This window comes from Chrysochloris asiatica, unplaced genomic scaffold (genome assembly GCF_000296735.1).
Source record: "Chrysochloris asiatica unplaced genomic scaffold, ChrAsi1.0 scaffold00178, whole genome shotgun sequence".
Taxonomy (NCBI): Eukaryota; Metazoa; Chordata; class Mammalia; order Afrosoricida; family Chrysochloridae; genus Chrysochloris; species Chrysochloris asiatica.
Window position 1 is genome coordinate 1,091,521 of NW_006408696.1, and position 71,523 is coordinate 1,163,043.

The window sequence follows — 71,523 nt, forward strand, 5'->3', positions numbered from 1 at the left end:
CGTCAAATTGGTACCAACTTATAACGACCCTGTAGAGGGTTTCTGAGGAGCAGCTGGTGGGCTTGAACTGCCGACCTTGCAGTTCACATGGCTTTGCAGTCTTACCAAAGTGATACAGCTGGAAAGCAATGCAGCTAGGTCTCATGTGCCTGTCTGTCTGACTCTCAGCCTTGACTCCCCCCATGCTATTCTGCCCCTTTAGGAGAGATCCAGAGCATTATCACTTATGACCTGGGTCTGGACTCCAGTCGCTCAAATCCCCGTGCCATCTTTGAGAAGACGAAGAATAGTACACTTAGACAAACGCAGACCTTGGCGCTAACAGAGAAATGTGAGACCCTGAACCTACAATTACCGGTGAGCTGGCGGGTGATTGGACCTCTGGGACCTCCATGCATGGAGAGCATTTGGGAAGCTGAGAAGGTCACATTCCTAAATCCCCATTGTCTCTCAGGATTGTGTAGAAGACTCAGTGACCCCCATTGTCCTGCGCCTCAACTTCTCTCTGGAAGGGAAGCCCTTAACCTCTTTCGGGAATCTCCGGCCAGTGCTGGCTGTGGATGCTCAGAGACTCTTCACAGCCTTGGTGAGTCCTAGGGTTGGGGCCCTACAGGGGCATGGAAAAGACCAGAGCCAAAATGGTTGGAGCACCCCACCCCCAAAACAAAACAAAAACAAGAACAGAGGGAATGGAAGCAAATCCTGTTGAATGATGATGTATGGAGGAGATTGTAATCATTGCAATGAAACGATGGTGTAAAGCTGACATTCTCCCATGTAAACTATCACTCCGGTCACAATAATAATAATAAAAAAAAAAAGATGGTTGGAACTCACTTTATTGCATTTCATATAATTTTATTTTAATATTTCATCTTACTATATTATTTCCCATCATTCCATTTGATGTCTTTTCATTTTCCCTTATTTTATATTTACAGTTCCCCTTTGAGAAGAATTGTGGCAATGACAATGTCTGCCAAGATGATCTCAGCATTGTCTTCAGTTTTATGAAGTGAGTTTGTTTTTCTCATTGCCTCCCTTAAACCTGTCCTGGTGCGGCATTGTAGGACCAGCACAGGACAGCAAGGTCGGTTTGAACTGTAAAGTTGGTGGTTCAAACTAACCAGCAGTTCATCAGAAGCCCTATACAGGGTCTCTATAAGTTGTAATGGACTCCACAGCACTTAACAACAATCAGAACCTCTGCTCTTCTCCTGGCCTTTGAGGGATCCCAGCATAGCTCTCCCAGCTTCTTGGGAGTTTTTTGTATCCCTCACAGCTCCCATCCACTGTCTTCTCCCTTCAACTCTCCACATCAGCATTTCACCAGAGACCACTCACCAAGTACCTGATGGTCTCTCTTGTTCCTCTTCCAGCCTGGACACACTGGTGGTGGGTGGTCCCCAGGACCTCAATGTGACTGTTACTGTGAGAAATCAGGGTGAGGACTCCTACAGAACTCAGGTCACCTTCTTCTACCCACCTGGCTTGTCCTATCGGAGAGTGGCAGTGTCCCAGGTAGCTGTAGTAATCTCAGATTTGATCTGATCTTTGCTTTTCCCATCTCTGTGGCTGGTGGCTGATATAACCATCTCCACCTCCCTTGCTTTCCAGAACCAGCACACACACAGATCCTGGCGCCTGGTCTGTGAGTCTAGGACCCCCACTGCAGGGCCTGAGACCCTGAAGAGCAGCAGCTGTAACATAAATCATCCCCTCTTCCCAGGCAATTCTGAGGTCAGAACTACTGGCGTCTCCTTTTATTTCCCCTTTGTCTTCTGAAATGGATCTCTTCAATTATTATTTTTTCCAAAAAAATAGTTTCTATTTTTAAAGACAGCTTTACTGAGATAATTCACACACCATACAATTCACCCTTTGAAAATGTACCATTTAATGACGTATATCAATATAATTAATTGTAGAACATTTTTATTACCTCAAAAAGAGATCCTGTTCCCCTTAGCCAGCACCCGCCCCCCCGCCCCAATTCTTCTAGCATCTTCAGCAGTCGGCAATCTTTCTGTTTGTATCCATTTGTGTGGTGCTGTAGGATAAAGCACTGGACCAAAGGGTCGGTTTGAATCGCAAGGTTGGCAGTTCAAACCTGCTAGCTGCTCCTCGGAAACCCTATACAGGGTTTCTATGAGTCAGGATCGACTCGACAGGACTAAACAACAACAGACATTTCACACAAATGGAATCATATGATATATGGCCCTTTGTGACTAGCTTCTTTCACTTTAGCATGATGTCTTTGAGGTTTATCCATGTTGTAGCATGTTTCAGTACTTTATTTCTTTTTGTTGCTAAATATAATCTGTTGTATGGACATTTTATTTCATCAATTGATGGGCATTTGGGTTGTTACTTCTCTTCTATTCTTGTCACTGCCTTTTCTTTCTCCATTCCCAGGTCACCTTTAATATCACATTCAATGTGGACTCCAGCGCTTCTCTTGGAAACAAATTACTCCTCAAAGCCAATGTGACCAGGTACGCTGTGTCCAGTCCCCCACAAGTGTCCTCCTTCCCCTTGAGGCTCACCTCTGTCAAGGGGGTTCTTGGCCCTTGTTTCTACTAAGTTTCCCTTCAGCTCATCTAACACTGATGGAGCCGTCTTCATGTGCCAAGCATTGTGCTCAGCGCTGGTGAGACAGTCATGGATCCTCCAATATGTGATTCCTATCTTCACATGGCTTATAATTTAGTGGCGCAAAGAGACAAGTAAATTGGCAGTTACAATACAGTGTGAAATGAATGATTAGATGGGGAAGATGAAGTGTTCTTTGGAGTTTGGTGTTCAGAGAAGTTTCTGGAGGCTTCAAGTTGTGAGTTAACCAAACAAAGGCATGAACGAGGAGAGACAGAAAGAGACGCATGTACCAGGAGACCGAAAAGATCAGGATTTCAGGAATGGAAGCTCTGTGTGGTCTAAGCACATAGTGTAGGATTTAGAGAGCTAGTGGTGGTTAATTAGGTATGGGTTGGAAACGTGGGTTGCAACCATGTCATAATATGATGGATGGATGATGTTAGGGAATTTGCAGTTTAATCTTGGGAGTAATATGTTAGAAAAATCACTCCTCAAGAAGACTGGGGACTGGAGGGGGAGCAATTTGGAATCATGGAACCAGTTAAGAGCAGATTTCTGCAGACATCCATATCAGTGGGGATAGGCCTGGGCTGGATAGGAGAAGGAGCTAGAGACCAGTGAGGTTGAGAATGTAGGCTTACAGGAATTGGTCATCTACGGGAGGTGGGCAATGCGGAACAGAAAGAAGGAAAGGTTGAGTCTCAGCTTTCTAGAGCTGACCAGAACTCTCTCTTTTCCTTCAGTGAGAACAACATGCCCAGTACAAGCAAAAGTGAATTCCAGCTGGAACTGCCTGTGAAATATGCTGTCTACATGGTGGTCACCAGGTGCTGCCTTAATCAGCTTTTGCCACTGGGCTGGACCTGGGTAGTTGTGTGTGCATGTGTACCTGAATATGAGGAAGTAGGTGCATGTGTGCCTGTGTTCATGTTTATATGTTTGGATTTGTGTCTGAGTGGCCCAAACATGCACACACTATGTCAGAACTTCCTGCCCCTTCAGACCATCTTGCCTACATTCCTCAGCTCCACATTACCCATGTGCCTGTTCACCCCCTTACATTCCTAGCCTGAGATACCTTGCAAGGGCAGCCCTGATGCTCTGCTGTCTTCTGTCCCCACCCTTTCTTTCTCCCTGCAGCCATGAGAATTCTACCAAATATCTCAACTTCACAGCCTCAGATAAGACTATCCAAGTTGTGGAACATCAATACCAGGTGGGGAGCCGTGGACATCTGGGTCCTGAGAAGGGGACTGTGGAGTAAAATCAATGTGATGGAAATTCAGAAATGATAGGAAACAAGCATATTTATGTCTATTATATGCTAAACACAATTCTAAGCTTGTTCTCACTCCTTCACACATGTATGTATGTACACACATATGTCTATACATGCACACACATGTCTATACACACATGTATGTATATGTACACATATAATATGTATATATGGTGTACACATACATATAATTAACTCACTTTTGTCCTCACAACAACTCTGTCATTATTCCCAGTTTACAGATGAAGAAACAGGCTCAGTGATGTTAAAAAACATACCCAAGGCTGTTCACGAGCCTGTCTGGCTTTCTAGTGTAGTGTTTAGCTACTATATTGCCTTCCAGGAGGCATCCAGGGGAAAAGACTCCTTGATCGTTACTCAGGTGTATTGGGCTGTAGGAGGTGAGAGGATATCCCAGGATCTGGTGGGGGGCAGACAGTCCCAGAGTCTTGACTCCTTTCTTGTCCTCCGCACACCATGCAGTTCAACAACCTGGGGCAGAGGCACCTCCCTATCAGTGTGGTCTTCTGGGTCCCCATCCTGCTGAACCAAGTGACCGTGTTGAATGACCTTCAGGTTACCTTTTCCCAGGTAAGTCTAGCTGGACTTGACGGAGTGTCCCCAACTCCTCCCTTCACTGTCCTGGTCTTTCCTAAAATCTGCTTCCCCTGCTGGATTTTGGAGCTTCTCATCTAACCCTCATCTTGTTGTTGTTAAGTGCCATCAAGTTGGTTCTGACCTATAGTGACTCTGTATAGGGTTTCTGAAGAGTGGCTGGTGGGTTTGAACTACCGACTTTTAGGTTCAAACACCTAGATGCAGACTATGTCACCTCTCCTTTATAATGGTCCCAGGAGCCCTTGTTGCTCTCTCTTCTCACAGTCTCTCTTTCCTCAGGACCTCAACAATTCATGCCACAGTAAAGAAAAACTTCCTTCAAACACTAACTTCCTAGCTGAGATAAAGAAGACCCCAGTGCTGGTGAGCTGTACCTTCAGGTCCTCAGTGTGATCCCCTATTTAGGCCCCAACATGACTTCCCCCTGTAGTAGGCAGGATTCACGGTGATGCTTTCTGCATCCCAGTTTATCTGCCATCTCTCTTCTCTCCTACCCTCCCCAGAACTGCTCTATTGCAGTCTGCAAAAGAATCCAATGTGACATCCCATCCTTCAGCACCCAGGAAAAATTCACTGTCACCCTCAAAGGCAATCTTTCATTTGACTGGTATATAAAGGTATGTGAGGTCCGGAGGCTCAGTTGGAAGCAGCTGCAATAGTTTGGGGGGTCCATAAGTTCAGCTCCCATACCGCTCTCTTTTACAGACTTCTCAGAACCACTGGCTGGTTGTGAGCACAGCGGAGATTTTGTTTAACAATGCGGTGTTTGCCCTGCTTCCGGGACAAAGGATGTTTGTGAGGGCCCAGGTATCTGCTGGGGACATAAAAATGGAGGGAGGGAGGAGGGCAGATCAGGCTTCTGGAGAGATCTGGGTAAGGAGAACTAAAGAGAGGTAGGGACGAGAGAGAGAAGTAGGAGGTGGGAAGAGGGGGTGAGAGTTGAGGCTGGGAGAACAGTGAAGAGTTAAGGGAATGGTCAAGGTCTGACTGCGGAAACCTGCTGAAATCCAGAGGGGCCCTCTTCCCCATCTCTCTTCCTCAGACAGAGACCAAAGTAGAGCAGTATGACGTTCCCAACCCTGTACCACTCATCGTAGGCAGCTCTTTGGGGGGGCTGGTGCTTCTGGCTCTCATCACAGCGACGCTGTACAAGGTATTTCCCTGTTGGCCTCCTTCCTGCCTACTCCCTCCTCCTTACTTGTTTCTCCACCAGGTGTCGCTAAAAACAGGTACTCAGAAGCTCCAACACTTGGTTTGACTCCCAGCTTGAGTCAACTATAGATGTGTGATCGTGGACAACTCAGAGTCTGTCCCTCAGTTTCTTCAGTTGCAAAATGGGATTGTGAAAGGAACTGGATTAATAAATGGAGAGCATTTAGTATGACCCCTGGCACAGTGTGACCACTAGAAAAGGACAGCTGTTATTGCAAGATAGTATTGTATTTCTCCCTTCTCTGGTCCTAATAGTGATGCTATTTTCCTATCTGTCCTATTTTCCCCAGTTCCCACCTAGATCGTGCCACATCACTTTGCCTCTTGGTTCCTATGGCTCTTCTCCTGGTCTGCATAATTCTCATTTGACTTTTGTGGTCCTTGATTGCTCTGTTCCTGAAACACTTCATCTCTGTCCCCACAGCTTGGCTTCTTCAAACGGCAGTACAAGGACATGATGAGCGAGGCTGATCCCCAAGCAAGCCCACCCCAGTAATGGCTCCTTTCCTACTGAGCCACACGTCTCCTGCAACGAGCAGATCTTTGGTCAGACCAGCATGTAGGCCTCCAGGCTGCTGGACAGGCATATATATTAAGAGACTGGGGTGGAGACATGTCATCTCACCCAGAAAAGATCTACATCAGTTTTCATGTGTGTGTATGTGTGTACATGTATGTCAAGGTGAGTGACTCTGATGTCTGTTGCGTAGAGGCAAATGCTTTAAGCACAGCCTCTGGCCAGAAAGAATTGCTTGGATTTCCTGTGTGTGATTGAAGATGCTGTTGTGCCTCCGAGGCTGGAGGTGGTGGCAGTTAATGTGGGTGAAAACCCAAGGAGACACAAGAGCTCCTCTCCCAGCTGAAAGAAGTGAGACCTTTCTTCGTGGACAATTGTGAGCTTGCGGGAACTGTGGGTCAAGTCAGATTCTGGTCAACCAGCAGAAACCTATCCCAACTCATTCCACATTCATGCTGATGGGCTCAATAAACCTATCAAATGAAGGAATGAAAAAGCTCCCTTTATCTATTTTTTTGTTATTTTAATGACTCTTCAGTTGTTTGTTTTGGTAAACCTGTCCATATACAAAATCAAAAGACAAGCAATAATGTATGTGGAAAGCCTCTCCCTCCTCACCACCCTGCTTGTTGTTGTTGTTAAGTGCTTCTAAGTTGGTTCGGACTCAAAGCGACCCTGTATAGTGTTTCTGAGGAGCGGCTGGTGAGCTTGAGCCACCAACCATGCGGTTCAAACTTGCAGTCCAGTTCATTCACCACAGCGCATTAACACCAGGACTCCCCCACCCTACAAATAGCATAATTTACTTATACTGTTCTGCATTTTGCTTTTCATTAATACAACTCAGACATTGCTTTGTATCAAGACACAAATTGCCTTTACATTTTTTAAAATACAGCTATATAGTAGTCCCTTGTGTGTTGAATAGTGTATTCAATAAGTTTCCTATTTCCAATCTCTTGTGATTACAAATCATGCTGAATTAATAGATTGAATCGAGTCCTGATGTGACACTGTGGGTCAATGTGCTGGACTGCAAGGTCAGTTTGAACAGCAAGGTTGGTGGTTCAAGCTCACCAGCTTGCTCCTTGGAAACCCTCTACAGGGTCAATATGAGTTGGAACTGACTCAATGGCACTTAACAATAACAATAGATTGAATACATATGATTTTTGTATATCTGTAAAGATTATTTATAGGATATATTCCTTGGGAGTTTGGGTTTTTCCAGAAGCAAACTCAGAGAAAAAAATTGAGTGCAAGTTTATTTAAGAAGTGGCTCTTAAAAAAAAAAATAAATAAAGGATTGGAAATACCAAAAAAGAAGGGGGAATGAACTGGGAAAGGTGGCCAATAAAGAGTGTGTTATTAACACAGTCAGCATTTGGGCCCCTGTAAGCTTAATTCCTATTGGGGAGCTCTGGGAGACAGTGCCAAACTCACACAGCTCAGTGCTAGTTCAGTGGGGAGAGCGAACTAAAGTGTAGTTCTAGATACCCATTACACATAGGGCTACTGTAAGTGCTGGACACTTCAGGTCTGCCCTGGGTGTGGGCAGAGTAGGCTCTGGTGGCCACAGAAAGAGATATAGGTACTACCAGTTGGGCATCTGACAGCTGAGAACTTATAATATCTACTACATAGGGTTGTTGTTGTTAAGTGCCATTGAAACTGGTGGGTTTGAACCACTGACTTTGTGGTTAGCAGTCCAGTGCTTATCCTACAAGGAGCTCTGGTAGCGTAGTGGTTATGAATCGGGCTGTTAACCTCAGGTTCAGCAGTTCAAAACTACCAGCTGTTCCACGGGAGAAAGATGAGGCTTTCTGCTCCCATAAAGATTTACAGCCTTGGAAACCCTGTACAGGGTCGCTATGAGTCAGAACCGACTCCAGGGCACCTAACAACAACAACAACAAGACCTGCAGTACCATACTAGGACTCCCTATGGGGGCAGGATATTTGACTGTTATAATATTTGTTGTTATTGTTAAGTGCTGTTGAATCAGTTGCAACCCTCCAAAGGGTTTCCAAGGAGCAGCTGGTAAGCTTGAACCGCTGACCTTGCAGTTTAAACTGACCTTGCAGTCCAGCACATTAACCCGCAGCGCTACACCAGGACTCCATTATAATATAAGTCAAAGCATATGAAATTGCTGACAGATGACTGTATTTGCCAAAAAACAACAAAAAAAGTCAAGTTCATGTGGCTCATTCAAAAAAAAAAATCATGGCTTAAAGTGTTGTTGTTAGCGTCATCAAGTCAGTTCCAAAACATAGTGACCCTGTGTGGGCTTCTGAGGAGTGACTAGTATGGTTTGAACCTCTGAATTCAAACTTAGTTTACAGTGGTTCCAGTGTTTATCCTACAGCGGGAGCAGAATCCTCACCTTTCTCCCTCTGAGCAGCTGGTAGGTTCGAACTGCTAACCTTGCAGTTAGCAGCTCAACTCATAACCCACTATGCTTCTAGTGCTCCTATACTCTATAATATTTGTTGTTAAGTGTTGTCCATTCGGTTTGGACCCGTAGTGATTCTGGAGCAGCTGGTGAGCTTAAACTGCTGACCTTGCAGTTCAAACTGACTTAGCAGTCCAGTGTCGAAACCCACAATGCCACACCAGGACTCCTAGAGAGGCATTTCCCCCCTCCCTCTTTTAAGAGATTAAAGTCCTGGTGTGGCGCTCTGGACTGTAAGGTCGGCGAACCAAAGCGTGTACAGGGTCACTATGAGTTGGAAACAACTCAACGACACTTAACAACAACTCTTAGGAGATTAGATTTGCTTCCTGGTGGTGTAGATTTCTCAGGGGTAAATCCTTGGCACTCAACCAATTACAGTTTGTTTGTTGTTGTGCCATGGAGCTGGTTCTGACCCATAGCGACCCTGTATAAGTTTTCCAAGGAGCGATCGGTGAGTTTGAACCACCGACATTATGAGTTCAAACGAACTTTGTGGTCTAGCGCTATCCTACAGCAACACACCAGAACATTTTAGAAAAGATTTTAAACTGGTAACACGTGGGTCAATCCAGCTTTCACATGGGGTTTATTTAGTCCACATAGTTTTGATTGTTTGTTTTTGATGAGTTGCTAATATTTTAAAGTTGGGAGATTCCTGAGAAAAATCCAGATTTCTGACTTCTCTTGAAAAATTGGAATATTTGGCCACATGAAGCTATGACTGAGCAAAGGCTTCTAGGTAGGCAGGACGTAGCTTTCCATTTCATCTCCACCACTCTCGGTTTTATTCTTACCTCTGAAGCTAGGGTTAATTGTATTTAAGGGGAACTTTGGGGTCTTGTGTGATTTGGCTCCTGCCTGTTTCTGGAGCCAACCTCCTATTTCTGCCATTTCCCTTCAACCTCATATTTATCAAATGCACCGTCCTTAGGGGGACCAACCAGGATTATTCTGGAAATGAAAGGAGCTTGTGAGGAGGATAATAAACCAGCCTTCCCATGCCATCTGTGCTGTGTGACAATCTCAGAACCACACTACCTGTTCCCAGTTATGACGATATAATGAGTCCCCACTCTCCATCTCCCTGTTCAGGTCTGACACCAACTCCCCATGTGGCGCTTTTTCCTTTGACTCGAGCCACTCAGAGCTAGGTCAGGTCTCACAAATCGCAAAGATACCACTTTTTTTTTTTTTACATGAGAGAACATTAGTTTTATATTCGTACATCGTTTCATCGCCATGGTTACAATCCCCTCCATGCAACATCAAACAACCAAAGGGTATACCCTGCAAGCCTGCCCCCCCCCCCCCTTGTCATCAGCACACAGCCCCTCTCCCTCTCTGGGTCTAGAGTTCCCAGCTGCTCCATCTTTCCAGGTCATCATCTCTGCTTCATTCTCTGGCATGACTGCTTCTCTGGGTAGGGTCCTGCTCTCCTCTCTTCTCCCTTGATGGTCCCAGGGACCTCCGCTCCTGGACTGCAAAGTCAATCACTCCCCTTCTTTTGCTACAGAATGTCCACCTTTACATTCCCAACCCTCACAGTCGTTCCTGATAACAATTATTCACGATTGTACCACAAGAGACCTATCCACATCTCCTTTCATCAGCCCCACCTAGACAGATTGGATACTACTCAGTGGAGAGTCTAACTTCCTCCGTGCCATCTGGATCTAGGCTCCCTCTTGAAAGCTTGTAAGTCAGTCACTTCTTGCCTTTGTAGCCCCCCCATTTTGGGTAGCCAATGTCCAAGTTGCCCATCCCTGTCTACTCTGTTTATGGAGGGGGTAGGAATGATCCTTGCTGTAAAGACTTGTTCCTTCTTTTGAGCTACTGCATCCATAAGTGTAGGTCAAGTTAATCAAATTGAAGACACCACTTTTAAGATAGCCAAATAGGTAGATGCCAGACACAAGTTCAGAGTTCACATGAAACCCCTATTTCTGTCTTGCTGGCCACAGACTTGGATGCCAACTACAAACTCAAGGGCCTCCCCTGGTTTTTCTCACTTTTACCTGCTGACTCCCATTTCCAAGGATTTCCAAAGCTGCAAATCTTTTGGGTTAGATCATTTTCTGAAATGATTCCCAGAACTCACAGAAAGTACAGCCCTTACAAAGACAGATTTAGTATAACCAATGGATACCAATTAGGATCAGCATAAAGTAGAGACACATGAGGCAAAGTATGAGCAGATTCTGAAGTTTCCATGTGATTTCTTATGCATGTTATTTGCATCTTCTCCTTGTTTTCTTTTGTTTGATTTGCTAGTGGTTTGTCAATTTTATTAATCCTTTCAAAGAACAAACTTTCTGTCTTGTTGATTATGTCTATTGTTTTCCTTTTTCTAATTTATTTTTGTGTGTGCATGCTTTAATCTTTATTATTTCTTTTCTTCTGGTGATGGTAGGCTTATATCGCTGGTCTTTTTCTAATTGTTGGATATGTACTAATGTATTGATTTTGGGTCTTCTGTTTGAATGTGGACATTTATTGCTATAAATTGTCCTCTCAGAACTGCTTTTGATGTCTCCTAATGGGTTTTGATATGTTGTACTTTCATTCTCATTTGATTCAGGGAATTTAAATTATTTGTTCTACTACCCAGTAGTTGTTAAGCAGTGTGTTATTTGATTTCCATGTATTTCATTTTGTTTCCTTGACCTTCCTATTGTTGATTTCTAATTTTATAGCATTGTGATCTGAAAAGATGCTTTGTAGTATTCTGGGGTTTATAAATTTTGTGGCCTAACATATGGTCTATTCTGGAGAATGTTCCATGTGCACTGGAAAAAAAATTAGTATTGTACTTTTGTTGGGTGGAGTGCTCTGTCTAAACCTATGATATCAAATTGGTTGATTGTGTTTAGTTTTTCTTTGTCTTGGTTGAGCTGTTTTTCTAGTATCTTGTCCTTTCTCCAAAATGCTGTATTAAAATCTCCTACTATTATTGTAGAGTTGTCTATTCTTTTTTTAATCCTATAAGAGTTTGGTTTTTGTATTTTGAGGCTCTTTCACTGGGAGCATAGATATTTATTATGCTTATATCTTCTTGTTCAGTTGACCTTTTAATCTTTGTCTCTTATGTTGGTTTTTGCCTTAAGGTCTATTTTATCAGAGATTAAAATGGTCACTCCTGCTCATTTTTTATTGCTGTTAGCTTGATACATTTTTACTGCCATTTGATTTTTAATCTATTTTTGTCTTTTTGCGTAAGATGTGTCTCTTGTAGATAGCATATTTAAAGGTCCTGTTTTCTTACCCATTCTGGTCTCTTGACTGGTGCATTTGAACCTGTTCAGTGTAATTATCAATAGATATGAATTAATTGTAGTCATTTTGCTGCATGTGTGTGCTTGTGTTGCTGCTGTTTTCCTTTTTCCACATATTTTTCTGTGCTGAGTTCATTTTGCTTGTGCACTTTCTTGTCAATTTCTTTGCTGTTGTTTTCATGTTTACAAAATTTTCCTGATTTCCCTTTTGATGGGAGTGTAGAGGGTATGGTTGTGTCTGGACTGAATGTGGATGGTTTCTGTCTCTTGTTGGGAGAGGTTAGAAGAAAAACATGCACACAAGAAAGACACAGAAAACAAAAAACAAACAAGCAAACAACAGTGAAAAAAGAAAATAGTAAAGAAAATAAAAAAGCAGGCAGCAGCTAGAAAAAGAACATAAAAACCAAAGAGAGAAAAGAAGGAGAAGAAAATAAAATAATAAAAAAGAGAGAAAATAGAAAGAAAGGAAGAAAATGAAACAAAATTATAGAGAGGAAAGAGTAAAAGAGAAAGAGACCAGATAGTAATAAAACAAACAAATGAAAACCAAATAGGGTTGGGGAAAAACAAGAAAGACAGAGCTGTGGTTGGGAAAGAGAAGCAGAGAAAATGAAGAAAACATGAAAGGGAGTCTAGAAAGGATAGAAAGCAAGAGAGAGAGGTGCAGAAAAATAACAAACAAAAACAATGAAAGAAAAAAACCCAGGGCAGGTGCTAGACCCAGAGAGGAGAAGATTCTGGGGTTTCTTGCCAGCCAAGGACCTCATACCATGGGTGGATAAGGGATGAGACCGTAACACTCAACCCTAGATGGCGTTCCTGTAGGGCTAGGAGTTGTCTATTTTTGGCACCCAATCTGGAAGTCATCTGTGCAGACCCCAAAGCAGCTGGGGGATCAGGGTTTTTCCATCCCAGAGGGCAGCTAGTCCAGGGCTGCCCAGAACCAGATCTGTAGGTCTGTTATAGGCCGTACCTGATTCCAGATGCCAGAACTGGTGCTGCTAGCTCCCCACACACCTGGATGTGACTTCAGAGCTGGAGGAGCAGAAGTTTCTCTGGGAGTGCATGTGGGTGGGGACTGGCCACATCTCTAGTCACCAAGGTCATTAGGGCACAAGAAAGAAGAAAGTTTTCTCCCCTTTTGCTCCACCAATAAGAGGTATGCCTCTGCACCATGCACTGCTCTCTAGCCTTCAAAGTCACCTGTGAAAGTTCAAGATGGCCAAACTGCACCTGGCTGGGTGGTACAAATCACCAGTCTCTTTTATTTTTCCTGCCCCATGTTTCTGTTCAGCTGCTTCTACCAGTGAGAGCTTGTCCAGGGTTGGCCAGGGCTGACTGAAGATTTGGAGCAGGGCCCACTTGAATGGGGATAATGCAGATAGCTCCCCCTCCTTTACTGGGGCTCACAACTGCTGTGCTCACCTCCCTGTGGCTCCACCTGCTGGCAGGAGCCAGAGTTTTTCTAGGAGGTGTACTTGGGTAAGGGCCAACCTTACCTCTGGTCACCATGGGAGTGTGAGGAAAAAGAAAAAAAAAAAAAAAATCACACCTGTGTCACCTTGAGCCACAGGTGTGTTTCTGCAATGCCAATGTTTTCTTGTCTCTGAAGCTGCTCAAAAAAATCTCAAGATGGCTGCACCTCGTCTGGTTGGCTGGCACTGGTCACCCGTCTCTCCTTATTTTTGCCACATCTGCTCAGCTCTCTATCCTAGAAAGCATTCAGTTCATTCTCTGTCCCTTCATCTGAAGCTCAGAGTTTCAGGACTACCAACTGCATCTATGTCATTTGGTTTTCCATATCTTTGTTGCAGAGGGAGGGGCCATACAGTCTTTCTGCCTGGTCCATCATCTTGTCGCCTCGCCTCCAAACTAATCTTGCCTGCAGTTTTGCTGGTCTGTTTTTTATCCCAATTTGCTAATTAACTTTGCAATGTTATTAAACTTGTGCGTTTTTTCCTCCCAGTTCAAAGGGAGCAGTCACTAATAATCCCATTACTTTGTGGTTTAATAAAAATGACTATCTTCCTGAATTTTAATTTTAAAAGGTCTTATAGTTACAAATATGTCAAGGCTCAAATTTTCAGCAGTTATTTTCTAATGCGAACTTGTTGTTGTTGTTGTTAAGTGCCATCAAGTTGGTTCCAACTCATAGCAACTCTGTATAGGGTTTTGGAGGAACAGCTGGTGGATTTGAACTGCTGACCTCGTAGTTCAAACTGACCTTATAGTCCAGTGCTCTCTCCTACAGTACCACCCCAGGACTGCAATGCTAATTTAGTAATCATTAAGTCATTCATTAAATGTAATCATTAATTATTAAATGCTAACTAAGTAATCAATCATTAATCACCATGGAAACATTTATTAAGCAAAGAATTATTTAAGCTTCTGTGAAATCTCCAATTCTCAGGAGTGGCGTTTTTTCTTCTTTCAAAATGCTTCTCCAATTTGCAAACTGTTTTTTAAAATCATAGAGCAATCAAATATTGTATTATTACTTTGAGTCAGTTCAGAAGTTTATTTAGTTTTTACAATTGTAGCTAGAGTTTTAGGGAAGAAAAGAGATCCCACCTTCAAAGAGATAAATATTATATGGACCCTTTATTATGTCTCAGACAAAAGTAAACACAAGACTAACAAACATAAATCACCTGGTAAGGGAACTCCTAAGGATCTCTGGTAGCGTAGTGGTTACGAATTGGGCTGCGAACCGCAAGGTCAGTAGTTCGAAACTACCAGCTGTTCGGCGGGAGAAAGATTAGGTTCTGTGCTCCTGTAAAGATTTGCAGCCTCGGAAACCCTGTTCAGGATTGCTATGAGTCGGAACCGACTCCATGGCACACAACAACAACAACAACAACAACAACAAAGGAAACTCTTAGATGCCATGATGAGTTTTCAGAATTTTGTCTCCACTTGGTGACTTTATATAGGTCACAGGGAACACAACCATGTGTGATGGCAGCAGCTGTGTGACATATACACCCACTGGGCCCACAGTTAGCAAGCAGGAGGCTACTACAGACAGAAAAGTTTACAATCTGAGGCTCACCGTGTCTGATATCATAACTAGGTGACCGTTATGTTCTTCCAGGAATGTTCCTACAAGGACTGGCTGGGAAAATGATCCCAAACCTACTTTTAAATATACTGTTTCTAACTCTAGCAGTTCAGCTGTCAGAGGTACCTAAGGAGTCCTTCACAAGCAAAAAGTCTTGAGATTTCATGCTGTGGAACACTAGCCTACTTTGAGCCACTAATTTTTAGAAACAAAATGATCTCCCTGTATACTTAAGAGACTAACTGCTTGATGTTTTATATTCTTAGTGTTTTGGTTATTTTTAACAAGGCAAATGCCTGGTATGTGTTGAGTAAATGACCGAATGACTGAATGAACAGACTTGTGTCTTCCAGCTTCCCATTCTCTTTGTGTTTTCTACTGGAAGGCAGAGCTCACAAAAATCCATCTCCTTACATCCTAATCCATTTTGTCAGGACCAGATAGCATCTAGCTGGTCTACTTAACTTCATATTTTCTTTATATTTATTTATCATAATGTCACATTTTCTAAATCCTCTGGCCCAGAACCTATGATAAATAATAATAATTAAATTTATTGAACACAGACTTTGAAGGACAGTTGTGAAATAATTTCTTATCTGCCTCCTGCCCTCTCCTGCCCCGTACAGAGCCAGGGCCTTCAGCTGCTGGGTGAGTGAAGAGGAACTGAGTGCATTGGTTGCCAGGTTTTGTCATACCCACACTGGCATGCCAAGAAGAACAATTTTTCCTAGCCAAGACCAAGATATGGAAGCTGAGGGTGAAGACCCAGACTTTCTTGTCTTTGGACTTCTCTTTCCTCTAATTCATACTAGTATCTCAGACCCATCCCTTCCAAGGGGCAGCTCACCTGGAGCAAACTCTTTGCTGAGACACTGGATGTCTACTTTCTAGGTCTTTCTTCTCCTTTCTTTTGTTCTAAAAAGACACTAAAATGAAATCAATCTATAGTCACTAGATTCTTTCTGTACCAATCACAGAGCCTCTCTATGGATACCAGTTTCTAACTGCTAAAAGCTCACAACTGCCCCTTCTTTGGAGAATCATCCTCATTTGACCCGGAGCAAACCGCTATTCTAGGTGGGGGTTGGGTGGAGAGTGCAGCGGGTGTAGAATAGTGACCGGTGATCACTGTCTGCCTGACAGATTTTGGCCTCAAGGTGGCACCCATTCTGTGGTGCAATCCATGCTACAGAGTTGCACAGGGGACCAGGCTAAAGCTAGGCTTCACTTGAGGCCTCATGTTTGTTGAGCCTTTTTTGTTTTATCCTGCTTCCCTCCTCCCCTGCTTGGTGCCCCCAAATCCCAGTCTCAAACTCTGCTTGTAGGAAACTAAACCTTTCTAAAGAACTCCATACCTTTTCACTCTTTGGTCAATCAACTAATTTTGTTTTTATTATAGCCTTTATTGTTATCTGAAAAAAAATGTTCTAGTTTTTTTCTGGTTTTGTTTATTGAATTTGGGATTGTGTCTGGCACAGAGAAGGGCCTAAATGGGTATTTGTTAACTGCACAAATGAATGAAGTTTATCTTGTAGAAGCACCAAGGGAACTCATTTCCTTTGAATTTTCAGAAATACATTGATCGAAGAGTCTTTAACAGTCTATCATTCCCATTCCCCTGACCCTCTGGGCAGTGCAAATGGTTATGCACCACCGTTCTACTCCTACACACAAATGGGTCGCCATGACTCAGAATCAATTTGATAGCAACTGATTTTGGGCTTAAACACAGGCTGTCTACTTCAGTTTGCAGCAGGGTTAAGCAGGGTGGCGTTGGAGAATGAAGGGAAATATTGATATGAGACAAGATCTGTAAACCAGAACCTGTTGCCAAAGTCTGGGTATCCACTCCGGAATTGCCTTTTCTTTGAATTACAAACTAAGGGTGGTGGGATAGGCAAGAGCTGCAGTCTTTTCAGGATTTGTAGCTCTCTTAGCCAAATGTAGCATTTTAGGTGGGATTGTTCTCTTGCTTATTGTTTCTGTTATTTTGGTAATAATAGTAGCTGCCATTATTGAGAACTCTTATTTCAAGCATTTTATGTATGTTATTGCACTTGATCTTCATAATAATACTATTCTAGATTACTCTGATAGTGTAGTGGTTACGAATCGGGCTGCAAACCCTAAGGTCAGCGGTTCAAAACTACCAACCACTCTGCGGGAGAAAGATGAGGCTTTCTACCCCCGTAAAGATTTACACCCTCGGAATCCCTGTACAGGGTCGCTATGGGTCGGAACCGACTCGATGGCACTTAACAACAACAGATTACTTTAAATATTTTTGTTGTTATTGTTGAGAATACACACAGCAAAACATATACTGATTGGACTGTTTCTACATATTTAATTCAGTGACATTGATTACATTCTTCAAGTTGTACCTTCATTCTCACCCTCCTTCCGAAGTCATTTCTCCTCAGTGAACACAAATTCACCATCCCCTAAAGTTTCTATCCAATCTTTCTAGTTGCTACTTGTCATTTTGGTCCCAGATTGATGGTTTTTAAAAAACCCTAATGCTCAAGGCAGACACATTTTATTACTTAAGCTAAACTATTATTTGGGAAAGTGAAAAAGAGGAAGACCTTCAAGGAGATGGGTTGGCATCATGGCTACACCAATGGGCTCAAACATAGCAGTTGCTAACAACAATAACAACAAGGGGGCTCACAGTGGCTCCATCTGATAAGCACTGAACTACAAGGTCTTCGGTTCGAGCCTGCCAGTCACTCTGTGGTAGAAAGATGAAGCTTTCTGTTCCCATGAAGATACACAGCTTCTGAAACCCTATCCAGGGTCACTATGAGTTGGAACTGACTCAATGTCTCTTAACAACAAAAACATTGCTTAATTTTAAGAAGACTTCAGGGGATATTTTTACTTTAAGGTTTAAAGATTATCCCAGGAAAATCATTTCTGGAATTCATCCAACTTTCATGGTTCCAAGAAGTCTGGAAGTCCATGAGAATTTTGAAATTCTGTTTTGCGTTTTCCCCCTTTTGATCAGGACTCCTCTATAGAATCCCTGATCAATGTTCACTAACAGTGGCCTATAGAATCTTTGGTTAAACTTCAACAAAAGCTCTGATCTCATGGAGAAGGAAGTAGTTGTTGATGAAGCCTATTAGTCGAACATTTCATATCCACTTGCTATTCACGACTCCTTCTTCCTCTGTTGCTCCAAGAGAATAGAGACCAGTTGTGCCTTGCATGTCCACTTCTAAGTTTTTAAGACCCTGTTCATTACACAGTGAACTAGAAGATAAAACAGAAGCACTAAATACATTAGGCTAATCAACTGGATGTCCCATATAACCATGATCCTAAACCTCCAAACCAAGGAACCAAATCCCATAAGGTTTTTGGTTGTACAGAAGCGACCTCAGCACATACCCTCGCTCTTTTCTGTTTGCTCAGATAGATATTTCTTAAAAGACAATGCTCACAGTAGACCTTTTTTTTTTAACTCGTTAACCTACATTGTTATTTGGCTTTAAGAAGACTTCTTTTTTTTTTTTTTTTGAAAAAAAATATTTAAGGTTTAAAGATCATCTCAGGGCAATAGTTTCAGGGGTTCATCTAGCCTCCATGACTCCAGAAAGTCTAGAGTCCAGGAGAATTTTAAATTCTGCTCTGTGTTTACCCTTGTTTGATTTGGATTTTTCTATAGAATTTTTGATCAAAATACCCAGTAATGGCAGCTGGACATTCATCGGGGCGATTAGATTAGGCACACATTTCATTTCCTCCTTCTAGTCATGATTCTTCTTTCTCCTCTGTTGTTCCAGGTGAATAGAGGACAATTGATGTGCCTTGGATGGCTTCTTGGAAGCTTTGAAGACCCCAGACACTACACAACATAGTGGGAAGCAGAATAGAAACACGAAACCTGTTATTAGGCTAATTAACTGGATGTCCCATGAAACAATGACTCTAAATCTCCAAAATAGGTTTTGTTGTATTTTTTTTTTTTTTTTTTTCTGCACAAGGCATGTCATGAGCAGATTCTAGCTAAGTCAGGACTATGTAAGTCTTATCCTTGAGGTAAATCCAATTCTTACGAAACTGTTCGCAACCACCTGTTGTTTCCATTTTGCAGACTGGCTGTTGTTGTTAAGTGTCGTTAAATTGGTTCTGACTTACAGAGAACCTGCATAGGGTTTCCAATGAGCAGCTAGTGGGTTTGAACTGCCAATCTTGTGGTTAGTAATCCAGTGCTGATCCTACAGCACCACACAGTAGAGGCTACATTAACTTGCCCATGGTCACCAGACTTCCTTCCTATAGCTTGGGCTTCAGCAATGTGGTCCTGCTCATCTCCAGAGACTGCCTCTGAGGATGGAAATGGAAGGAAATATCACGGAACCTTTAAAGGGAAGGGATGTGAGTGTCACCTTCAGCAGAAACCCAGGACTTCATAAGGCCTGTCACCAACGCGTCAAACTCAAGCCCCCTCCATTCTGATCCTGTCTTTTCTATGATCCTTCCTTTACCCTCTTTTTCTCCATTTTCCGAGTGACTAGTCTTCCTTTCCCCTTTTCATCTAAATCGTTTGCCAGGCATAGGAGTTTCAGCAATGACAATCCTTTAGCTTTCCAGATGGGGCAGTTGCTACAGGTCCTATGAGTGGGCTGAAAGATACGAGCCAGCTTCAACAGCCTCAAGTTACTTCTCTTATTTTCCTCATCCACTAGGTGGCACTAAGCATGAGTTTATCGTGTTTTCCTGAGGTCCCTTTACTTTCCATGTTTTATAAACCTTTTACTCAAATTAAACAGTTTCATTTTTCCTAAATTTGCTTCAGTTCAAGTTAGTTTGGCTCCCAGAAAGTCTGATTCATCCTCTTTGCCTGTTTCAAGCCCACCTTCAGATTTAGGCAACAGTTGGCAGGCCCTGGGTTGAGCCAGCAGCATGTTGTTTTGTACCATCAAGTTGGTTGCGATGACTCACAGCAACCCTGTATAGGGGTTCCGAGGAGCAGCTGGTGAGTTTGAACCGCCAACCTTGCGGTTCAAACCGACCTTGCAGTTCAGCTCATTAACCCACAGTGCCATGCCAATCTTTAGGGGAGCAGAAAGCCATAGCTTTCTCCTTTGTAGCAGCTGGTGGAATTGAACTGTGGGTGTTGCAGTTTACAGCCCAACACGTAAGCCTATGCCACCAACCAGCAGCACAGCTGTGGAAAAGAATGCCTATGATAGTTCATTTAAAACTGCTGAATGATTTCTCACAGCAGGGGATAGAAAGTGCTCATTGGCATCCCCACCCCCCAGCCCAACGACACCCAGGATGTGTACCATACCCGCTATCTTACATGCCTCTGGGCTGAGAGCTCTCTTCCACCCACCCATTTGCTCATCCATCTGGCTAGCTTGTCATCTGTCCACATACATGCTCATCCAATCTCCTACCAGCCATTCATCCATACACCCAACAGATTCGCAATAAGCCCTGATTCTGTCTACCTCAGGCCTACTCTTAAGAAAGACAAAGAGAACTGAGATAGGATGTCTCCTTTTTTATTTTTCATGAAGGAAGACTATTAACTCTCTCCCTCCTTGCCCTCAGTTTATAACTGCAGCAATGAGAAGCAGCCAATGCTAATTCCTCAGCATATAACTGAAATGCAACAATAACCAAGACTGAAGCAATCAGGTTCTCAGCACAACAAATCCCTCCATTTGTCTTGGTAATATTCTGAACTTCATTCAGGCAACAGATGTTTACTGTAAGCCTCCTAGGTGCCAGGCATTGTGTTGAGAGTACTGTGGATAGGAAGGCTAGAAAGACACAATGCTAACACTGAAGAAGCCTACAGCCCTAACCACAAAACCTGCTAGTCACTTTCCTACCATCCTTCTCCTTTGGAGACTTACCAAAGTAGAGCTAATCACTTCTTCCCCTGGGTCACTCTGCTGTCTGTTGTGGTTAGGTGCCATCGAGTCAACATCAACTCATACTCATAGTGACCCTATACACAACTGAACATAACACTGCCCAGTCCTGCACCAACCTCACAATTGTTGCTACGCCTGAGCCCATTGGTGCTGTCACTGTGCTAATCCATCTCATTGGGGGTCTTCCTCTTTTTCTCTGACCCTCCACTTTATCAAACATGATATCCTTCTCCAGCAACTGCTCCCTCCTGACAATATGTCTGAAGTATGAGAGACGAAGTCTGGCCATCCTGGCTTCCAAGGAGCACGCTGGCTACACTTCTTCCAATACAGATCTGTTGGTTCTTTTGGCAGCCCATGGTATTTTCAATATTTTCCTCCAACACCAAAACTCAAATGCATCAACTTCCTTATTCACTATTCATCTTTCACTAACATATGAGGTAAATAGCACGGCTTGGGTCAGATGCACCTTAGTTCTCAAACTGAACATCTTTGCTCTTGAACACTTTAAAGAGGTCTTGAGCAGCAGATTTGCCCAATGCAATATGTCGTTTAATTTCTTGACTACAACTTTCATGAGTGTTGATGGCTGATCTGAGCGAAATGAACTCTTTGACAACTTCAATCTTTACTCCATTTACCTTGTTGTTGGTAAGTGCCGTCGAGTTACCCACAGTAACAATTCCTCCGAGGAGCAATTGGCGACTTTGAACCACCAACCTTGTGGTTCAAACCAACCTTGCAGTTCAGCATATTAACTCACAGCACCATTTATACAGTTTTGGTAATTGGTTACCTGTGTAGCCTTGGGGCATTGTGTTTCCTTTCTAGAGTGTGGTTTCCTGGCCGTTTCCTGTTTATGTGTATCTTGCTTTTCTGTGTGGGACAAATGGTCAAGTGAACGAATGTTGCAGAAGCAGCAGATGGGGTAGAGAGGAGAGTAAAATCACTAACAATGTGGCTAAGACTCCCGCAACTCTAGCCTCCCACTACTGGAATTTGAATCCTGTCTCTTTGTTGTACAAACTGGGTAAATTGAAGCCAGTGACACAAGTTCTCTGTGCCTCAATTCTGAATCTATAAGATGGTAATAATAGCACCCTACCCCCCATCCCCCCAAGGGCTGTTAGGAGGGTTAAAGAGTTGATCCATATAAAATGGAGGCCTGGTGTGGTGTTGTAGGATAAGCACTGGACTGCTAACCACAAGGTTGGTGGTCAAGCCTACCAGGTGTTCCCTGGAGATCCTATAGAGAGTCGTTAAGAGTCAAAACTGACTTGAGGGCACTTAACAACATTATAAAGTCTATTGTTTATGTTATCACAACTCTTTTGTCCTGTCATCAAGATGCTATTATACAGTGATTGATCCTCTTTCACATCTCAAGTCTCCCAATTATTGGCTAAAACCTTCCACTGCTCCTGACTCATGTACAACACCAGCCGTGGCAGTGCAGGGGAAACCAGGAAATTGCAGAAGGAAGCCTCCTCCTGGGTGTCTACCTATGTGTGTTTCTACCCTATAATTCTGTTTTGAGCAAACTTTGAGGTGGAATGGAGGAATTGTCCTCCAAAGACAGAGAAAGAAGAGCGATTGCACGTAAAAAGAAGTGGGGGAGAACTTTAGACCAAATACATCCAGCCACCGTGGGGTTCCTCCTGCTCATGTGGGAAGGAAACACACTGGGAAACCTGGGGCTTTCTGCCTACTAAGTTTCAGTTCCCTTCCTCTCCACCCGCGAAAACCAGACTGTTTAAGAAACAGACCCCAAATTGTTCAGTTACTCACAGCTCAGTTAGTCAGCTGATTCTGACCCAGTCTCTTCACTTTCAGTATGCGCAAGAGTCAGCGCCTCCTACTCACCTTTTTCAGTCAGTACCTCTGGGCTTTGGAATGGAACAGAAATGTATTAATGCCATCAATAGAAAACACTGGCTGCTTACCAAACTTGCCCTTGGATGTTTGGTTTTTTTTTTGCCTTTGACCTCTAGCTACAAGACTTGGGGCTGCCAGACAGATACAATAAGGTTTGATTGGTCATGTTGTTACTGGGAGTATTAATCATACCTACATCTGGAATGAGAGGGTTCTTGCCTTCTACTGATTAAGAATAGTCTGGAGAGGCAGGGGTTCCATTTGAGCAAAGGATTTTTATAAGTGGAGACAAGAGGGCTTGATGCAACATATAGCTCCCAGCCCCCCAAACAAAGGTTTTGCTGGAGTTGGTGTGGCGCCACCAAAGCATAAGCACTCGACCTTAAAAACAGTTTGAAACCACAAGGTCAGTGGTTCAAACTCACCAGCCACTCCTTGGAAACCTTATACAGGGTTGCTATGAGTCAGAATTGACATGACAGCACTTAACAACAACAACAACAGAGGTTTAGACTGAACAAGGCAGGGATCTAATGCAACCCAGTCCAGACTCCAACATCATTCTTTAAAGAGATGGAAAAACCAATCACTAGTTTATGTGGAAAGGAAAGAAACCTCAAATCAGTAAAGAATTACTAAAAAGAAAGAAAGAAAAAAGCAGGAGACCTCTCACTTACTGATCTCAAAATTTACCACCCACCCACAGTAGTCCCAACAAGCTGGTACTGGTACCAAAACAAGACGCATAGATTAATGGACCAGAATTGGAAACCCAGAAGAAAATCCATCCACTTATGTAAACACATTAAATTAGGAAGAGCTTGTCTCTTCAACAAATGGTGCTGGCGAAATTGGAAATCTATTTGCCGAAGAATGAAAGACGACCCATGTCTCACACCATGTACAAAAATGAACTTGCCGTGGATTGAAGACCTAAATGTAAAACCTAGAACTATAAAGAAGAAAACTTGGGAACTCTGAAAGATGGCATAAATGCACTATCAAGCATAAACTGACAACACACACAAATAGCAGGAGACAAAATAGATGACTGGAACTTCCTGAAAATTAGATGCTTATGTGCATCCAAAGAGTTAAAACAGAACCCACAGACTGGGAAAAAAATTGGGGTGACATCTCAGACAAGGGATTACTCTCTAAAATTATAGGACATTTCAACATCTCCACAAGAAGACAAATGATTCCGTTGAAAAATGACCGGAGGACATGAACAGACATTTAATTAATAAAGACATTCAGTCAGTCAAGAAACATATGAAGGAGATGCTTCCATTAGCCATTATGATTGTTGTTGTTAAGTGTCGTTGAGTCTGTTCAGACTCATAGTGACTCTGTATAGGGTTTATGTGGAGTGGCTGATGGATTTGAACCACTGACCTTGCAGTCCAGTAATTATACTACAGTACTACACCAGGACTCATTAGTCATTGTTGTTGTTGTTAAGTGCTGTTGAGTCAGTTCCAACCCATAGCGACCCTGTATAGGGTTTCCAAGGAGTAGCTGGTGAGCTTGAGTCATCAAATTTGTGGTTCAAACCGACTTTGCCATCCAGCAATTAGCCCACAGCGCTACACCAGGACTCCATTAGCCATTGTTACTGTTGTTACTAAGTGCCATCGAGTCGATTCTGACCCATAGCGACCCTGTATAGGGTTTCCAAGGAGCAGCTGGTGAGTTTGAACCGCCAATCTTGCAGTTCTAACAATGGCTTTGCAGTCTGGCTCATTAACACTTAGCGCCCCACCAACATTCCCCATTAACCATTAGAGAGATGCAAATCAAAACAACAATGAGATATCATCTTACACCAGCATTAATAACAAAGTTAGAAAAAAACCCCAAAAACACACACACAACAAATGCTGGCAAGGGTGTGGAGATATTAGGACCTTCCTACATTGCTGGTGGGACTGTAAAATGGTGAACCACTGTGTACAACAGTCTGGTTCTTTCTCAGAAAGTTGGTAATAGAAATACCGTATGAGCACTCTATCTACTTGGTACATATCCCCAAGAAATAAAAGCCGTGACATGAACAGATATATTCACACCAAGGTCATTACAATGGAAAAAGATGGAAACAACCTACATGCCCATCAAGAAAAGAATGATGAAACAAACTTTGGTACATAGACACACAATGAAATACTATCCAACATTGAAGAAAAACAAGCATAGGACTTTGTTTAAATCTTTATAGCTTTCGAGGCTGCTTTATGTTGGTTACTTGGATTTAGTGGCTGGTTAAGACACCATTTGAGTTCTTTGTGTTACTTCAACAATGGCCTATGCTTAGACAAGTCCAGGTAAGCCTAGGGAATGGCAGTTTGTCCTCAGGAGGAATGTAGTTGAAAGGAGGTTATAGGTCCTGGGCTTGTCCAGGAAGGAGCAGTATGCCCTCAGACTTCAAAAAGAACTAAGGAATTTGCCTCAGTATGTTCTTAATGATTTACCAAAAATAACAGCGTGTTAGCTAGCTAAAGTTAAAAGTTGGGGTTCTAGTGACTACAGCTCAGCGCCACATGGTTATGAGTCACCCAGATCACAACATACCCAAGGTAACCAAAACCCCAAACCAATTCATAACCTTATTTAATCTGCAGTTATGTATGTACTCCGATCATGGTTATCCCTGTGCTTAGTTAGTCCTGCCTGTGACCGTCATGAATTGACCCATCATTAATCATGGGCTTTAAGGATTTCTTTTGTTTTCTGTCATATTGCATAAAATGAACCCCATGGCTGTGAGTCAGTGGACTCCACTGGTCTTTGTAATGATGGTGTCTCATTGGGGATGACTGGCTAACTGTCTTTGTCCCTACTTAAAGCTTAATAAAAGAATCCTGGTGTGGTGCTATAGGAAAAGCACTGGACTGAAAGATCAGTTTGAATTGCAAGGTTGGTGGTTCAAACTCACCAGATGCTCCTCAGAAACACTATACATGGTCGCTATGCATTGGAATGGACTCAACAGCACTTACCAACAGCAACAGAATAGCTTTGAATCTTGGTCCTTTTTCCTTCAGCACAGTATCTGCTTTGTACTCCTCCTAGGAACCAGATGCCTGGCTCCTTGAATTAGAGGTTTCTGGGTCAGAAATGGAGGGTTCTTACTAGATTCTCCATGAAGGCTCTGGCTCCATGCCAGTGTCTGCCTCTTCCTCCTCAGGTGGACTCAAGTGTCAAGGTCAAGGGGAGCCTTCTGCCTATATAAGGAAGAAATCTGGGAGGAATGAAGCTGGGAAAGGGGTTTGCATCCATCCAAGTCTAAATTGGTGAAGAAAGAAAGGCAAACCAACTAGGAAGACCTCTGGGTTGGAACTGAGTGGGTTGTGTGGTCTTCTCTTCTCATTTAAGCCACATCCTCCGCCCTTCACTTCTGAGTCATGCTGACGACTTTCCTTTATGTTTCTGGCCTCTGCTCACTTGCTTCCCTGATGTCTTGGTTCAGGGGTTCTCCCAGTAGTCCTGGAGATCGAAAACCCATACCTGACTTGCCAGTCATGACCAGAACAATCCTCCTTCTGCTGATAGGTGAGCTGGGGTCCCCACAAAAGCAGAGACTAGAGGGTTGGGGTCCAGGTAGAAAGAGACAAGAAAGTACACATTTTACACCGTAGCATTAGAGAGAGATTGGTACATAGGGTTTGAGATCTGGAGTTTATGAAGGGAAGGGATATTGGAGAAAGAGTGTTGTTGAAAGTTCAAGAGATGCCCTAAGGGATGACGTCATCTAGACAATCCAGAGATTTACGAAGGAGACTGAGCAAGTCTATCTATATCCTCTGTCTCTTTGTCCCCATGTTTACCTTATAGGAGCCTCAGGGATACAGGTGGGGAAGGATCATCTTTTGAACTTGGGTGCCACTCTGTGGAAACAGAGATCTAAAACCCAAAGGCAGACCAATGGGTGGAGAGTTGTCTCTGGAAGGAGAGCAGGGAGTCATAAGGAGCCTGGACGTAGGACTTCAGAAGACAAGGAATTCTGGGCCATTGGACTTAAAGAGAATATTGGTGAACTGGAGACCTAGGAGATAAAGCTGGCTGAGGCAAGAGGAAACTCTTCCTCCAGAATTTCTCTTTCTCACCTCCTCAGCCTTAGCTTCTTCTCTCTGCTTCAACTTGGATACAGACCAGCCAACAGTCTTCCACATGGACCGTGCTGGGTTTGGACACAGTGTGGCTCATTATGGCGACTCCTGGTAAGGACCAGTGGTGACTGACCTGTGGCTTTCACCTACTCGTCTTCCTGCCTAAGGGGTCGGTCCCTCTTTATCTGTCTGAGAACTTGCATCTCTGTCTGGTGTTGCAACCCCCAAGGTTATGAATATTTAGACTGAAAGCAGAAGCTGTCTTGTCATTACTAAAACCGTAGCTAATATTTATTGAGCCCTCACGAAATGTCAGGCATCGTGCCAAGCACATTATATGTAGACACAGATTGAATTCATATCTTTTGAGGTAGGAATCATTCAGCAAACACCTATTGAGTGCCTACATATGCCAGACACCGTCTCAGGAATGGAGCATACAGTAAAGGATAAAACAGACACAATTCCCTCTCTCTATGGAACTTAAATTTCATTTTTGGAGATGTGAAACAAGCCTTCCAAGTGACAGCCCGCCTCCAGTGTCTACGCTCTGAACTGTCATGTTCTATCTACATCTGCCCACAGGGTGGTGGTTGGAGCCCCCCAGGAGATAAAGACTGCCAACCAAACAGGTGGCATCTACCTGTGTGCCTACAGCCAGGGCACATGTAAGCCCATCTTCCCTCAGGGTGAGTCACTGCCCCTTCCTGGGTCCCAGGTCTGAGGGCCAAGAGTCCAGTTTCCCAGCTTCAGCTCTGTCTGCTGACCCTTCACCTTCAGACAGGCCTCATCAAAGGTTCCATCAAAGGCTCCCTGCTCATTGCACCTCTATACTTGTACCACGCTGTCAATATCTGGGAGACCCCTTGGCCGTTCTGACCACCTTGCATCCCACAGCTGAGGTGACTATAGTCCCTCTGTGCCCCTGAGGATGACCATGAACATATTTATCCCCATAGTGCCTCCAGATACTGTGAACATGTCCCTGGGTCTATCCCTGGCAGCCACCACTGACCCTTCCCAGCTGCTGGTGAGTTACTTTGGGTCACAGAACAGTCTTGAGGGGAAGACTGAAGACTTGGGACTACTGGCACTGGGAGTCTTGGGGAAGGGTGGGAAAGAAGCAGAGGCAATCTCTGCCACTGGCCCCCTGTGTCCCCAGGCCTGTGGCCCCACTGTGCACCGTGCATGCAGAGAGAACATGCACTTACTGGGGTTCTGCTTCCTGCTAGACCCCCGCTCCCATCAGGCCCAGAGGCTCCCAGCTGTTCTGCAGGGTGAGTATTCTTGGCCTTTGGGTCCTGCAAGGAGCCTGCACACATCTAACTGGGAGTATGGTGGGGCCAGAGACACTTCTGTTAGATTGGAGAAGGAAGGAGCTATCTGGGGAAAATATCTACTGGGTGATGCTATGGTTCCAAACATGGGTTGGGGAACCACTGCCTGTTTCACACCTTGCTGATCACCGTCCCACTGTGTGACCTCTCCTGTGACCTTATTCTTACTGAGTCTCAGTTTGTCTGTCGGATGGGGGCAGATGTGGATCAGAACCAGGGTCCAGCACAGTGTTTGGTACATGGTGACATGGTGAGAGCTCAACAAATGTCAACTGCTGTTTTTAGCGAGAAGGGGAGGTGGCGCTGTAGAATAAGCACTGGACGGAAAGGTCGGTTTGAGCAGCAAGGTTGGGAGTTCAAATCCACCAGCCACTCCTCAGAAACCCTATACAGAGGTGCTATGAATCAGAACCAACTCAACGGCATGTAACAACAACAAATAGAAACACACACACACACACACACACACACATATATATATATAGTTTTGGTTTTTTTTTTTTTTTTTTTTTTTGTACCATGTGGTGCAAGTTGGGGAAGAGAGGTGAGGGCGCATGCAGTCTGTGCATTGCATAGGGGCTGACTTTTCTTGGTGCTTTTGTGGGTGGGAGCGGGGGTGTTAAGGAGATGGAACAATGAGCTTTTCACACAATTCTGTGACCAACTGAGACAACTGGAAATACTGACACCTAACTACGAATCGGGCTGTGAACCTTAAGGTCAGCGGTTCGAAACTACCAGCAACTCCGCGGGAGAAAGATGAGGCTTTCTACTCCCGTAAAGATTTACACCCTCAGAAACCCTGTACAGGGTCGCTATGGGTTGGAACCGACTCAACGGCACTTAACAACAACAACAACTACTAAACAGTATTCTTCGCCCTTGGGTCCTGTGAGGAGCCGGCACACATCCTAGGGTCCAGACTCCCCCCTGCAGGATGTGGGCTCCCAGAGGAACACCCAGGACACCTCTTTGTGGTGATAGACCTCCAGAGCAGAAAGGGGAAGCTGAGAGTAGGAATGGAATAGGGTCTCCTTTTTATGAACTGGGAGAGTTTCTTTTCTGAGTCAAGTTTCAAATTGGTTTGATCTCCTGCTAAGAATCTGCGTTTCCATCCCTGATACTATGTGTACAGAAAAATGGACGGACGAATCACCTGAAGATCTTGTTAAAATGTAGGTTCTGATTCAGTATTTGGGATCCTGTTGTAGCACTGGGAGTGAATGTGCTGGACTGCAAGGTTGGTGTGAATCTCTAAGTCAGCGGTTCAAGCTCATCAGCTGATCCTCAGAAAACCTATACAAACGACTCAAGGGCACTTAACAATATCTAAGGGAGAGATCAGACCAGAGTGAACCAGTCGAAGACCTGCTTCAGAGGAGAGACACTGCTTTCATCCAGAAAAGAAGTGTTGTTGTTGTTGTTGTTGTATGCTGTTGAGTCGGTTCTGATTCATAGGGACACTGTATAGGATTTCCACGAGCCACTGGTGTGTTTGAACTGCTGACTTTGTAGTTACCAGTCCAGTGTTTATCCTACAGCACCCCACTAGGGCTCAGGAAGGGAGTTGTTGTTAATACCATCAAGTTGGTTCTGACTCATAGTGATTCTGAGGAGCAGCTGGTAGATTTGAACCACTGATCTTGTGATTCGCAGCCCAAAGCTGATCCTACAGCACCACACCAGGAGTCCAGGAAGGGTGTAAACGCCTGTATTTAAGATGAGAACAGAAAAAGGTCAGCGCATGTCTGTTGCCAGAGTGGACATTAAATATATTTAACCAAAGTTCAGTACTGACCAATGAGGACAAACTTTAGAGTGTTGAGGGAGTGGGTTTTTGTGACCAGGAGACTGAGGTCCTGGACTCTGAGGAGTGTCCCTTGGAAGACCAGTCCTGCCTCCTTCTCCAGAGTGCCCAAGACAGGAAAAGGACATCGTGTTCCTGATTGATGGTTCAGGCAGCATCTCCTCACATGAATTCGCTACAATGCTGAACTTCGTGAAGGTTGTCATGAACCAGTTCCACAGACCCAATACCCAGGTGTGGCCTTGGGGGAAGGCAGGGAGCTCTGCAGGGTACTACTAGAATGTACATTGCCAGAGGGGCATTGCTGGGAGAAGTGTTGGGGATTCTGGTGAAGAAGTCTCTGTTCCCACCATATGCTGGGTTTTTTTGTTTTGTTTCGTTTTTTCAGTTCTCCCTGATGCAGTTCTCAGACCGTTTCCCCATACATTTCACTTTCAACAACTTCAAACAGAGTTCAGACCCACAGAGCTTGTTGAATTCTGTGAAACAGCTAACGGGATGGACTCACACAGCCACAGCCATCCAACGGGTCACGTGAGTTCTGCCTTCTCCCAGGCCCTTCTTCCCCAAAGCACCTGAGTCTACCTTTGGGCCTCATATGTCTCTATGAGAAAGACACAGTAGTCTGAAACTCTACCTGGACTCTTTTCACTAAACTGGTTGCCTCTAGAGAGGAGGGGACATCTCCTAGTTTTCACAAGGGCATCTGAAGCAAGCAGTAACTCGATTCACAAATCTCTGAACCCTCTTCTTCCCTGACAGAAACGAAATGTTCAGTGTCAACAATGGGGCCCGTGAGGGTGCCACCAAGATCCTCATCATCATCACTGATGGACAAAAACAAAATGACCCCCTGGACTATAAGGATGTCATCCCCGGGGCTGAGAAGGCAGGCATTATACGCTACGCCATTGGGGTAGGTAGAATACCTTCCCGCCACTTCCTCACACTGCTTCGTCTCTACGCAACTTCCCTTCCAAGTACAGATGCCAGCTCTCTCCTCTCCTACTATCTTCAGAATAAGAACTCTGTCCCAGTTTGAGGGCCCACCACTCTTTTATCTAAATTCCTTGATACGTTTTGAGCCTTATTTTCTCATTTGCATACTGGGTAGGAAAATGTCAACCTTACATGGTGATTGGAGAATGTAGGCATAGGTCTTAGTTGTGTAGTGTTAGTATAACACAAATATCACAAGTGGATAGTTTTAACAAACAGAAATATATTATTCTCTCACAGTTTGTTGTTGTAAGTATCATCAAGTCGGTTTCAATTCATAGCAGCCCTGTATAGGGTTTCTGAGTTTCCAATGCTAAAAGCCCAACTTCAGTGTGATAGCTCGAGGGGAAGGCATTGTCTCTCTGTTGGCTCTGGAGAAATGTCCTTGTCTTCTTTCAATATCTGTGAACTAGTGTTCCTTAGAGATCTCCATGTGTCTTGCCATTAATCTTCTCCTAGGTCTAGAAGGTTTACAGCACAGAGACCTTAGCTAGGTCCCTCCTCTCTCTCCTTTTATCTCTTGTAGGATAAAGGTGATACAGGTCACATTCCAGAGAAATGCTCCTTACATCAGATCGGAGCTGTGATCTGATAAAGGATATAATATCCCACAGCAATCCCCTAGTAACTGATTGGCTATCACATCATGAAAGATGATTATATCATTACCTAACTGCCAGATCGCATCATTATAAAACTACCAAACCACTGGGAGTCACGGCCCCGCCAAATTCACATGTCTTTTGGGTACACAATTTAATCCATGACAGCATATTACATTTATTATTATTTTTGTTTGTTGATCTTTGCTGGGGATAGGTAGGAACGGCTTTTCAATATGCACATTCCTGGAGAGAACTAACTGCCATTGCATCGGCGCCCTCCCGTGAACATATATTTCAAGTGCAGAACTTTAATGCTTTGAGAAACATTCAAAACCAACTGAAGGAGAAGATATTTGCCATTGAAGGTAAGTCAGTGGTGGACTTGCTTTGGAAACCCTTACCCATAAGTGTTTGACCTCCTTGAACTTCGACCCCAATGTCATAGGCACTGACCCCTCTCTGTAGGCATTAGTTTCCAGCATTAGGTCTTCGCAAAGCTGAGGTTTTCTTCTTGAGCCCTCCACCCTCCAAAACCCATCTTTCTCCCATGGAACTCAAGTATCTTGCCTTCCCCCCAGGTACGCAGTCCACAAGCACAAGCTCCTTTGAATTGGAGATGTCCCAGGAGGGCTTCAGTGCTGTGTTCACACCTGTGAGTAGGGTCCCTTTCAGGCCAGTAGTGTGGGAAAAGGGAGAGGAGGGATGAAGGAAGCCAAGGGTTGGCGTCTGGATGAGACTGTGGCAAGTATTTTGGGGTAGAGTGGGTTCTATGTATCCTCTCAGCGTGTAATCCCTGGTATCCTTTCCTCCCAGGATGGCCCAGTTCTGGGGGCTGTAGGGAGCTTTGACTGGTCTGGAGGTGCCTTCTTGTATTCCCCAAATAAGAACCCTACCTTCATCAACATGTCTCGGGAGAATGTGGACATGAAGGACTCTTACCTGGGTGAGAAAAGGTTGGGGCTGAAGGTGGGGGACAAGACAGGGAGGTTGAGCTGCCTGGGAGGACCAGGAACAATGGAGGAAGGGAGGACAAGCCAAGGTCTGACCCCCACAGGTTACGCCACTGAGGTGGCCCTTTGGAAAGGGGTGCAGGCCCTGATCCTGGGTGCTCCCCGCTACCAGCACACTGGAAAGGTTGTCATCTTCACCCAGATGTTGAAGCAATGGGTACCACAGGCCGAAGTCACAGGGACCCAGGTTGGGTATGGGGACACGGGGGTGGAACATGAGGCTGGGCAGGGGGATTTGTAGTTCTTGGTGGGAAGATGCTGGTGGCTGGGGAGAGGTGGAGTCTGGCTCAGAAGTGGGTTTCCCTGGGAAGGGCAGCCAAGGTGACTTCAGGTTCTGCTTTCCAGATCGGTTCCTACTTCGGGGCCTCCCTCTGCTCTGTGGATGTGGATGGAGATGGCAACACTGAGCTGGTCCTTATTGGGGCCCCTCATTACTACGAGCAGACCCGGGGAGGCCAGGTGTCTGTCTGCCCCTTACCTCAGAGGGTGAGTGACTGATGACAGGGACCTGGACTGGGTTGACCCCACCGTAGGATGGAGGAGTTGCCCCAATTGGAGCCTGGCACTGGTTTTGTTCTGCAGCGGGCTAGCTGGGAATGCCGGGCTGTTCTCCGCGGGGAGCAGGGACATCCTTGGGCCCGCTTTGGGGCAGCCCTGACAGTACTGGGGGACGTGAATGGGGACAAGCTGACGGATGTGGCCATCGGGGCGCCGGGGGAGCAGGAGAACCAGGGTGCTGTCTACCTATTTCATGGAGCATCAGGGCTGGACATCAGCACCTCCCACAGCCAGGTGAGGCCTGTCACTAGGCCTTTATTTTTGTTTGTCTTTGCTTCTCCCCTCATCCACATTATCACCTGAAACCTTCTCCTCTTTTACCTCATCTACACTTCCTTGTCAAGCACTGGGCATCCTGTAGGCGACAAGAATAATCTGTGAAACTTTAGACATTGTAATCAACTGGTACATATTCTACTTGATACTTGAATGGGCTCTTCACCAAGCCTTTTAATCTCTCCAGCAGCTTTACAAGGTACATAGACCGGGCATAAATATTTTAAAGATGAAATCTGAGATATGGAGAAGGAAATTGACTTGATTTATCCAGGGTTATACAACGATGACTTCTGATTCCTAACCCAGTCTTTTGGTGGTTCCCTGTTATCTATCATTTTAGAGCTGGCTGCCCCAGTCTGCCTGTCCACTTACCTCTTCATCCTCCCAGATCCTGCTTCACTTTACTCTCTCCTTGCTATCCACAATGCTACCTTGTGTCCATCTGGGCAGGAGCCTCCTACCAAATGGGCAGGATTCCCTAAGAAGAGAGGGTTGCTTTCCTTGGCAAAAGTCAAGGAAACTCTGCTTAAAAAATCAGAAGAGGATTGTTATTAAGCATCAGAGATAAAAGGGTGTCAAATGTGGAAGAGAATTTAAAATTTTCATGCAATCCAGACATTCTAGAGTCATTGAAGCTAGATAAATCCCTGAAACTATTGCCCTAAAATAATCTTTAACTTTAAACCTTACACTAAAATGACACCCCACACACACAAGTCTTGATATTTCTTAATTGTAGGTGAGTTGGTTCAGACTCATATTGTGTATTGTGTTTCCCAGGAGAGGCTGATGAATTTGAACCGCTGACTTTGTGATTCAAATGGACATTATAGTATGGTGCATTATTCCACAACGCCACACCAAACAGTTCAATTAGTAACTATATGTGATCAAACTGGCAACAGCAGTTTGAAAATATAGACAGGAAACTTGGGGGTGGACAGCAAGCTTATGTTAATGGGGAAGGAACAATTAATAAAGGAATATGAGAATAGTTACACAATTTGAAAACTGTATGCCGTGTCACTAAATTGTACATGTAGAATTGTTGCACTGGTGTGTTTTGCTGTGTATATTTTCAACAACTGGAGAGCACGGTGGCTCCATCAATAAGCATTGGAATGTGAACCACAAGGTTGGTAGTTTGAGCTCACCAGTCATTTGTTCCGCGGGAGAAAGATGAAATCTTTCTGCTCCCACAAAGATTTAATGCCGAGGAACCCCTAAATAGGGCCACTATGAGTTGGAACCAACTCGATGGCATTTAACAACATTCTCAACAATAACAAAAACTAAAATATTTTTTAAAATAAGCAAAAATATCTGAATAGATATTTCTTAAGAAGATATACAAGGAGATGCTTGTTAATTTGAACTGCCGACCTTGTGATTCAAACCAACCTTGTGGTCCAGTGCATCATTCCACAGCGCCACACTGGTGGTGGTGGTTATGTGCTGTGGAGTCAGTTGTGACTCATAGCGGCAGGGTTTCTGAGGCTGCAAATCTTTACGGGAGCAGAAAGCCTCATCTTTCTCCTGCAGAACAGCTACCTTGCGGTTCGCAGCCCAATTCGTAACCACTACACTACCAGAGCTCCTTTACGCCACACTTGTTGTTGTTGTTAAGTGCCATTGAGTCGGTTCCGACCCATAGCGATCCTGTATAGGGTTTCCGAGGGTGTAAATCTTTACAGGAGTAGAAAGCCTCATCTTTCTCCCGCGGAGCGGCTGGTAGTTTCGAACCGCTGACCTTAAGGGTCGCAGCCCGATTCGTAACCACTACGCTAGGACTCCTAAAATACTACAGAGCTAAAAAAAATAGCGTGCTGTTACCTGCTACAACATAAATCAATCTCCAAAACACTGTGCTAAGTGGAAACAGCCAGCCACAAAAGACTATAAACCAGTTATGAAAGACTACAAATTAAATGCTTTCATTTATAAAAAAAATGTCTAGAGTAGGTAAATCTAATGAGGCAGAAAGGTTCAAAGTTATCAGCCGCTCCTTGGAAACCCTCTCCAGGCTCACAGCCCAACTGATGGTACTTAACGACAACAAAGCGAGGGAAGAGGAGTAAGGGGAACGGTTATGTGGTTACTTTTTGAGGTGAAAGAAATGTCCTCAGATTGATTTTAGTGATGATTGCACAAGTCTGTTAACATATTTAAAACCATTGGATTATATACTGTTAAATAACCTATGGACTTGTTGCCAAAGATAGAGTTAAGGAAGCATTCTGCAGTTGTTTCATTTACTAGCAGTGTATCTTGGTCAATTACCTCTCTGGGCTTTAGTTTCCTCATCTGTAAAATGGTAACATTAATAGAATCAACGTCACTGGGCTGCTACTGTAAGTATTCAATGAATTAGTACATATAAGGTGTTCAAAACAGCGTTTGGCACATAGTAGATAGGGCTTTTTTTTTTTTTAACCACTAGCCATGTTTGAAGGAGCTCTGGTAGCTTAGTGGTTACGAATCGGGCTGCTAATCTTATGGTCAGCAGTTCAAAACTACCAGCCGTTCCTAAGGAGAAAGATTAGGCTTTCTACTCCTGTAAAGATTTACCACCTCATAAACCCTGTACAGGGTCGCTATGAGTCGGAACCAACTCCACGGTACATAACCACCAACACTTATTATGAAAAAACTGTATTTGGTTCACATCAACTTGTTGAACCTCCTTTGCTTGATTGTAAATATTAACTGGTCTGACTCAAAGAGGAAACCTTCCTGGGTTCACTGACTTTTTCCTTCTTCCCACTTCATAATATATTCCATGATGGGCTTCAAAACAGTTCTGCCCAGTTCACTCAATGACTGCGGAAAGAAACTGAACAGACCCAAATTAGTAAAATGTGAGTGTATTGAAATACTAACCAGAACAGAAAAAATTATAGGTTGCTGCCCTGCTAGAAACGTAATCTCCCTTTGAGAAAGCAAGGGCTGTGTGAGTGTTGCGTAGCAATCAAATGTCTTGACTTGCAGAATCACAAACAATGGTACCCTGTTCAAAGATGGTGGTCAACCGCACAGTTTTGACTCTGTCTCTCTCTGTGGTCCTGGCAATAATCCAATTTTTACATCAGGCCCCTGAAAGAGTTCACTACGCCTTTTCCATGTCTCCCATTTCAGAGCTTTGACCCATATTTTTTTGCATTCTAGTTAGCATTTCACTTTACCACAATTTTTAAAATTCAGAGCTGTTTCAGTTTTACTTCATTGAATAAGTCTTGAACTGGTTTTAACTGGTTCAAAGTCCTGATCCTCTCACATACTTAATTAGAAAAGACTTGCATCATTGTTCACTTCTCACACACCCAGTGCTAGGCTATGGCATGAGATTAGCTTTCCTAGGTGTGAAGACTGTGGCATTGTTCATTTGGCTATGGTTGTGCTGTGTCTATCCACACATCTCCTTTCCTTTCTAGATTTCTTTAGCAATTGGTAAATTGCTCTTTTTATTTTTTTATTACTCTTAATGTCTGTTGGTACCAGGGATACACAGAAGTTCAAAGGGCTCATTCTACAAGGAATTAAACACTAGAGTACTAGGAATAATAAAAAAAGGCTCCACTGGGAAGAAAACTCAGGAGGATAGAGTTAAGGTATGGTTGCATCCATTTCCCACCTGTGCTTTCTTCTTCCTTGTCCTCTGAAGAGACAGGGCAGAAAAGGGGCATCGGCATTGGGGTCAGAGAATCTGATTTCAGTCTGGAGTTGGCCTCTTTGCTGACGAGTAAGAAGTGGGTCTGGATGAGCTCTGATGTCCCTTCCAGATCTAATAATTGTCATATGATATTATTGACTGTTAACTATGTATCAGATGCTGTTCTAAGAACTACATGACTTAATTCATCTCATGCTTACAGCTAAGCTCTGGTATTATCATCCCCATGTGAAAGACGAGGGGACTGAAGCATAGCTGTACATTGAGGGACAGGATTTGAATTGAGAATAACTGAATGAATGAATGACATTCAGACCAACAAACCAACATTTAAATTTCCATTTCTTCATTTACATTTGTTAGAAAACATTCTTTTTAGTCCTCATTTCCTCATTCCGTATCCCTCTTTTTAGGGTTTATTGGTGATGTCTTTTCACCACTTGGCCCTTCTTTCTGACTCCCACATTTCTACCTCCCTCCTTATTTCAAATTCCTCAACTTGCTTTTTTTTTTCTCTTCTGGCCAGAGGATCATGGGCTCCCAGTTCTCCTCAAAATTGCAATATTTTGGGCAGTCACTGAGTGGGGGTAAGGATCTTACCCAGGATGGGCTTATGGACCTGGTCGTGGGGGCCCGAGGACATGCATTGTTGCTCAGGTGAGAATGGCTTCCTACGTGGTCCTAAGTCCAGCCTCAGCTACTCAGCCCCCTTCTCTCTGTCCCAGGAACTAAAAACTTGTCCTAAGCTAAGGGTACTGTCCACAGGAGCAGGCCTGTGCTCAGAGTGCGGGTGAACATGTTCTTCACACCTGCTGAAATTGCAAGATCCGTGTTTGAGTGTCGGGAGAAGTCAGCCCCTGTCCAGCAACTGGGTAGTGCCACAATTTGCCTTCATATTTACCCAAGTTCTGACAACGTGAATGGTGAGTCACCTCCTCTCCAACCCAGAAGACCTTGATCCCTCGGAAGCTCCCCGGCCAGGATTCCTGTCTCCTGCCTTGCTCCTTACCCACTTAAGGAGCCCCTGGCTCTCTTATCCTTTTCTACCCCTTGTTTCTCCTACAGGTGACCTCCAGAGCTCTGTGACCTTTGATCTGACCCTTGACCCTGGCCGCCTGAATCCCCGTGCCATCTTTGATGAAACAAAGACTCGGAATCTGAACCAAGTCCAAGTCCTTGGTCTGGGCCAGCATTGTCAGACTGTGAAGTTGCTTTTGTTGGTGAGGATCTGGACTGGTGGGGAAGGCAGGGACAGAACACAGCAAGATATTCCCATCCTCTCTGCAGTCCCAGACCTAGCATAGAACCTAGCACTTGTTGTTAGTGCCATCAAGTCGATTCCGACCTATAGCGACCCTGTATAAGTTTTCCAAGGAGCAGCTGGTGAGCTTGAACCACTGACCTTGCAGTTCAAATGACTTTACAGTCTGATGCATTAGCCCACAGTGCCACACCAGGACTGGTGCTTAATGTTAACTGAACGAATGAGGTCAGCTGTAATTTTTCCAGAATACGCAGCTGGATTTCAGGGATGAGATTATGATTGCTTTGGAGAACTATGGGTTTGTGAGCTGGGATTCTCTTTATCATTAATTTGACAAATATTTACTGAGCCACTCCTGTGAAACATGCTTTGTTTTAGATGCTGGGAACACGTTAGTGGACATAACAGTCATTGTCCACAGCGGGTTCATAGCCTGGGTGGGAAGGCCAAAAACAAATTCCCAGATATAGATGTATGGTCAATGCTATGAAGAAACATAAAGCCAGGGAAGGGAACAGAGTGTCCAGGAGGCTGCTCAAAGGAGAGGAAGTGTGAATAGACTTGAATAACATGAATGAACCAAGTAGGTCAAGGCAGAGGACCACGAAGAAAAGGTTCTCAGGGGAAGACTACATGACAGGGTAATAACCCTCACAAATGTTTCTGAGTGCAGGGAGGTCTCATTATTACCCATTTTTTAGATGAGGAGACCGGGACACAGCTAAGAGATTCCTGGGATGCTCTTCTTAACCACCTGCTTTCTTCAATGTCTGTCCTTTAGGCCTGTGTGGAGGACTCCGTGACTCCGATCACCTTGCGTCTCAACTTCTCCCTTGTGGGAAAACCCATTCCCTCCTTTCGAAACCTCCAGCCCATGCTAGCCCTAGATGCCAAGAGATACTTCACGGCTTCTGTGAGTCTTGGTATCAGAGTCTCCCAGAAGTAATTTGGAGGAAGTGAGGTTGCAGACACCAGATTTTGGGGAAAACCTTCTTTGTCTTCCTCCCAGCTTCCCTTTGAGAAGAACTGTGGGACTGACCACATTTGCCAGGATGACCTCGGTATCTTGTTTGACTTCTCAGGGTGAGCCCTGTTCCTCCAGTCTCCCTCCCAGAACCTTGCGATCCCACCCTTGGTTTTCCCTTAGGTTCCTCCTCTAGGCTTAAAACCCAGGTATCCTGTCTCCCACTTATCTCTAACTTCTCTACCCAGACTATTTCTAGCTTTAGTCATGGAACCATCTCATCCTCCCACCTCCACAGCCTGAAGACTCTGGTGGTTGGGAATAACCTGGAGCTGCCCGTGAAGGTGACAGTGTGGAATGATGGCGAGGATTCCTACGGAACGACAATTACCTTCTTTTACCCAGCAGGGCTGTCCTATCGACGTGTGGTAGGGATCCAGGTATTACAATTCGGGGGGAGGAAGTAGTTAATAGGCTGAGGATCTAGATAGACTTCTACATTGTTGTTGTTAAGTGCCATTGAGTGGCGACCCTGTATAGGGTTTCTGAGGAGCAGCTGGTGGGTTTGAAATGCCGACCTTGTGGTTTACAGTCCAGTGCTGATCCTACAGCGCCACACCAGGATTCAAGCTACGGGCCACCATGCAAGAAGTCTGTACTCTTCTTGATTGGATGGTTCATGCCATCCAATCAAGAAGAGTACTGCTTGCCAAGGTTCATGCAGGGCTCAGCTCTGGGCATTTTAAGAGCACAGCATCAGCAATGAGTCCCAGGAGACCACTAATGTGAAAAACGAACCTTGTCTTATTTTTTCTGTGTGTGTTTCTCATCATATCCATATTCTTCTTTTTTTATTTATTTAAAGTTTTATTGTGAATTATGTGATACTTTACATGGGGGAACATTAGCTTTACATTCATCCTATCGTATATCGTTTCATTGCCATGGTTATAATCCCCTCCGTGCATCATCACCCAACCAAAGGGTATAATACCCTGCAAGCCTGCCCCCTGGTTGTCAGCACACAGCCCCTCTCCCTCTCTGTGTCTAAAGTCCCCAGCCACTCCATCTCTCCACATCATCGTCTCTGCCTCCATCTCTGGTGTCACTGCGTCACTGGGTAGGGTCCCTCTCTCCACTCTTCTCCCTTGATGGTCCCAGGGACCTCTGCTCCTAGACTACAAAGTCAATCACTCCCCTCCTTTTGCTACAAAATGTCTACATTTACATATCCAACCCTCACAATCACTCCTGATAACGATTATTCACTATTATATCACAAGAGACCTATCTGCATCTCCTTTTATTAGTCCCGCCCAAACAGATTGGATAATACTCAGTGGAGATTCTACCTTCCTCCATGCCCTCTGGATCTAGGCTCCTTTTTGAAAGCTTGTAAGTCAGTCACTTCTTGCCTTTGTAGTCCCGCCACTTTGGGTAGCCAATGTCCAAGTTGCCCATCCCTGTCTACTCTGTGTATGGAGGGGGTTGGAATGATCCTTGCTGTAAAGACTTGTGCCCTCTTTTGAGCTCCTGCATCCATGGGTGTAGGTCAAGTTCATCAAATTGTATCAGATTATTCTTTTTTTCCTCTTCTTTCTTCTTCTGGTTCAGCTCTGATCATCCAGTCATTGAAGCCAGGTCAAGTGGGTAGGTATTATCTGCAAGTGTGGGTGGTCTTATTCATATACCATCTCTTCTTATCAGCTGGACGCTTCACTCTCCACTCTAGTCCTCTGTGGCTATGTCACTGACTCTGGGCCCAAGAGTCCCCAGGTCTTGCCACACTGCTGGCCAACTAGGTCTCCACCAGGGTTCACCAGAGTCTATTGAACATTGTAGGGCTTAGCTCGCAGCTTCATTGCTGTTTTCCCCTCACTTCCCCTTTTCAGTGATGAACGTGGTCACCAATCAGAGTGCATGTCTGTTTGTGTATTCCCATTGAGTCTTAGTCTTGGAAAGGGGTTTGCCCTGAGGGGACTCGACCACTTGCCTTGATATCTCCTGGGCATGCAACTTGCTTGTTCTTGTAGTAATCAGTCAGTCTGCCTATATTGTTTTGTAATTTTCCTGTTGGTCTTTCTGTCAAGAAGTATCTTCTGTTCTTCTAGCCACTCCAGGCTGGTCTGCTTGTCCTTTCAAGTGGAAATTTCCCACCTCAGAAGATTCTGGATAGGGTTCAGGATTCCACCTATGGTCTTAAGTAATGCAGAGGCTCCACAGGAAGCCTCCTTCATTGGGCACATTGTAGCCCCAATTTTAGGTATTCCAATCAGTTACAGGCAGAAGACAGACTTATAAGCTTTCTATAGTGCTATTTCTGGCTATTCCTTTTTCTCCCCTTCAAGTGTCTATTTTATAATGGTATGCCATGGAAACCAAGATTTAAAAGACAGCCAAGCATGTTAACATTATTTACCCCCTTTTCCCTATTCCAACCATGCCTCAATCCCTGTATCCCAGAGCCCTGTTGATCCAAGATTGTGCATACATCATTATTTACCTCTGTCCCACTTAGCCCATGCAAACCTGCCTAATTATTCACCCATCCTCCTTGTTCTCCCATTCCCCTCGCCCTTCTTGTGTATTGCCCCCCTCCCTAGCACTCAAACTATCTGTGTCTATTCCCTAGCCTGTGCTCCACCTTCCCCTCCCTCTCCTGACCCCACTCCCACATCCTGGTAACCAGCAAAGAGTCCCCTCCCCCCCCACCCTTTAGTATGGGTTCTTTTTCTTAGTCTTTTATAGTAGTGGTCCTATGCAGTATTTCTCCTTTTGTAACTGACTAATTTTACTCAACATAATGTCCTCAAGGTTCATTCATGTTATGCGGTGGCTTGCAACTTCCTTGTTATTCCCATATTCTTCTTGAGAAATACATACCTAGTCTTCAAATATTTTAAAACAGAAAAGGTTGGATTTATTGGTTATGCTAAATCAAAGATTGGCAAAGTTTCTTCAAAGGACCAGGCGATAAATATTTTCAGATTTCTGGATCATACAGTTTCTGCCTTAGTTGTTCATCTCTGCTATTGTTGTACAAAAACAGACATCAACAATATGTAAATGAATAAGCGTGGCTAAATTCCAATGTAACTTCATTTGCAAAATCAGATGTTAGGTGGTAGTTTACTGACCCCTGTTCTAGAATACAGAACTAGAATTGCAGAGAGTCAAAGAGAAATAGTTTGTTTAACAAAACATTTAAACATTTACAAAAATAGAGAGTAGTTCAATAAACCCCTTAAAAACGTCTCGTCTTAGAGTCAACAGTTGTGAGCTTTTTGCCACATTTGTTTCATCAATGTATCCTTCCTTATTTCACTCAGTGGCTCTGAATATTGGGGTGTCTTCTTACAAGTGACCCCAATGCCATTATCACATCTGATTAAAATATCAATTTGTTGGTATCATCGTTGTTAAATGCCATTGTGTCAGCTCTGACTCATAGTTTCCCAGGGGTGGCTGGTGGGTTTGAACTGCTGACCTTGTGGTTAACAGTCCAGTGTTTATCCTACAGTGCCACACCAAGACTCTCTGCTTGGTATTGTGATGGTAGTTATGTGCCGTGGAGTCGGTTCCAATTCATAGTGACTGTGAATAGGCTTTCCGAGGCTGTAAATCTTTACGGGAGCAGAAAGTCTCATCTTTCTCCCATGGAACTGCTGGTAGATTCTAGCTGCTGACCTGGGTAGCAGCCCAGCTGAACCCACTACACTACCAGAGCTCCTTCCTTGGTATTGTTGTTGTTGTTAAGTGCCATCGAGTTGGTTCTGACCCATGGCGACCCTATACAGGGTTTCTGAGGCTGTAAATCTTTATGGGAGCAGAAAGCCTCATCTTTCTCCCACGGAGCAGCTGGTAGTTTCAAACTGCTGACCTTAAGGTTCGCAGCCCAGTTCGTAACCACTACGCTACTAGAGCTCCTTTTTCTTGGTATTAGACCATAATAAAATGTCCTTAATTGTCTCAATTTGAACCAGGATGTAGACTAGGTACCATGTTACATCTAGTTATACCTTATATCCATGTTAGTCTAATATGCCTAAGGGCTGCATATTTTGAGTTGATATATGAAAGGATTCACTAGGAATTAGCAATCTCTTTAACAAGGATTGTGAGGAAGTAAGTGCCCCATTATTGAAAGCATTCCTAGACATATCAACCAAATGCAATTCCTGAACCGTTGTTAGTTCTTAATTGTAACAAGTGAGCCATAGAACAGTATTTTGAGAAACAATTTAGAAAAATCTGAATATGACCTGAGTGGAGTGGTACTGTGAGATGAGCACTGGATCACAAGGTCAGTTGAACCATAAGGTTAGTGGTTCAAACTTACCAGCCACTTCTTCGAAAACCCTATACAGGGTTGCTATGAGTCAGAACCAATTTGACGGTACTTAACAACAACAACAGCTAATATTAAGGAGTTCTTGTTAATATCTAGGATAAACATTGGACCACTAATCTCAAGGTTGACAGTTCAAGCTCATCAGCTGCTTTGTGGGAGAAAGATGTGGCTTTCTGCTGCTATAAAGATTTACAACCTTGCAAACCCTATGCACAGGGTTGCCATGAGTTGGAACTGACTAGACAGTGCTCAACGTAACTTTGCTAATCTTGTTGGTATGCCAGTGGTCTTGTAGTTACATAAAAAATTCTTATCTGTTAACTATAAAAGTTGATGTATATCTGGATGAATCGATAAGCTAGCTCAAATCTGCTTTCATGTATTTAAAGTATTTATATACTCTGACAAAATGGAGAACAGGAGAATAAAGCACAAGATGAAGACTCTTGGCTATAGGTGACAGATATATGGGAGTTCATTTATCTACTGCTCTACTTTTGAGTATGTTTGAAATTTTCCAGAACAAAAAGGCTTTTTAAAACTAGCAATAAATCAGAAACTCTCTAATAAAGTCACATCTGGGATTTCTACATTTGGAAGAAGTTTGATAAGACAGTATCCTTAGATCTTTTAAACATATATAACCTTATGGTAGATGCCAGGGAACTGTGTTACTCTATATGAGATCTCTGTGGAACACAAACAAATGCTCTTCTGCCTTGTTTTGAAACCTGCCCCTGCCTAGAACCAGCTGAACCTGCCCTCCCCGCGCCTGACCTGTGACAGCGCCCCCACCGAGAGCCCGGGGGCCTGGAATACCCGCTGTAGTCTCAACTACTTCATCTTCCGGGAGAATAATAAGGTCAGCCTTGCCTCCTCCCATTTTCTAATCCTCCACCCTGCCTCACCCTCTGTCTGTGACTTTCCCCTTGCCCACCTCTTCCTCAGATCACTTTCGTGGCCACCTTTGACATCTCCCCCAAGGCCAGACTGGGAGATCAGCTGCTACTGATGGCCAATGTGAGCAGGTGAGTTGGGCCAGGCTCAGAGGCAGCAACCCATCTCCCTTTCTCCTCCTTCTCTGAGACCCTTCCCAACTAGGTTCCTTCTCTTTCTTTAGTGAGAATAACAGCCCCAGGACCAAAAAGACCAGCTTTCAACAAGTGCTCCCTGTGAAGTATGCTGTCTACACCGTGATCCGCAGGTGCTGTAGCTTGATCTCTAAAGAGTGCTTCTCCATCTGATTGTGTGTGTGTGTGTGTGTGTGTCTTATACTCCACGTGACAGATGAACATCTGGGTTATTTTTAGTTTTTATTATCTTCCGCTTTCTGATTGGTAGATGATACTGCTAACAGTACTTATTAATTAATCAATGAGTGTTTATTATGGACTTGCTATGATATTATTGGTTCCAACTCAATGGCACCTGACAACAACAACAATGATATTAAAAATTGTGGTCTTATTAACATTATATTTTACATTTAACGGGGGTTACAGTTCTTAGAAACCTTTTTCAAAAGCTCTAACACTGTCTTGGGTTCCCTGAGGGCAATAAGTATGAAGCATATCTCCATCTCTGAAGTTCTTACAGCTTTATTGGAGAGTGAGGTTACACTGATGCAAGTCAGAATTTCATCAAGCCCCCCCCCCCCAACTACCACCATGCTTCTATGTCTTGGAGTGATGGGGGCCCCAAAAGAATGCTAGAGCCTCATGTAAGGGGAGGCCTCAGCTAAGTGTTAGGTTTATAACCTTGGGCTTGGCCAGCTGTGATCTTCAAAGGGACTTGGCATTGGGCTGGGACACGTCTTCCTTACAAGAAACAGACTTGTAAAATTTTAGAGCAACTTGTCCAGTTTACCAAATTCTAACAGTGTTCCTATCATAGTGACCACCCAAGACTTCCTTTCCCAAAACCTCTTTGGAAAGGACGAGAAGAGATGATCTGCCTTTCATGGAGGTTGGGTGTCAGAAGATGCCGAATATAAATATAAGGTCTTAAAATGCTGCTCAAGGAGGATTAGACTTGAAGTGTTTGGCACTAAGGAGCTATTTCAAGTCAAGTGTTTGAGCAAAAGAGTAGTATCAACAAATACCTCCCTAGCATTCACTGTGTACCAGGCACAATGTGATGGTTATTTTCCATAAATTAATTTGACATTCAGTAAAGATTTATTGATCGCTTAGAATATGTCATCAAAAAGCAGACATAAATCCCTGCCCTGTGGTGCTCATCTTCCTGATGTATAATGAGTTGGTGTGACTTAGCCCTGACCAGTTCCACCCACGTGCCTCAAGTTTCACACACACACCTGCTTACTTCAGGACACTCAGAAACCTACTGGGTATACGGTCTGAGCTTGCTGGTTTCCTTGGCAGAGGAGGGAAGAGATTTCAAGGTAGGGCCACAATTTGGATTTTACTAACAATGGAGAAGTGCCCATGTGAGGGACCAGGTTGGCCACTGGATCTCCAGACCAGAGTAGATCTGAAGTGATGTTGTCAATGTAAAGACTGCAATTGGACATTCCCTCATTTCCAAGGCACAGACCCAGAAAAGTCAAGGAAACTGGAAAGAAAGACCCCCCAGAGAAGGCTTGTGGGAGACTAGAGAGGGAGCAATGTCTGTTAGACATTAGGCCAACAGCATTAGTCTGAGTCTCCCCAAACCTTTCGTGTGTTCTACCTGCCTACCCATCATCTTATGTACTGAAGAGGACCTGAAAATGAAACTGGGGTACAAAAAAGGGCATAGCTCTCGGCTTCTTTTACTGTACCCCGCTACACCTCTCTGCCAGTCTCTTCTGTGGGTTTGAAGTCCATTCCTGCTCCTAAATTCTACCATAACCTCAAACACAACCACAGAGCTCATCCCAGACCCCGCTTTTCTAGCACCTGTTCTATCATGTTCCCAGTCAGGAAGCCCCCACAGAACTTCAGATCTGTTTCTGCCTTCTCTCTCCACAGTCATGAACAATCTACCAAGTACCTCAACTTCTCAGACTCCGAGAAGGAAGAAAGCGGTGTGATCAAGCACAGATACCAGGTAAGTGGTGGAGAGCCAGGAGATTGGACTGAGGCCAGGGATGGAGATTGGGGAAGAAGGTCTAGCTCTGCCTTCATTGTTCTTTGCTCAGGTGAACAACCTAGGACACAGGGACCTGCCTGCCAGTATCAACTTCTGGGTGCCTGTGGAGCTGAACCAGGTGGCTATGTGGACAAAATTGGAGGTGGTTCATTCCCAGGTATTGATGATTGTGCATGGATCCTTCAGCCTTTTAGCTGGATTCTCTGTGTCCCCATCAATTCCTGATGCTCCCACTGAGATGCTCATTCTTTATCTTTCTTAGGATCCATCCATTCAGTGCTCATATGAGAAAACAGTGCCCACAGTGTCTGATTTCCTAACTCATATTCAGAAGAATCATGTGTTGGTAAGGATGGCTCTCAGCTGGTCTCTACTCTAAGCCACACACCAGAAGAATTAAATGAAAGAATCTGTTACATTCAGACGGGAACCTATTGAATGGTCTTCTTGCATTCAGATATGGCTGTTCCTCTCAAATCAGACAGTTTAATACTGTCTTCTCCCTTCAAGTCCACCTTTCTCTATTTGGTTTTGCTTCTCTGTCCCTAGGACTGTGCCATTGCTACCTGCCAGAGGTTTCATTGTGATGTCCCCTCCTTTGACATCCAAAAGGAAATTGACTTCATCCTCCAGGGCAACCTCAGCTTTGGCTGGGTCAGCCAGGTATGTAAGGCCCAACAGCAGAGCCCCTCCCTAGATTCATGTGGTACCTGATGTGTCTGTGCCCACGCTGACATACCTAGAGCCAACTCTTCATCTTTACCTCTTTCTTTTGCAGACACAGCAGAAGAAGATATTAGTCATGAGTATGGCTGAAATCACATTCAACACATCTATATATTCCCAGATTCCAGGACAGGAAACATTTATGAGAGCCCAGGTACTTATTGTGTGGTAGGCAGTGGGCAGGTTGGTGAAAGGGCTCTGGATCCCAAATACACAATGGGAGTGTGGGGATTAACAGGCCTGGAGGAAGGAAGATGAAGGTCTTGAGTCCGTGGGCGCTTTTGCATCTTGTTCATTGAAACAACCTTCATCTGTTAGTTTGTCATATTGTGGTGGTTTGTGTGTTGCCATGATATTGGAGCTCTGGTAGTATAGTGGTTACGAATTGGGCTGCTAACCTCAAGGTCAGCAGTTCGAAACTACCAGTGGTTCCACAGGAGAAAGATGAGGCGTTCTGCTCCCGTAAATATTTACAGCCTCGGAAACTCTGTGCAGGGTCACTATGAGTCGGAACCAACTCCACGGTACTTGCCAGCAACAACAACATGATATTGGAAGCTATGTCATTGGTATTTTAAATACCAGCAGGGTCACTGTCACCTTTGGTGGACAGCTTTCAGTTGAGCTTCTACTAAGACCAGGAAGACGGAGAGGTGGATCAATTCTGAATTGTTAGCTACTGAAAACCTTATGACTGACAACAGAACACTATCTGACATAGTGCCAGATAGAGGATGAGCATCTCAGGTTGGAAGACATTCAAAATATGATGCTGTTGAGCTTCCTCCTCAAAGTACAGTTGACCTTAATGATGTGGTTGGAGCAAAGCTTTTAGAACCTTCATTTGATGATGGGGATCAACTCAAAATGAGAAAAAAATGCTGTGAATGTTCATTAATAATTGGAACATGAAATGTATAAAGTATAAATCTAGAAAAATTGGAAGTTGTAAAAATGAAATGGAATACATAAAGATTGATATTCTAGGCATTAGTAAGCTGAAATGGACAGGTACCGGCCATTTTGAATCAGCCAATCCTATGGTTTATTGTACAGGGAATGACAAATTCAAGAGGAATGGTGTTGCAGTCATTGTCAAAAAGAGCATCTCAAGCATTTGAAATTACATTTCAAGTATTTGAAGTATAATGCTGTCTGTGGTAGGATAAAATCCATACGCCTGTAAGGAAGACCAATTAATACCACTATTATTCAAATTTATACACCAACCACTAAAACTAGGGGTGATAAAGTTGGAGAATCCTACTCAAAGTAAGTTAACAACAACAAACTAACTTCTTCAATCTGAAATTAATCAAACATGAAATCAATATGCACTGATAATTACTAGTATTGGAATATGAAAGTTGGGAACAAAGAGGAAGGATCTTTAGTTGGAAAAGATGGCTTTGGTGATAGAAACACTGGAGATCACATGAGAGAATTTTGTAAGACCAATGACTTCTTCATTGCAAATATCTTTTAGCAACATAAACAGTAACTATACACATGTACCTCACCATATGGAATACACAGGAATCAAAGTGATTGCATCTGTGAGAAGAGATGGTGGAAAAGCTCAGTATCATCAGCCAAAACACATCCCAGGACTTACTGTGGGACAGACCATCAATTGCTCATATGCAAGCTCAGGCTGAGGCTGAAAAATGAAAACAAGTCCATGAAATCCAAAATACAACCTAGACTATATACCCCCTGAATTTAGAGACTATCTCAAAAACAGATTTGACATAGTTGACACTAATGATCAAAGACCAGAAGAGTTATGGTATGACATTAGGAACACCATATAGGATGAAAGCAAAAGGTACTAAAAAGACAGGAAAGAAAGAAAAGACATAAAATGGATGTCAGAAGCTAAAATGAGGAAGTAAAAGAGCTAGACAGAAAATTTCAAATGGCAGCTTGAGAAGACAAAGTAAGGTATTATAATGAGATGTACAAAGACTTGGAGTCCAGTGTTTCTCAAGCTGAAAGAACTGAAGAAAAAATTCAGGCTTCAGCATGCAATACTGAAAGATTATATGGGCAAAATGTTAAATGATGCAGGCATCATCAAAAGGGGATGGTACAGAGTCAGTGTACCAAAGGCATTGGTTGATGTTCAACCATTTCAAGAAGTACCATATGATCAAGAACTGATGGTTACTCTGAAGGCATTCATGAAAAACAAAGCTTCAGGAATTGATAGACTAAAAATTGACATGCTTCAAAAACTGATGTAGTTCTGGAGGCATGCACTCATTTGTGCCAAGAAATGTAAAGACAGCTACCTGGCTAATGGATTGGGAGAGAACCATATTTGTGCCCAAGATAAATAAAAAATGGTTGCAGCGATACATTGACAGGAGCTGCCAGAAATTCAAGTAGGATTCAGAAGAGGACACATAACAAGAGATATCATTGCTGATGTCAGATGGATATCGACTGAAAGCAAAGAGTACCAGAAGGTTGTCTGCTTGTGCTTTACTGACTATGCAAAGACATTCGATTGTGTGTATCATAACACACTAAAGTAACATTATAAAGAATGGGTATTCTAGAACACTTATCTGTGCTTATGAGGACCCTGTACATAGAGTCTGAGGCAGTTGTTCAAACACAACAAGGAGACACTGAATGGTTTAAAATCAGGAAAGGTGTGCACTAGGTTGTATCCTTTCACCGTACTCACTCAATATGTATTCTGAGCAAATAATCCAATTCAAGATGCTGAGTTATATGAAGAAGAATGTGTAATTGGGACTAGAAGAGGACTCATTAACAACCTGCAATATGCAGATAATACAATTTTGCTTGCTGGACGTGAAAAGGACTTGAAATACTTACTAATGAAGACCAAGGACTACAGCCTTCAGTATGGGTTGCACCTCAATGTAAAGAAAGCAAAAGTTCTCAAAATGGGACCAATAAATAATATCATGATAAATGGAAAAAAGCTTGAAATTGCCAAAAAAAATTATGGGGTCCACAATCAATGTTCATGGAAGCAACAGCCAAGAAATCAAGTGACGTATTGCTGTCAGTAAATTTGCTACAAAAGACCTCTTTAAATTGTCAAAAAGCAAAAATACTAGCTTGAGGACTAAGCTGCCCCTGACCCAAGCTATGGTGTTTTCAATCACCTCATGTGCATGTGAAAGTTAGACAATAAATAAGGAAGACCATAAAAGAACTAATGAATTTGAATTAAGGTGTTGGAGAATAAAATTGTGGGGGTTCTAGAAAGTACTATGGACTGCCAGAAGAACAAAGAAGTCTATCTTGGAAGAAGTACAGCCAGAATGTTCCTTAGAAGTGAGGAAGGTAAGACTTTGTCTCTCGTACTTTGGACATGTTGTCAGGAGAGACCAATCCTTGGAGATGGACATCATGCTTGGTAAAGTGAAAGGGTCAGTGAAAAAGAGCAAGATCCCTAACGAGATGGATTGATACAGTGGTGGCGACAATGGGATCAAACAACAATTGTGAGGATGACAATGTTTTGTTCTTAGAATCATGTGAACAAAATAATGCACACAGGGTCACTATGAGTCAGAACTGCTTGATGATACTTGAGAGCTACAACATTGAAGCAGGATTGTGAAAGGAGAGGAACAAACTGGGAATTGGCAGAAGGAAGGAACATATTGCAGGGGTGTGGGGGATCTGGGATCACACGAGTCCTGCTGCATTCTAATGGCGTCATCTTCATTTCAGACGGAGACATTACTGGAGAAGCAGGACGTCTATAACCCCAGCACTGTCATCGTGGGCAGCTCTGTGGGAGGTCTGTTGCTGTTGGCTCTTATTACGGCTGTGCTATACAAGGTGAGTGTTTTGTTCTACTCTTGACACCACCAGAATCGGATCCCACTCTTTCTACAGTGTAGGCAAGCACTCACTTTGGAGTTAGGCAAGACTGGGTACCCATCCTTGTCGCTGTTGCTTATTGTAAGAGACCCCCTTCCCATCTATGACACCACCAGTGATTAATTCTTCCCCACGTTTTTATCTTCCTATGCAAAATTCTCAGACATGCACTAATCTCTCCCTTACTTTTCCATTCTTCTCTACCTGTTTCTATATTTCCTTTGATAACAGATTATAACACAAAAAACCACAGGCCTGGGTTGGAATGTTCACACCACTTGGTGTGAGTCTTGCTCTACTCTGGGTCTTGGATTCTTTTTTTTTTTTTTTTTCTTCTCACAGCATTATATCATTTTTATTATAACAAAGAAACTAGTGAACCACATGGAATATGTATGTATCCCCCCAGTGATATTCATCTATGTCTCAGTAACATTTTAAGTGTGCGGTAAAGGTTCTATTTAAGCAGTCTAGTCTTCAATTTAGCTTCTTGAAAAAAAGAAAAATAATAAAATATAGTTTCAGAGAAATCACTAGAAATAAGGCTCTTAAACTTCATTTAAAACAGTACATTGCATCTCCCCACAAACACACTCAAATACGATCATATAGTGAACTGCAATTATTTCAGAATTATCTTTCTATTGCTCAGCACATAATCTAACCTGAACATAATGAACATGCTAACCAAAATACCTAAGTAACTCAATTTATTATGCAGACCAAACTATACCAAGGGCTAAAGCTTCAAAAGTTTTCAGAATAAGAAAGAAAGCCACACTGTAATAGCAATCTTGACCAATTTTCAATTATACAAGTAGAATACGGTTTCCACTTAGTTATAAAGAGTTAATTAATTATAAAGAGTCCCCAAAATGAATGATTATGGGAAATGAGATAAAATATTACGTAAAGCTAGAAAATAAGAATTAAATGTTAGCCATTACTGTTTAATCCTTTCACGTTATATTTTGAATTGTCAAAACACATCATAGATAGAGACATCTTATATTTGGAAAAATGAACATATGAATACTGTTACATGCCATTCAAGCTGTTGGCTTAGCTCAGGTGACCGTTCTTAGCATTCCCTAGCTCCTTGGCAATCATTGTTGTTGATTGTAGTGACATCTATTGGCAAGGCAGAGATCAACTACAGATTTCATAACAATATAAAAGTAACCAAAAATTTAAACCAAATACACTACTAGTATTGTTGTTTAGTGCCATCTCTATTCATAGCAAAATGGGATAGAAGCAACATTTGCTGTTTAGTGCCATCGAGTGGACACTGACACATAGTGATCCTGTATAGGGTTTCTGAGGAGCAGGTAGTAGGTTTGAACTGCCAACCTTGTGGTTAACAGTCCCATGCTGCTCCTACAGCACCACACCAGAAGTCCAGGAGCAACACTAGTTGCTCAGTAAGTCCTTTTTAGTAATTCTACATCACATTACATTGGCATGGTGCATAAAGCAAGGCAATGGAAGAGAGAGCCCTCAATGTGACCCTAACCACTGACAGAGACCTGGATTCTAGTGCTGTGGATCGTGGATTCTTAATCTGGAGGTAATCCTACCCAGCTCAAAGAATTATGGTAAATTTTAAATGACATAATGTGTATAAAGTTTCTAGCACAGTATGTCGAACATCGTGAGGGCTCCAGAAATACTGGCCAACCCCAATCATCTCTTATCCTCTCTTTCACTGGATATTCTGATTTTCATCTTCTTCCTACAGGTTGGCTTCTTCAAACGCCAGTACAAGGAAAAGATGAAGGAAGACAATGAAGAGACAACTCCAGAAAGGGAGACATCAGACTCCCCAGATGCCCAATAAGCAGCTTTTGCTCCTACCTCATATTCTCCTTTGGACTTGCTTTCTCTTCAGAAATTTTCCAGTCCTCTTACTCTCACCTAAGCCAGGTCCAACAGGGGAGAAATATTCCCCATGCAGAGATTGGGAGCAGGCTGTTTTAGAAACGTTGTCTGGCAAAGGTCATTTGTCTTGTTAAAGCTCCAAATGGTGACTCCTACCACAGCGTCCCCGCTGTGCTCCCGTCTCCCTGGGGTCTTGGCCTGGAATATCTAGAACTACATGAACAGTAGCCTCAGACCCTGAGCTCCCTTCTTGAACTAGTCACCAGTGATATTTATAAAATACAGTACTGAACAAACCACTCATCCTCCATTTAAACCACCATTGAAAGTAGTTAAATTATAAAATACTTTAATGAGAATCTGGTCCTATAGTGGGGTTTTAAAAAAATGTGTTTCATGAACCACAGGCAGATGGGTGTTCTACTCAGGTTTTTCAAGGACAAAAAGGCAATAAATAATTTTAGCCACATTCTTCTCACACATTTGGGACATGCATTTCCCAGAAGTCTGGTTATATCATAATTGTGTCCTTACTAGCTGCCCCTGGGTTATAAGGACTGCAGAGGACTCTGGTCGAACATTCTTGCAGCAAGGTGTTATCTTCACATAGCTTTCCTCTGTGTGTTATTGTTTACATGAATTAAATTTGCATTTTTCAGAGTTGCTATTGTATTGCATTTTATTTACAAACCACAAAAATGGATCAATGATTCAAATGGGATTCATTGAAACATGAAAGTTGTCATTAAAAAATCAATAATTGCTATGACTTAGGATAATGTCAACAAAATACCTATTGGATGAGATTCATGTACATATACAGTATAGAACTATAAGAATGCTGAGATGAATAACTGTGAGTCTACAAACTACAATATGCCTCGAGAATAAAATGTCATCTAAAGACTGGATTTTATTGGGTCAGCTGTCTCTTTGTGTCTATTGTTCAGCATGACACTATCGAAGTTTTTTTGTCATTCTTAAAGCACCATGACCTTGCAGGGAAGCAACAGAGCTTTCTTGGAAAAACTGCAACATAAAGCTTTACATGAAAAATTGATGAATTTTATCACCAAATGCAAGGGGGCTTATCTTACTTAGTTCTCTAGAGAAACAAAATTAATGAAGCTTATAGATGTATGAGGTCTAGTCAAAAATTATCTGCACTCTGGCTTTAGAATTAATTTTAAACAACTTTTAGAAAAAGTAAAATACATCATTCTTCAACATACTCTCTTTGCTTTTCAATAATACACTTTGTCCATCTGTCAACAGCTTTTGTATTCCCTTATTAAAAAATTATTTAGGCTGAAGTGTGGTGCTGTGGGTTAATGCACCAGACTGCAAAGTCATTTGAACTGCAAGGTCGGTGGTTCAAGCTCACCAGCTACTCCTCGGAAACCCTATACAGGGTCACTATGGGTCAGAACCGACTCAATGGCACTTCACAACAACAATAATGAGCCACAAATGTACCACTGCCTTCATTTCTTCATCAGAGATGAATCTTCATCTTTGAAGGGCTGCTTTCAGGGAACCAAACATGCAACAGTTTGATGGAGCAAGATCTAGACTATTGGGAGGATGCTTTAACACCTTACAGCAAAGTTTTTGCAGAGTGTCAACAGTGTGGGCAGAGGAGTGCTGGACGTGTATTGTCATGCAAGATCACAAAACCCTAGGATAGCAGTCATCTGCATTTTATCAAAGTTTAGGCTTCAGCTCTTCAGTGAGCATCTCACTGTAATGAGAGCAGTGTTGATTATTTAAACCTTCTTCCTGATAGGGTTCCCAAGACGGGCCCTTGCTTGTTGAGAATCCCAGAAAACCATAAGCATCATTTTCCACTTGAGGTTGACTTTTGAACTTTTTCTTGGACGGCAATTGAGCATGCTTCCATTCCATACTCTGCCATCTGCTCTCATCACCACTCGTAGTGGTGAATCCGTGTCTCATCACCAGTAATAATTTTTTAAAGAAAAACGGTTACCTTCTTTCAAGTATTGGTCCAAGTTTTGTTTGCAGATGTCCAAACATTTCTGTTAATGCTCTTCGGTGAGTTGTTTTGGTATCCATCTTGCACTAACTTTTCGAAACCCAAGTCTTTCGTGGGTTATTTCGTAGGTGGAGCCATGGCTGATTTACAAATGATTTGCCACCTAATTCATTGTCACAGAATCATTTCACGGGCACGCTTAATGTTGTCACCAGCCATAGACATAGACAGGCGTTTTAATGTAATTGGAGTGCGGATAATTTTTTGACTCACTCTCATGTATACAAAGAGAGGTTTCTGTCAAGGAAATGGTTCACATAGTTACAGAGGTGGGCAAGTCCTAAATCTGTTGGTCAGATGTGAGGCTGCAGACTTCTGAGTTACAGAGCTGACAGCCAAGAAATGCAAGTCAAATGACAATAAGCTGACTAGTTGCTGATGACTCCTAGAACCAGCAGGATACGGGCAGGTCAGACAGCAGGCAGGCAGGTCTGTCAGGCCCAATGGCTAACTATTGGGATTTCTACAACCAAATTGTATTACCCTCATTCTCCTGACTTGAAGATGTTCTTTACCCATCAGAGAAAAGCAAACAAACAAATGATGGATATACTGTTGGATGTAATTTAAAATCGCATCTCAAGGCTGCAACTAAACATAAAGACAATCTCTGATCCAAATGCAGACCTGGATAGATATCCAGTAGCTAATATGCCTTCTTATCTCTGCACTCAACACCCCTCTTTAGAATGCTCATTGACTGAGTACCTTATGAAACTCTAAAAGTAATGAGAAATTTCTCCATCATGTATGGGTTCATGTTTTATTTGAAACTATCATACATTGTGGTCAACATGTGCTGCCATTCCTGGTGATTAATAACTGGGAATTAAGATTTTCTTGTTTAACTGAAATAAAGAGTGTTGTTGATTTGTTGTTCATAAGTACCGTGGAGTCAATTCCGACTCATAGCGACCCTGTACAGGGTTTCTGAGGCTGTAAATCTTTATGGGAGCAGAACGCCTCATCTTTCTACCACGGAACTGCTGGTAGTTTTGAACTGCTGACCTTAAGGTTGGCAGCTCGACTCATAACCACTAAGCTACCAGTGCTCCTTGAAATAAAAAGTAGGAGGGAAAACACTGAATGTGGACCCTAACCTATGGAGACCTATGAGACAAGCAGGCATGGATCGTTCTGGTGAAAAGTGTTTTTAATGTCCTTCTTTAAACTGACTTAACATAATATGCTTTTTTTTTTCTTTTTTAAAAAAGTATAATTTCTTTAAAATGTTACTGAAAGTTAGTGCTTCTCTTAAGTAAGGGTCCTGTAAGAAGTTTCCTGCAGACACACTGCTCTCTGAGTCAGCTTTGGGCGCTGGGCCTGATACAAAGACGATTGGTTCTTGGACGTATTTGAATATGTTATTACAGTTTGCCATTATTGTTCTCTGAAAATCAAGGGGAAACAAAAATTGTGCTGACTCGAGTGATGATACAATTAAGGCAAAGTTGGAAGTCTGACATTTGCTGAAATTAGCAGGATTTTAGCATCAAGCTTTGCTTGTGAAAACTCATTACCCGGGAGTCCATTTTGAATCGTCATTATCCTATAACACAGAGTAGGACTGCCCCGTAGTGTTTCCAAGGCTGTAAATCTTAACAACATGAGCAGACTGCCACATCCTTCTTGGTTAGCAGCTGAGCACTTTAACCACCGTACCACCAGGTTTCCTTTTGCTCTTGAAAACCCGCATCCCACTGCCATCGAGCTAATTCAGAGCAACCCTCTATAGGGTTCCCGAGGCTGTAAACCTTAATGGGAACCTTTACAGGAGGAGAAACTCTTCTTTCTCCCACAGAGTCACTGGTGGATTTGAACTGCTGACCCTGTGGTTAGTAGCCCAATGTGTAATCCAATAGGGCTCCTTTGTTTTTGAAAGGAAGTCCACAATTAAAGATTATATATAAAATGTGATGTTCAAGAGTATGTCTAAAAAATGAGATCTAGTGACAGTTTTGGATTAAGAAGAATCATCAGAAAATTATATTATGGCTCCACCCACAGAGAGAAGGTCACAGACCCACAGAAGTGGGTAACAGGGACACTGCCTGCCACAGACCCTGTCACCAGAGAGAGATGGCAGCTGCTTAACGTGGCCTTGGCAGTCTTTGTAAGGAAGTGGTGGTGGTTGTGTGCCATCAAATTGGTTTTGACAGAAAGCCTCATCTTTCTTCTGTGAAGGAACTGGTAGAGTCAAATTGCTAACCTTTTGGTGACTCATAACCCACTATGGCCCTAGAGCGTCACTGTAAGGAAGTTGCTCTTGTTAAGTACTGTTGAACTATTTCTGACTCATAGTAACCCTGTATAGGATTTCCTAGGAGTTGCTGGTGGGTTTGACTTTACGGTTAGCAGTCCAGTGTTTATCCTGAAGCGCCACACGAAGACTCAGAACCACAATTCCTGCCACTGTTCTCTACAGAAATGCCATCAATGTTTTTCTAGTATATGAACATTAATTTCTTCTATCCATTAAATATCAGCTCAAGTAAATTGAGGGACAAGAATTTGAGGTAAAATTTCTGCTTAGAAAACTATTTTAGGTGGTGTAGTGGGGTACATGTTGGGCTTTTAATTGCAAGATCAGCAGTTCAAATCCACCAGATGAGGTTTTCTGCTCCCCCAAAGATTTACAGCATTCCTATAAATTAAAACCGAATCCAAGGCACACAACCACCACCACCATGCTTTGATGCTTGAGGGCAGTGGTAGGTCAGCAGTAGAAGTCTCACCTTCCATGTGGGAGACCGGGGTTTGATTCCTGACCAATATACTGAAGCCCAGCCCCCTCCCCTTTGCCAACGGAGGCTTGCATGTTGCTATGGTGCTTTCAGCAAGCAAGGTTGTATCATGTGCATATTTCAGGTTGTTAATGAATCCTTCTCCCTCTGATCCCGATGCCATGTTCTTCTTCCTATAATCCAGTTTTTAGGATGATTCACTCATCATACAGATTGAATAAGTATGGTGAACGAATACAATCCTGGCACACACCTTTCCTGATTTTAAACCATTTGGTGTCCCCTTGTTTCTTTTGAACAACTGCTTCTCGGTCTATGTATAGGTTCTTCATGAGCATGATTAAGTGTTCTGAAATGCCCATTCTTCTCAATATTATCCGTAGCTGGTCATGATCCACACAGTTGAGAGACTTTGCAAAGTCAATAAAGCACAGGTAAACATCTTTCTGGTATTCTCTGCTTCCAGTCATGATCCATCTGATGTCAGCAATGTTGAGTCTTAATAAATTGTATGAATTTACCAGTTTGGTTATTCATTCTCCTCTTGGTGGCTATCTGCCTTTTCAAACAACACCTCAATCCAGGTGCTGCCCCAACTGCTACCTAAGGTGAGGGTCTGTCCCCTTCAGCTTACACCCACTTCATGGGGGCTTCGTCACCTGTCCTGTTTCCTCCTCTTACACTGTGTAAGCCTAGTTCTTCAGGCACCATGGAGCTACAGGGATTCCCTGGGTACCACTGGGTGACAAGGACTGGGGATGGGTGGTCTTCTGGGATAAACAGGTCCTGGAAAAGGAAGCCAAGCCCCAGTAGGTGATAGAGGAGGGAGTATGAGAAACTTTGCCCAAGGTTGTTGTTGGTTTCTTGTCTCACTTCTGTTATATAGCGGTCCTCTTCCCCACTGGGCTCCTCCCCGTTCCACATGGGGACACTTCATCAGTATCTCATTCTCAAGACACTGAGCACCAGTCAATGCCCTTTTGCCAAGCTCTTCAGGTTCTCTCAGGGATGGCCTTCTTTCAAGTTGTTCTTCTCCTAGGAGGTGAGTGGGGACCTTCTGGGATGGGGAGAAGTTGGGAAGGGGGTCCTCTTTCTGATAGGGTGGGCTGGGAGACTGTGGGTCAGTGCAGACAGCAATTAGGAGGGCCTAAAGGCAGATGCAGGGGGACTAGGGAGCTCTGGTAGTGTAGTGGTTACGAATCGGGCTGCGAACCTTCAGGTCAGTGGTTTGAAACTACCAGCTGCTCCGCGGGAGAAAGATGAGGCTTTCTACTCCCGTAAAGATTTACACCCTCGGAAACCCTGTACAGGGTCGCTATGGGTCGGACCCGACTCGACGGCACTTAACAACAACAAAGGCAGATGCAAGGCACTTGGTTCTGGCATGGGAGAAGAAATCACCTGAAATCCGTGGCAGGGCACAATCTGAACACAGTGAATGAAGATGGGCTCATGACTTAAGACCAGATGAAGGGTGAGCTGCCTCTTCAGATGGCTACATTCATTGAGACTTCCCTTCTTCCCACATGGGGGCCCTGGTATGGGTACTGTGAGAGCCGGAGGAGTCTGTCCTAGCTTCCTCAGGGAAGAAAAGCCAAAGAAGTTACAAGGGAGCAGAAAGGTTTCAGTCCATCACCTTGAAAACTGTATCAGGACCACACACTGATTTCACACAAATTTCCAGATTTCTAACTTCTCTTGAGAAATGGGACTATCTGGCAGCTCTGGGTACTGGGGCCTTGCAGTGATTTCCTCCTTTATGAGGGACACAAGCTCTGCTGTTCCTGCCATTTTCTGGCACTCACACCCACCCATGTCATTCATTGATGTCACCCACCTGCCTCTGAGCTCCTTGAGTCTGAGCCCCTTGACATCTTGCCACTTGCCAGATTGTAATTGCTGAGTTCCCGCTCAGCAGCAGAATCACTAGAAAGGAGGGAGACATGGGGCATGAGGATCCCATGCCTGCACCCTATGCATCTGACCTCTTCCCCAAGACTCTGACTTTGGGCCCTCTCTGGGACTGCTTAGATCAGCACTGGATTGCAAACCAAAAGCTCAGCAGCTCAAACCCACTAGCAACTTCTTGGAAACCCTATAGAGGGTAGATATGAGTTGGAACCGGCTTGATGGCACTTAGCAACAACTACCACTGCCTAGTTCCTCGCCCTAGTAGAGCTTCCCCATTCTTGGGTTGGAGTTGAGATAGAGGAAAATTCTAGGAGGAATGAAGAGGAAAGATGCCTGCTAAGGAACAGGAGAGTCAGGAAAAAACCTTGAAATGTTGCGGTTGTCTCTCCACAAGCAGTTCCAGCTTAGTCACCAGAGAGGGGAATGTGCTTGGTCAAGAATCAGGAAAGGTGGATGCTGCGTCCGATAAGTGGCTATACTCTGCAAACAGCGCAGAGAGATTAAACCCAATTGGGGGGGATAGGAGATTAGAAAAAAAGGAAGACACGAGACACAAAATGAAATAAGTAAAGTTGGGACCAGGTGGGACACTCACGCTGATGGAGATACTGTGACTCAGACCTAGATTCAGCACGTTATTATATATCAAAAGAAAGTGCTGGGGGCAGGGAAAAGTGCAAAAAACATTTGGTGTATGATGCAAGCAGTTAGCAGGACTTTATCAGAAAAATGTAGTTGCTAGGGACACAGAGATGGGGCAGCTACATGTTTTTGCAGACTAAACTGAAGGCCATGGCTGCATACAAGGAAAGGCTTTGCAAATTCCTTGTTCCCTGAGGCAGGCTTTGCAAGTTCCTCAGAGGGTAGACTGACCTGGCAGCAACCCGATTTTCTGGACCACAATTGTTTAGTTGCAATCCTTGGGTTAAACTGCCCCCAAGTCTGAGACCTTCTGTTTAGCTGCTCCCAACAGTTGGAATCCTGGCTGTACCAGTAAATTGCTGTGTGATTCTGGGTCAGTTGACAAGTACTGATTTGTTGTTGTTAGCTGTCATCCAATTGGCTAGTTAAACACCTGTTAAGTGCCAGGCGTCATGTTGTTGTTGTTAAGTGCCTTCAGGTCGTTTCGGACTCATAGCGACCTTGTAGAAGGTTTCTGAGGAGCAGGTTTGAACTGCCGACCTTGTGGCTCACAGTCCAGTGCTGACCCACAGTGCCATACCAGAAGTCCACCAAGCGCCATAATAGGCGCTAAATAAAGAACAAGATAGGTGCTGCTTTTGGCCCCTGAGAGCCTGACCCTAAGGGAGGCATATATAAGAAGCAAATAATTAATGAAAGAATTTTATGGATCCTGGGGTTCTCTGTCAATAGAAGGATTGTTTTTATACAGAGTGACCATATGTTATTGTTTGTCTGGGGCAGTTCCGATGGATTGATGCCCTCCCCCTTCACCCTCAGTAGATTCTGATTTAAACAATCAGTTGTGTGGTTAGACATTTCTGGCTTAATATGCCAGGTGTTGTTATCGTTGTCAAGTGCCATCGAGTCAATTCTGACCCACAGCGATCCTGTATAGGGTTTCCAAGGAGTGGCTGCTGAGCTTGAACCACCAACCTTGCAGTTAAAACCTCCTTTGCAATCCTGTGCATTAACCCACAGCACCACACCAGGACACCAACATGCCAGGTACCTGGTCTCATTTTAGACTATGCGTGTACTTTGAAGTAAAGTGTGCTTGAGAGAGCATTTCCCTGGATTGTTGGCTTTTTGCATTGCAATTTGATTATTTTTGAGGGAGGGAAGAGGAGTGGACACCACACAGATGGAAAATCAGAAAACAAGTTGGAAAGAGAGGAGTTTGATGGAGAAATGAAGCTGGAGTGGGATGGGGCAAGAAGTCAGGGGACCACACAGGAGGGTGCTTCTCTGATCTCCCTTCCCATATTCCTCAGTCTTGGCTTCTTATCATGGGTTCAACCTGGATGTGGAGGAGCCGACAGTTTTCCATGAGGACGGAGCTGGCTTTGGGCACAGCATGGCCCAGTGTGGCAGAAATCGGTAAGAAGCGCTTCCTCTCCCTACATCTTGCAGGCAGATGAAGTTCCATGGCTGGTGGGTCACACGTGCTGGAGCCATCCTAGAGGAAAGGCAGGATTTGGGAGACATCCTTCCGTGACTCTTTCTAAACTCCAAACACCCCCCACAAATTATTCATGTTTCCAGGAAAGATTACCTTACTCTGGACAGGGAAGACTTGAATCTACCCTTCAGACAGGGCCATCTTCAGGGCATATAACCAGTACAATTACAGAGTCCTGTCATCCAATGGCATCAATAGAGATGCAGAGGTGACGCAGTCAGAGGGGTGACACCAAAATGACTGCCTATAAAACCTGGCTGCAGTTTCAGTGAACGAATATTATTTTTAAATAGAAATATCCCTGTAGTGAGTTATAACAACAAAAACATTTCTCCAAAGTCCAGTTTATATGTATGGATATGAGGGAGTATCAAAAAGTTCGTGGAAAAGTGAAGTGAAAAGATAATGGAATTGTCCCACAAACTTCTCGGCGACCCCTTGTATACTTACACGTTTAAAACTAAGCTAATTTACTTTTTTCTGCAGTTGGATAATGAAGGTCAGAGCTGTTATTCCTCAATTTACAATTGTGTTTTCATTGCATGCCTTTGGCTGCCGTTTTTACAGTGGCTGTTTTTTTCAAGCTTCCTGGTGTTTTAGCTACAAAGCAGTATTTGTAAATCTATATCAAATGCCTTTTTTGAGAACAAAGTAGTAATTAAAGGAAAGAGAAAGAAACATTTAAAAGGTTTTTGCTCAGTTACTAATAATGTTGGAACTAATAATGTTGTAATTCAGTGTAGAAAGACAAATTGTTAATTGCTAATAAATTACTGTTAGCATTCATATAATCTAAAATATTACTTAAACAATGTAAAACTATGTTTCTCATACATTATTCTATGATTAGATTGATAATGTTATTACTAAGTGCCATCAAGTTGATTCCAACCCATGGTGACCCTATATGAGGAGAACCTGGTGGATGTGAACCGCCTACCTTGTGGCTCAAACTGACCTTGAGGTCCAGTGCATTATCCTGCAGTACCACATCAGTACTCCAGATTGATAATAAGCATTACTAAAGAGTCTATGAGCCCTGCTGGGTGCTGTAGGATAAGCACTGGATGGGTAACTTCAAAGCTGGTGGTTCAAACCCACCGGTCACTCTAGGAAACCCTATACAAGGTCACTATGAGTTGGAATCGATTTGGCAGCACACACAACAGCAGAAACAAAGATTTGATCAGATGGGATACGCAAAAAGAGCTCTGAGGAGGCAGAGGAGGTGACGCTATGAGATCTCACACAGATGGCACCAGCCCTAGTCACCCATTGCCATGATAAGAAGTGGGGGAGGCTGCATTTGGAATTTAATGTTCTGTAGTCTCCCTCCTGAAATATGCAATTATTTTATAAAGATAAAATATTTCCTGATGGAAGGTTAGCTATGCACACCTCCACCACCCCACCCTCAACAGACTCCATGAAGGTTCTTGGCGGCTGCCAGCTCCACATCACACCCCATGCCCTCACCTTTGCCCAGTGATCAAACCTGCCCTCTGCTGCTGGTCAGGAGCTGAGGAATGTCAGGGTCAGGTACACCCTGTACCCTCAAACCTTTGGGTATCTTTGTGGTTGAAGGAGCGTGACACAAAATAGCAAACAAAAATCAATAGGATAAGTTGAGAGACTGCAGAAGGAAGGAAAAAAGCTTTTTTCCTGCTTTTTGAACAAGAGGCCTCACATTTTAATTTTGCTTTTGTTGTTGTTGATAGGTGTCCATCAAGTTGGTTCTGATTCATAGCGACCCTATGCACAACAGAACGAAACACTGCCCAGTCCCGGGCCAACCTAAAAATTATTGTTACACCTGAACCCATTGTCAATCCATCTTGTTGTTGGGATCTTTCTCTTTTTTGCTGACTCTCCACTTTACCAGTTATGATGTCCTTCTGTAGGGACTGATCCCTGCTGATAATATATCCAAAGTATGAGAGATGAAATCTCACCATCCTCACTTCTACGGAGCATTCTGGCTGTACTTCTTCCAACACTGATTTCTTTGTTCTTCAGGGAGTCCATGGTACTTTCCATAGTCTCCTTCAACACCACAACTCAAATACATCAGTTCTACAGTCTTCCTTATTCATTGACCAACATGTATAGGAGGCAATTAAAAATATCATGACTTGGATTAAGCACACATTTGTCCTCAAACTGATTTTTTTGCTCTTGAACACTTTCAAGAAGTCTTTCGCAGCAGATTTGCCTAATGCAACACATCATCTGATTTCTTGACTGCTGCTTCCATGAGCATTGATTATGGGTACAAGCAAACTGAACCCCGTAGAGAAGTTCTACTTCATCCTATAAAGGTACTATGAGTTGAGATTCACTAAATGACAGTGTGTTTCTTCAGCCAGAGGAGCAATCCAGGCAGGCACTTGCAAGGTTTTAAATTTTTTTTTGTTTTGAAATATAACACAGGTGGAACCACACAAATGTGAAAGGCTCAACTCAGTAATATATAAATATGTGTTTACCTGGGTCACCATGACCTTGATCAAGATAAAGGACATTTCCATTCCCCCACACCCCAGGGTTTCTTGGTGTCCCCTCTTGATCACCAGCACCCAATAAATGCAAAGATAACCACTGTTCCAACTTCCATCACCACAGATTCATTTTCAGACCCCATTTTTTAAAATGTTTTTGTTATGAATTGTGTGATAGTTTACATGGGAGAACATCATCTTTACAGTCATGCTATCGTATTTCATTTTATTACAATGATTACAAACCGCTCCATGCATCATCATTCAACAACATTTGCTTCCATTCCCTCTGGTTGTTTTTGTTTGTTTGTTTGTTTGTTTTTCCTGGATGTACACGGAAGCACTCAGGAATATATAATCATTCACACAGCCAAAGGGTATACCTTAGAAGCCTGCCCCCTGGCCACCAGCACACAGCCCCTCTCCCTTCCTGAGTCCACAGTCCCCAGCCACTCCGTCTCTCCACATCATCATCTCTGCCTCCATCTCTGGCGTAGCTGCTTCTCTGGATAGGGCCCTGCACTATGCTCTTCTCCCTTGATGGTCCCAGGGTCCTTCACTCCTGGACTGCAATATCAACCACTCCCCTCCTTTCGTTACAAAATGTCTACCTTTGCATTTGCAACATTCACATTCAGTCCTGGTAGCAATTATTCATTATTGAATCACAAGGGTCTTATCCCCATTTCCTTTTACCAGCTCTGTCTAGAGAGGTTGGAAACCACTCAGTGGAAATTCTACCTTCCCCCACACCCTTTAAAACTAGGCTCCCTCTTGAAAGATTGTAAGCCAGTCACTTCTTGCCTTTGTAGCCTTCCCCCCACCCCATTTTGGGTAGCCAATATCTAAGTTGTCCATCCCTGTCAACCCTGTGTGCAGAGGGGGAGGGAATGATCCTTGCTGTAAAGATTTGTTCTCTCTTTTAAGTTACTACATCTGTAAGTGTCTATAGGTCAAGTTCAACAAACTGTAGCAGATTACACTTTTTTTCCTCTTCTTTCTTCCTCTAGCTGAGTTCTGATCATCCAGCCATTGAAGCTAAGTCAAATGTATGGTGGTGGTGGTGTGCCGTGAAGTTGGTTCTGAGTCATAGCAACCTTGTATAAGGTTTCTGAGGCTATATGTTTACAGGAATGGAAAGCCTCATCTTTCTCCAGTGGAACAGCTGGTAGTTTCAAACTGCTGACCTTGAGGTTAGCAGCCTGACTTATAAATACTATACTACCAGAGCTTCTTGTATTTGTGTTGTTGCTCTTGTTGTTGCTAAGTGCAATCGAGTTGGGATCTGACTCATAGCGACCCTGTCCAGGATTTCCAAGGAGCAGCTGGTGAGTTGGAACTGCCGGCCTTAACGGCCCCAACCTACGTTGCAGTTTACCGCATTAACCGGCAATGCCACACCAGAAGTCCTGCATTTATGTCTACTCACACAAAAACAAGTAAAAAAAAACCCCGAATGATTCTTAGTCATGTTGTTGTTGTTGTGTGCCATGGAGTTGGTTCCGACTCATAGCAACCCTGTACAGGGTTTCCGAGGCTGTAAATCTTCACGGGAGCAGAAAGCCACATCTTTCTCCCGCAGAACAGCTGGTCGTTTCGAACTGCTAACCTTGCAGTTTGCAGCCTGATGCATAACCACTACGCTAATAGGTTAACTTATAGGCCTATATAGGTTAACATATAGGTCCAAATTTTTACCAGCCTCTTTAAAGTGTTGAAGAGAGAACAAAGATGTCAGTTAGAGGACTAAGGTGCACGTGACATCATGGTTTGTGCCCCCAGGCTCATAGTGGGAGCCCCCTTGGAGGTGGTGGCAGACAACCAAACAGGACGGTTATATGACTGTGCGTACCACACCAACAGATGCCAGCCCATCCCACTGCATGGTGAGTAACTTGTGCAGGCATCCGAACGCTTCCTCAGCTCCCTCCCCCTAATGAGGGTGTGCCATGAGTATGAATAGTGTGTCTGCCTTCTCAGTCCCCCCAGAGGCTGTGAACATGTCCCTAGGCCTGTCCCTGGAGGCTGCCACCAATCACTCCAGGCTGCTGGTGAGCTTCTCTGAGGCACAGGAGGGTCCTCAAGGGAGGGACAGGGGCTAGTGGAGGCTGGGGGTGGGGTAGGAGAGGAAAGGATGCTCCTAGAGAACCCTTGCTCACACAGTCTTCTGCCCCAGGCCTGTGGCCCGACCTTGCACAGAACCTGTGGGGAAAATATGTATGCAAAAGGCTCATGTCTGCTGTTGGACTCCCACCTGCGGATCATCCAGACAGTCCCAGCTGCCCTATCAGGTAGGTTCATGTGTGACTGCGATTCTGCTTGGGGCACACACTGCACTGAAGAATGGGCAGAGCACCAGGCCTGGGACATGGTCTCCTGTGCCCATTGCCCTTTCTGGAGGCCAAAGTGTGATTACGGAACCTCGGCAAGCCCAAGATGGGGCGGGAGCACTTTCTGACCCAATGGAGAGGCATATCAGAGCAGGATCCTAAGCTGGTTTGGGGGTGAAGATGTTGATGGGACAGTGTACTGACTGTGGGACTTTGAGGGTCATTCAGTTGCCGACAGGTTCAAGGACACTTGTACTTTCAGAAGGAGGCTGAAGGCATGTGATAAGGATGAGAAATTCCTGAGGGAGGCATTTCTTCAGGATTCCCCAAACCCACCTTTCACCCTCTCAGTGAGCAGACGTTATGCGCAGTTTGCCATTGCCAGTGTCTTCCATTGAGAACAGGGACTAGGGACACTGTGGTGACTCTCTCTGAGAACCAGTCTGCATAGTACTAAAGAGCAGGAACCGAGGGCTGGTGCCACGTGCCCTTTGGGCCAATGACTTCACTCCTTGGACCTCAGTTTCCTCATTGGTAAAATGGGACTTACTAAAAGGAGTGCTTATAAGAACTAAGGAGACGTGGTGTGGCACTGTAGGATAAGCACTGGGCTGCTAACTGCAAGGTCAGCAGTTCAAACTCACCAGCCACTCCTTAGAAATCTTATACAGTGCTGACTTGGCAGCATTTAACAACAATGAAGATGAAAGGATTTATTTATAGATGTGCTTAAACTGTGCCTGACATATGTGTGTGTGTGTGTGTGTGTGTGTGTGTGTGTGATGGCTGATGTCACTAATTTTCCAGCTGAGGACCATGTGCTTAGGCTGTGAGAAAGATAGAAACGATCTCAGTGCTGTCATCAGCGTGCTGACTGAGAGCAAAGCTCTGGACCAGAGAAGCCACAATGGCAGGCATGGTGGACTTCTAACCAAAGACAGAGTGGTAGCCCAAACCTTTGTGAGTTTTCTGTGACTGATAATTATTTCACAACTCTGGAACCAGAGCTGAAATCAGTTTCACTGAGCTGAAGTCAAGATGTCAGCAGAACTGCACTCATTCTACTCAGGAATCCTGCTTCCTTGCCTCTTCCAGATGTTGGCATTTAACATTCTTTGACTTGTGTCTACATCTCTTTCTGTTCCTTCATCATATTGCCATCTCTGAGTCTGTCTGTAATCACCCTCTGCCTCTCTCTTATAAGCATACTGAACCACTTTGCTGTTCTGTCTCTCCCTACGCGTTATGACCTCCTTAGAGTATGTTTTCAACAAATATTTGTTGAAGAAATGAATGAAGAAACCACCTGGTCTTACCACACTTCCTCTTCCACTTTTCCAGGCCTTGTGGGAAGAATGGATCAGTGGAGATTTTACTAAGGAGAGAGGGACTGGGTCATTAGATCTGGGCCTCTTCTATGGAGGGGATTAGAAACCTGGGGTAATGGAGCCTACATCAGAGCTTAAATTCTAAAACATTTGGTTTGTAGAAGGCTGCGGTCTACAGCAGTAGCCCTTACTCCATTTTGAGTTTTGACATACATCGACTTCTTTATACTACTTCCCCAATGATTGTTGACCGTTAAACCAGCGATTTGGTCACAGTTAGACAAGTCTTGGGTGGAACTGTGGGTTAATGCACTGGACTGCAAAGTTGCTTTGAGCTGCAAGGTTGGTGGTTCCAGCTCACCAGTGACTCCTCGGAAACCCTGTACAAAGTTGCTATGGGTCAAAACCGACTCAATGGCACTTAACAACAACAAAGACAAGCCCAAAGCAAGCATAGGGAGGGGCAGTTTTACCCTCAGAAAGAATGTGCTGGAAAGTAGTAGATTAATAAGTATGCAGAAAGATGCCCATGCAAAGAAGTAGGAACTTGACTGGGTGTTTATCAAAAGTAACCAATCAGGTGCGATATCTAACTAAAGTTGGAGGTTGGGGTTTCTTGTCTTGTCTTGCAGCCATGCTGTAGCTATGACCTAGGGTCACATGATTATGAGTCATACCCTGACCACCATGTACATAACCAAGTGGTTGAAGCCCCAAAACCAACCATGAGCCTCACCTGCCCATGCACCCCACCTCCACCTTCTATAGTCCCACCTACAACATTGATGGGTTGACCTGCCTCCAATCATGATCTGGTGGTGATTTTCTTGTTCTCTGTTATATGTAATGAACACCGTGACTGTGAGTTGGCAGACTCTATCAGTCTCTGTACTATGTGCATGATGGTTTTCATCTTCCAGATGATTTTGTTTGTCTTTGTCCTATTTAACGTTTCAAATGGAGTCCTGGTGTAGCACTGTGCAATAGTGTGCTGGACTGCAAGGTCTGTTTGAACCACAAGGTCGGTGGTTCAAATTCACCAGCTGCTCCTCAGAAACCCTTTACAGGGTCACTATGAGTTGGAACTTCACAACAACATCGAGCATGTTTGGATGTGGAATCTTTCTTTCCCTAGCACAAACCCTATGCCAAGAACCAGACTGCTGAGTTGTTGTTGTTGTCAAGTGCCGTTGAGTTGATTTCAACCCATAGCGACCCTGTATAGGGTTTCCAAGGAGCAGCTGGTAAGCATGAACCACCAACCTTGCAGTTCAAACAGCTTTGCAGTCTGGTGCATTAACCCACAGCGCCACACCAGAACTCCGACTGTTGAGTAAGAGGTATTTATTCTGGGACCCATGTGTCTCTCTTTGATTGCCTCCTCCCTTCCTACAGAGTGTCCAAATCAAGACATGGACATCGTCTTTCTGATTGATGGTTCTGGCAGCATTAATAGAAGTGATTTTGACCAGATGAAAGGCTTTGTCAGAACGGTGATGAGCCTGTTTAAAGGCACCAACGTCCTGGTGAAGACTGGGCACATGAGGCTTGAGGAATGGGTGGGCTGGGGAGGGCCAGCGTGGCTGGAGGTAGAGCTGGGAAGGGAGCCTGGTGTAAGGTGGGGGTTCCAGGAATAGGGTAGAGGTGAGGTTGGCTGGGGGATGGAGGTGGGGGGATAGTTCAGCAGAGCTGTGCCACTATGAGGCTGGAATCCAAGTCTTCCGGTGCAAGCCCAATCCCTGTGACATTTACTATTCACCTCCATCCTGAAGAAATACAAATGCTTTTGCTGTTTAAAACCACTGAAAAGATTTGTCAATAATTTTGCTCATGAAATTTGACAGAGTCATTTGACAGACTCAGTCATATAATTGATGATTCTTCAGCATTTTTTCTATGAAACTTATGATTTCTTTACTTTATTGTGCATATTTACCAGCAATTAATGTATGTTTATATACTTCAGAAGTGAAGAAATATAACCCATAAGTTAGTTTCATGTTGTAAAATTTCAAAAATCGAACTTTTACAACTATTGGGGTGGGCAATGGTTGGTCTTATAGACCATGTAAACAATATTAATTGTGTTTGACTCTATTTTCTCTTGATTCTTTTGAGCCAATTTTTGTTTTGTTTTGGTGTATGATTTGGAAGGTCTCAAAAACACATGGGAAATAGTTTATATATCCACAATTATTCCAGAAGTAAACGTTTATTTTTAAAAACAAGAAAGACCAATGAACCTCTGGGCCCCGTGGTTCTCCCCGCGGCCCCTGCAGTTCTCTCTGATGCAGTACTCAAACCTCCTGGAGACCCACTTCACCTTCACTGAGTTTCGGACCAGCAAGAACCCTCGGAGCCTGGTGGACCCCATTGTCCAACTGAAAGGGCTGACGTTCACAGCCACGGGCATCTTGAAAGTAGTGTAAGTACTGTCTCTGGCCTGAGAGCCTCACACTTTGTCCCGAATGCTGGCGCAGCATGCCCATCTCAGAGGCTTAAGGAGGCTTTGGGAGAGCAGGTAAACAAGGAAGTGTGGGGCTATCAGGTGGAGGCTTCTTGGCCCCTCACTCTCTGCCGGCCCTCCCTGACACAGGATTTGACTCCTGCTCCAGTGTTTCCCCTGCAGAGGCTGAGCCCTGGGAGCCCACCTGAGGCAGCCAGAGACATGGTGGGCTTTAGACACATCTGGGTTCACATTCTGGCTCCCTGCCTCCTACCTGAGAGACCCTGGAAGAATTACTGACTCTAAGGTCTCAGTAAACTAAAATGAGGATAGCCTCACAACTTGGTTGTAAGGGTTAAATGAGCTCAATTGTAAGGTGCTTGGTCCAGAGCACAGAGGAGGTGCTGGATAAACCCTGGCAAAACCAAAAAACCAAACACCTGTGGTGGAGTGGGTTCTAACTCACAGGGACCCTAGAAGACGGAGTAGAAGTGCCCCATAGGGTTTCCAAGACCATAAACCTTTATGGAAGTATCTTTCTCGAACTGCAGACCTGTGGGTTAGCAGTCCAGTTCTTAACCACTGCTCCATAAGGGATGCGACTGCCTGCCTGGTGTGGACTCAGAAACTGTTCACGATGCCTTTCTCTCCACTCCCAGTCCCGCCACCACCCCCCATCCCTTCACTGAGCACTTAGTGTGTGTACCTAGCATTGTGTTGGGTGCCAGGCGGCCC

At 43.8% G+C, this 71,523-nt stretch overlaps 3 protein-coding genes across 3 annotated transcripts in view; all 3 read left to right on the forward strand.

The window, feature by feature from the left end:
- ITGAM (integrin, alpha M (complement component 3 receptor 3 subunit)) overlaps positions 1-6,203 on the forward strand; it is a 46,023-nt gene extending 39,820 nt beyond the window's left edge. Inside the window, exons 18-31 of the mRNA XM_006871935.1 lie at positions 203-357; positions 455-586; positions 942-1,015; positions 1,380-1,521; positions 1,618-1,740; positions 2,419-2,498; positions 3,342-3,425; positions 3,739-3,814; positions 4,361-4,468; positions 4,775-4,858; positions 4,999-5,112; positions 5,201-5,302; positions 5,538-5,648; positions 6,132-6,203. Of these exons, the coding sequence (XP_006871997.1) occupies positions 203-357; positions 455-586; positions 942-1,015; positions 1,380-1,521; positions 1,618-1,740; positions 2,419-2,498; positions 3,342-3,425; positions 3,739-3,814; positions 4,361-4,468; positions 4,775-4,858; positions 4,999-5,112; positions 5,201-5,302; positions 5,538-5,648; positions 6,132-6,203 (1,457 nt within the window). The remainder of the gene's footprint in view (positions 1-202; positions 358-454; positions 587-941; positions 1,016-1,379; positions 1,522-1,617; positions 1,741-2,418; positions 2,499-3,341; positions 3,426-3,738; positions 3,815-4,360; positions 4,469-4,774; positions 4,859-4,998; positions 5,113-5,200; positions 5,303-5,537; positions 5,649-6,131) is intronic.
- Positions 6,204-24,239: 18,036 nt separating this feature from the next.
- On the forward strand, positions 24,240-53,291 carry ITGAX (integrin, alpha X (complement component 3 receptor 4 subunit); the record flags this gene model as incomplete). The annotated part of the gene is given in 30 exon segments (XM_006871986.1): positions 24,240-24,267; positions 26,921-27,026; positions 27,501-27,604; positions 27,875-27,945; positions 28,078-28,192; positions 30,163-30,293; positions 30,448-30,593; positions 30,822-30,975; positions 31,878-32,028; positions 32,242-32,315; positions 32,477-32,606; positions 32,718-32,860; positions 33,019-33,159; positions 33,256-33,465; positions 37,707-37,837; positions 37,946-38,103; positions 38,246-38,400; positions 39,226-39,357; positions 39,454-39,527; positions 39,707-39,848; positions 44,505-44,621; positions 44,708-44,787; positions 44,880-44,963; positions 46,732-46,810; positions 46,902-47,009; positions 47,115-47,198; positions 47,402-47,515; positions 47,631-47,732; positions 51,299-51,409; positions 53,193-53,291. Coding segments are annotated over 30 exon segments (3,474 nt in total), but the record flags the coding sequence as incomplete, so codon positions are not given.
- Positions 53,292-61,725: 8,434 nt separating this feature from the next.
- Positions 61,726-71,523, forward strand: part of ITGAD (integrin, alpha D) — a 37,731-nt gene continuing 27,933 nt past the window's right edge. Inside the window, exons 1-7 of the mRNA XM_006871987.1 lie at positions 61,726-61,732; positions 61,999-62,104; positions 66,467-66,570; positions 66,665-66,735; positions 66,861-66,975; positions 69,738-69,868; positions 70,622-70,767. Of these exons, the coding sequence (XP_006872049.1) occupies positions 61,726-61,732; positions 61,999-62,104; positions 66,467-66,570; positions 66,665-66,735; positions 66,861-66,975; positions 69,738-69,868; positions 70,622-70,767 (680 nt within the window). The remainder of the gene's footprint in view (positions 61,733-61,998; positions 62,105-66,466; positions 66,571-66,664; positions 66,736-66,860; positions 66,976-69,737; positions 69,869-70,621; positions 70,768-71,523) is intronic.